The sequence below is a fragment of the Myxocyprinus asiaticus genome, chromosome 10 (genome assembly GCF_019703515.2).
Source record: "Myxocyprinus asiaticus isolate MX2 ecotype Aquarium Trade chromosome 10, UBuf_Myxa_2, whole genome shotgun sequence".
Taxonomy (NCBI): domain Eukaryota; kingdom Metazoa; phylum Chordata; class Actinopteri; order Cypriniformes; family Catostomidae; genus Myxocyprinus; species Myxocyprinus asiaticus.
Genome location: NC_059353.1, coordinates 48,630,539 through 48,697,184, shown reverse-complemented (window position 1 = coordinate 48,697,184; position 66,646 = coordinate 48,630,539). Strand labels below are relative to the sequence as shown.

Here is a 66,646-nt window from a genome sequence, read left to right as displayed (position 1 = left end):
ACTTTATTTAAGGAGGAAAAGGTGGACGATGTCTTCCGCACCCTCGTACAATACCTGTGGGGTATAAATTAAATGTTCTAAAACTTTTGGTTTTTTAACAGAGCGGCACTTTTGCCTCTGCATCCTTGCGACGCAAAGATCCATATCAATGGAATCACCTTGCTCTCTGGTGGCGCACAAACATTAGTGTGTAGCTGTCCTTAAAGTGCAGCACAATGTTGTATCTCATTTCATATGCAAAGTGGGTGTTTATATAGAAGACTTAAAGGCACAGTAACAAAAAAACGGCCCATTTAATTCTAAATGTGAGAGAGCAGGTGGAAAAAGATAATGAAAAACTAAATTACAGCTGTTTTTTTGGCACAGAAACACTTGACTAACATTATAAGGGGACCTCAAATAATTATATGACCCCTTTAAGAAAAATTTGATTCTCTATGATATTAGCACTCACATCACATTCTCTCAGGCTCATCTTGTGGGACCGTGAAATGTGATCCTTGAGTGTTTTCTCTGCATTCCAGAGCAACATTCCTCATTAAATCTCCCCTCCCTCGGGACGCTCGAGCTCTCAGTGTTGCCCTTTCTCTGATCCTTCCTAACTGCAGACCTACAGCAGTCTGTTTATTCTGTAGCCTGTGAAACGTGGGGGAAACCAGCCAACGTGCCAAAGATTTACCATCACCTCAGAGGTGTCGCTCTGCAGCACTTTGTGTCCATAATGGGGGAAAGAGGAAGAAACTGAGTCAGAGAGAGAAACACACAGAGTTAAACACAATTTGTTAGTTTTCTTAGTAGTCGACCAATATGTTTATGTATGTATATATATCTGATGCCTACAATTAGAGAGCAGGGTGTCCATTGTATTGCTGATATATTATATGTCATATACCTAGGCTAATACAATGTAAATATAGCAACATGTGTTCAAACTTGTGTCAAGTTTGTAGAAATGCAATCTTTGTGTTCTTGTTGCTTTACTACATTTTATATATATATATATATATATATATATATATATATATATATATATATATATATATATATATATATATTTGCATTCTACAAAAAAAATAAAAAAATAAAATCAAACTTCAAGTGGTGTAACCATATTTTACTTGTACCTTGAATATATGAGAATGTACACAACTTAACCGTTAAAGCTCAGATGGTCATCAAAATCGTCAAAATATTAATAACTTCAGTCTTGACCAACAAAAAATAAGTATCGTTTGAAAGCTTAGAAGCTCTACTTTCCAATGCATGTAGGCATTATGACCAAAATTGAACAAGTGCTTTGAAATTTGCAGACAAATCAGAATTGTTCCGTTTTGATAATTTATATAAAAAAAATTGCACAGCACATATTATTGCAGTCAGTTAAAACATCAAACTCATAAAATAGCCATGTGTCATATGTTGTTGGAAAGCTCTCAAAGAGTAGAATACAACCAGCCTATTTGTTTTACTCACAAACCAAAATTATAGCTTCACGAAAAACAAACAGAACATAAAATATAACATGCCATTACTTAGAAAAGGCAATTATCTTTCAAACGAGCCCACACACAACGTAATCGGATGCATAGATCATTAGATAATTGACAAAAGCACAAAGTACACAATGTGCACACAGCATCTGGCTATCTGGCATCTTGCAATCTGGCTGAGAACACATTAGCTTTCCTGGGTCAGATGACGTCATCGGAATTGATGTAGCATCATGGAATGCCAAACCAATCGTATTGGGTTCAGATCGGTGCATAAAATCATTCATATTTGGGCAGAAAGATATGTGATTGGTGACTGTTGCGTATGGCCACCAGAAGATGGTGCCATGTAAATGACACAGACTCAATGATGACTCAAAGGGCACAGAATGAGTTGTTGGTAGATTTTGGAAATGACACTATTGTTATTTTACTTTATTTCACTTTGCACAATTTCTCATTGTACACTAAAGAAATGCAGTTTTAGTCAAGAGCACACTGAATTGAAATGGAAAGAAATAAACAGAGAAACACAGAGATGAAAAATAAAAGTGTGCATGTTGGCAAAAAACATGTAACTAGGACGAGATTTCAAAGAAACCCAGGGAGGCCCTTTGCTAACACTCTGTGTCCCACCACTTCATAGTAGAAAAGTGTAATCATTACCTGACTTAGAGGACACAAGAGAAACTCTCTGTGCTAAAACATAGTGAGCTGCCTATGTATAAAATGTGATTATGAGATCCCCCTTTTTTGTTTTGTTGCAAAATTGTAAAGCAGCAGCGCATCTGTGGAATCCCACAATGCATTTGCAATGAGCAAGATTCCAGATGAAGCAAGAGAAATGCAGATTATAAAATTATTAATTCAGTACTAAAAATATTGATAAGAATAGCTGAGCAAGATAGTTGTGTGTGGAAGCTAAAAAAAAAAATAGCATGTTAATGAAATCTGACACCACAAAGCGGTAAGGAGATTTAAGACTGGATTTACGAACCATTTTAAGAATAAAATTATTCTAAACTACTATATTTCTTATTTTCAAACATAAAAAAGTCACGAATATTTTGTATTTCCAAAAAGACTCCTTAGAATGTTCAAACATCTTGTTCTTTCTTTTTTGCACTTTGGAACATTCTTAAAAACTTGGTATAATGTATCGTAAGAACTTTGTTTTGTGAATTATAGATTTTCGTAAATCTGGCCTCTAGTTTGCTCAGGTTGTATTCATGGTTAGCACAACCACCAAACTTCACCAGAGATGCTTCTTTGAATTTACACTTTACATATAGGCCTACATATATGGTTGAATCTCACCAAAACATGTCCAGGTCACATTTTACAGAAAGAAAAAAATCTATTATATTTTGCATGTAAAGAAAAAAGGCTTTTATATCAGAATTTATTTATTTATTTGCAATCTACATTACAAATAAGCACATTTTCCTCATAAATTCTTGCTTCTGTAATTCATCCTGACATTTAACTTTGTACGTTTTTTTGTTGTTGTTGTTGTTGTATTCCCTATTATTCTCAGTGGTGATTCTCATTTGATTGTCATTACTGTAATACAGTCATTATACTGTACATTATTCATTAATTGTCTTGAAAATACTGGGCCTCACTCAAGAAACACAAGCTAAACATTATGTAACTATTTTCTATCATAGTTTATCTTTGACACAGGCTAAAGTTAGCATGTTGCATAATTTTAAGATTTACACATTTCAATTTCATAACAAAATTCCATCAAATTTAATTGAGCAATCTTTAAAGGGATAGTTCACCCAAAAACGAAAATTCTCTCATCATTTACTCACCATCATGCCATCTCAGATGTGTATTACTTCCTTTCTTCAGCAGAACACATTTGAAGAAAAGTAAAAAATATCTCAGCTCAGTAGGTCCTTATAATGGAAGTGGATGGTTACACTATTTTTGATGCTCCAAAAAGCACAGACAATCAGCATTAACGTCATCCACATGACTCCAGTGGTTAAATGAATGTCTTATAAAGTGATACGATTGCTTTTGGTGCAAAAAAGATCAATATTTAAGTACTTTTTAACTATAAATAATCGCTTCCTTTAAGCAGCGGTATGCACGTTCACAAGAGGGCTGAGGTCACGCAGTCTCTCGTGTGACGTATTGGCATTGGCATGTTCACGCGAGAAGTAACGCATGCGTGACGCACCCGGAAGACCAGCGCTGTTTACAACTAAGTAGGAAGAACACTGTACAGATGGAACGCCATAAACAAAGTAAAGCAAATTTAAACAAAGATGTCAGAAGATTTCGATTTAAGAGGAGAAGAGGAGATACAAGTTTTGGCACAGCCATATTTATTTGAACCTGGAGCACAGGGAGATGGAGGAGGCTGGACCAACAAGCCTCAGAGAGCTCAGGAGACATGGTGGTGCACATGTAGGCAATGCCAGGCAATGCCAAAAGAGGTATAGTGCGTCTGCTGCAATGAATGGAGCGTTGCCATGCCATCGCTGGAAAGACCACGTGACCTCAGCCCTTTTGTGAACGCGCATTCTGCTGCTTACCGGACTCGATGATTTATAGTTAAAAAGTACTTAAATATTGATATTTTTTGCACCAAAAGCAATCCTATCACTTTATAAGATATTCATTTAACCACTGGAGTCATATGGATGACGTTAATGCTGATTGTCTGTGCTTTTTGGAGCATCAAAAATCGTGTTGCCATCCACTTCCATTATAAGGACCTTCTGAGTTCGAGATATTTTTCTTAAAATGTGTTCTGCTGAAGAAAGTAAGTCATATACATCTTGGATGGCATGAGGGTGAGTAAATGATGAGAGAATTTTCATTTTTGGCTGAACTATCCCTTCAACAAAATAAAATGTATAAACAGTTTAATTTAATTTAATTTAATTTATTTAATTTTGTTAAAAAATTACTCTGGTCAATTTGATGGAATTGAGTTATAAAATTGAAATGCACAAATTAAAAAAATTTTTTTTTTAATTATGTATTTTTTTACACATTTTTTTGTAAATGTGCGGTGAAGTACAGCACAGGAATTATGACAGAAAACACAATAATCGCTTTTCATTAAACCATTGGTCTTTAGTTTGCATTGTTTATACAGAAAGTGCTGAGAGAGGCTGCTTTTGAATGTTCCCCAAACTCAAGCTAAACAACACACACTCACACACACACACACACACACACACACACACACACACATCCTTCTTAATTACAGGGAAGTGCATGATAGTGTATATGAAAGTGTGTGTGCTGATTAAAGCAGGGGTATTGACCTGCAGAAAGGGTGTGTGTGTGTGTGTGTAGTGTGGATGACAGGGTGAAGATACTTGACAAGGCAAACAGGCACAGAGTCAGGCCTGCGGGCAGATGACTGTTTGTTTACAGTTACAAATCACAGCGCTGTGGAGGGCAGAGCTGTCAGCTCATCGATTGAGAAGCTGCTGTCACACAGAGGAGAACAGAGAGCTTCTCAAAAGAGTCTGATGGAGGAGTTCAGTGATGTCCTCGCCAGCACAGATCAAGTTGCTTTATTTGTCATTTGTACAGCTTACACAGGGTTTACTGGCCAATGAAATGCTTACGAAAGCTCAGATTGCAGGATATTGATAACACATGTGCTGTGTAGTTGTAGAGGTATCGATACAAATTTTGATCCAGTTCTGATTCATTTAGGTATTTTTCAGTGATCATTTCCATTTGCTTACATATGAAAGAAGATCTCACTCAGCTAAAATGGTTAATTTTACAGGAGACCTTCTAACTTGGTACATAAAAATATACATTTTGCTCATTTTATTTTATCATTAGTTTTTCACTATTTTGGTCACATTTTAGCAATTTGGTTACATTATAATACATTATATATACACACACATATATATATATATATATATATATATATATATATAGTGCTGGGTTGTAATGTATGTAGGATTATGTAATCAGATTACAATAATCAAGTACTTGTAATTGGATTAAATTACATTTTAAAATACTTATAATCGCACTACAGTTATTTTTAAAGATTACATGTATTAACAAGGCAATGGCAGTAAATTGTTAATAATTTATTGATCATTTTCATATCATCATATTCTTACCCAGAAGCGCAATAGTCTCACAGATGAACATTTTGAGCATGTGCTCCTTTTACATTTCAACAGTCAAATATGCACCTCAGCTAAGGAATAGGTGATGGATTATTACTAAGTAGTAAAGGTTAAAAGTAAGTGTGTCAGAGTTTTGAGCTGTTAGCTTTGACCTAGCAATGTCATTGCTGCTGATTTCAGGTTCATTACTATTTGTTCATGTAATATTTCTATTGTTTTATGCACTTAAAATGAACTAGATATGTTTTAAAAAAATGTTTATTATTTCTTACTACCTCACCAGTGGTGTGCAGCTCACACATTGAATTTAATTGCTTAAAAGGATCTAGTGGTTGCCATCTCTAAGGGTCCTGCCCGCAGGGTACACAATAGTTCAAAGAATGGAATACATGTTCTTCCTCTTTGTACTTTTATGTTAAAATGATTATCCTACTCAAATGTATGTGACATAAAATAAAATAGAATTTGGTGGAAAGTAATCCAAAAGTAATCAGATTACCCCAAAAATGTAATCTATGAGATTATGTTACTGATTGCATTTATGTCATGCAATTTGTAATCAGTGCCTGATTACAATTCACAAGTAATCCACCCAGAACTGTATGTATATATGTATTTATTTATTTATTTATTAGGGATGCACCTATATGAAAATTTTAGCCGATACGATACCTATTTGAACAAAAAAACCATTGGCCAATATCGATATTTTGCCACTTACCTTAGTTTGTCATTATATCACTGTTTTACTTTGGAATTATGCTTAAACAATTTACAAAGAGGTACAAAACACTTGTTCTAACAATAAATAATTTCCATTAAACATGGATTGAATCTGTTGAACACATCACAGGCCAAACTTTTAAAGAGAGCCACAGTGAAAGATGCAAAAAATTACTAAATATGATAACATGATGATAGATATGAAAAAAACATATTATTTTATACTTCTGAAATATTTTTGCACTTCTGTTATTGCAGTTTAAAGTACCAGAACTCACATTTTACATGTATGTACTATATATATATAATAGAACATTACAAATTCATATCATGGATAAGTTGGGTAATTCTACAGAAATTTCAACCACATCATGGAAAATTAAAAGGTTTAAACCAAAGGAACAAAAACCCCTTTTAAATTCGTTATTATAGTAGTATAATGGATAATGGATTATGTCGTCCAGACCGCTAGAGGGCGCCGCTTGCTCACACAGCACTGACTGAAGCGCTGAATGCAGAAATGCAGCCTTTTAAGGTTTAGTAATCGCTCAAGACCATATTGCGATTTCAATCTTAATTCAATCAATCGTGCAGCATTAATGGATATCATACTGATGTCTCAGAAGTCAAAGTCTGCTGGTTTCAAAGCATTTTGAATGGTTTCCCTCATCATGAAGCCTATAGGTAAGTGCCATTTTCACAAATGGTCACGTCTGTTTATGCCGGTTTTTCCGCATTAACGTGAGAACGAGAAATAATAAAAAAATGTATATTACGATTTTAAGATCTTTCAAATGAAGATTGCAATTAATCAGAAAATCTATATTTTTACCCTGCTCTAATAGCAACAATTCATACATTTAACAAAACTGAGAGGTAACTGGTAACCCCAACCCCCCAATAATCAAAACAAGCAAAGTCCAACCCCCCATTATTTATACCATGATCAATGGAAATATGTAAATGCTTCACGCTGCAACCCCCCCAATGTTCAAGTCAAATCTATGCCCTTTGTGAGGTTTATGCTTATAACAAGAGGACCATTACCTTTCAAAGCATATCTCTGTTAGTTAAAATGTATTACAACTCAAAACATTAAAAACGTTTCAAAGGCCCATTTCGTGTGCCTCGCAGCAAAATATCAGATGCATTTGACTGCCAATATTGTGAAGCAATGTACTGCTCTTCATCCTACTAACTTCTAATGCTGCCAAAAAGTTGTGCCAAGTGCTAAACTTGAACCCTTTGACCATGTATTTGTCCCAGTCAGTCTTCAGTTGTCGTTTCAGAAGTCTGTCTGTTCCATCACCCAATTCAACCCTGATTACTGGCTCTTAATGCCCTGATTGACAGCTGCATTGATGATCGTACATGTTGGCTTCAGACGGTTCAACAGGAAACTGAGGATTTGATAGCATCAGCATTGTAGATTCAGATTACTCTGTGCTAGTGTAGGCAGGTGGTTTGGTTGACTGCCAAAGACTGAATGTACCTGGGAGCTGAAATGATTTTAGAATGCTTTGATTATAGTATACAGTAGAGAAAAATATTAAGAACAAACATGGGCTCAGTACCAGAAAAACTAGTGAGCTGCCTATACGGACAAACTTTTAAGGCATCATATGTGCATTTCTAATGAAGGCATTAACCTCATGGTGCCTTATAAGATACCTTATTTGGCCCTCTATATGCTGCACGTTTTATATGTCAGTAGAGTAATGAGAATAGACATTGGAACATACTTTAAAGGTATATTCTAGCTCAATACAAGCTCAATTAACAGCATTTGTGGCATAACCTTGATTAGCACAAAAACTTATTTGGACTAGTCCCTCCTTTTCTTAAAAAAAAAAAAAAAAAAAAAAAGCAAAAATCTGGGTCACAGTGAGGCAAAATGACAATTTTTTGTGGTAATCAACATTATGCAACAAATGCTGTGTATTGAGCTTAACTTGTATTGAACAAGGAATATTCCTAAAGTATAAGTAACTGTAGACTTTATATATAATATAATACATATTTAAATAAACAAAAAAAGCCATAACAAAATTGTTTTATGTCTTACATTCTTTATATTTCATGTTTGTAAATGGAGCCAGAAGCCAGTGAGACAGCATATGCATGCACAAATAAGACCAATGCAACAAAAATATATTCAGTTCATTTGTACAACCTCTATACAATCATTGAGCAGCACTTTAATGGTCATTCGGAAACATTTATGCCAACACAAAAAGAGAGAGCCAGACTAGACAGTTCACCTCGCAATGTACCCCTGTAGCATCATGAATTATTCAGGGTGGCATCTCAGACTGTAGAAGAGGCGTCAGACTCACCTGCTGGAGAGACTCCTGTAACGTTATCAACTGGATCTGCATGTTCACTCAAACTATGATCTCTGCAGTATTTGCAAGGCAGTGGCACTGTATAACAATATCAACAATATTCCTCAAACATTCTTTTATTGGTGTTTGCTAAGGCCTGCATCACTATTACAATTCCTAAAACCACAATCCTTCATGTGCTATTGGAATAATCGTAAATACGAGTTTCCTACTTGGAAGTTGCACATGAACATTCCCTCAAGTTGAATAGAAGTGGAAAACTCTGAGATCATTTTAATATCGGAGTTGGATGGAGACATACAGTATATTTCTAACTTGTCAGTGCAGAATACGGTTTCTGTAGTGAATGATGGTTTTATTAATTTTTCTAAATGCAGCTACTTTGTTGTTGCTGCATGTCGTTCTAACCTGTAGGGGGGTTATAGGGAAAAGAAGCGGCGAGAACCGGCTTGAGAATATTATAGTTTAATAATAAATTTAAACAAAAACACACAAACAAACACATGCAGGGCAGCTGCCTGTAATTCTCTCTCTCTCTTGAACTGTCGTCCCCGGCCGCCTTTATCCCTCGTGCGCCCCATCAGGCTGATTGGGGACCGGGCGTGCATCATTCCAGCCCGGCTCCGCCCTCCTCAGCTCTACACAGCCATAAAAATGTATATATATATATATATATATATATATAGATCAGTAAACTTTTTACAAAGAGAAAATATCAAGTATTTGACAAAGATTAACATAACGGTGTCAAAATAAGAGTTACCCAAGAAATTGGCAAAAATGAAACTGGCATCCATGTTTTTTGCAACTTATGTTAGCCAAGAACCACCTACTTAGACAGGAAAAGCTGTCTAACTGAAATGTAAAGCGATCAATCTCAGTCGGTTTTGTCATTACGTGCCATTTAGGGGCGAGTTTCTTACCTTACATCTATCATCCCACAATAAAAGACCGACATGGGGCAAAAATAATACTAATAATTTATACTTAAACATGATGTACTTGTAATTACGACTTAAGAAGTGTGAAGTAGAATAATTCCCAGAGCATGTGATGGCAGCATTAATTATCACTGGATTTGCCAAAGGTTGCCAGGTTACTGACAGATCTTTTAAAGATCCTTAAAGTTTCGTTTGAGGCATGTAGTAGCACGTAAAGCAGAGCAGAATGGCATAATCGGCTTTGTTTACTTAGTTATGTCTGTGAAACAGTCTGCACTGATGTTTCTCTGCTGTAGTTTGTCTCTCTACGAAATGTTCTGCTGTTTGACCATGTGTTTTCTGGTCAATCGCTCAGGAAGACTGCTGCATCATTATATACATTTTGTTTGCCCCATGTCTGTCTTTTATTGTGGGATGATAGATGTAAGATAAGATAAACCCTCCCCTTGTAATGACAAAACCGACTGAGATTAATAGCTTTACTTGTCAGTTAGACAGCTTTTCCTGTCTAAGTGGGCATTCTTGTCTAACATTAGTTGCAAAAAAAACAAAAACCTTGGCTATGCGGGACTTACACCAAAGTGCCTCAAATAAGTCAGACATAAGGAAACTGGCTCGGCAAATGGCGAGTTTGGGGCGGGACTGCCTGTTTGTCCAAGTAATGATACAAGATGGGTGTTTGAAACTTTGTATTACATAATTATGTTGGCTTGACAAAGCCAACATACTGTTATTCTACTGACTGGTTTAAGGTTTTTACAAAATCCCTAACAAAGACCACAATTTTCAGGAGTAACTCCAAGAGCTGTCAAGCTTCAATCACCAAATTTGGCACAGAGCTTCAGACTGTTCTGACTTAGTGTGCTATGTCTTTTCTAACTGATCAGAGATAAGGCGGTCGCACACCAGACGAGAAGCACCATGCAGCGTCGCAGGTAGGACACGGCACATGTACACAGGGCTTGTCGATGCATTTTAGGTGGCAGACTGAACACACAAGTTACCAAAGGTTTTCCCTTCTTCAAGAATGAACAGAGTGACGTTGATGAGTTTGCAGGTTACTGAATGAAACTGGCGTAACTGAGCAAACTGAATGATTAGAAATGGCTACGTTAACTATGCAATTTCTTTATCTGTAGCATTGAATGGGCTTCATTCAAACGGTCAAACCAATAAACAACATACTTGTAACTAAAAAACACATTGTGTAGGCTACATGAAAGAAACACATACACAATGTGTCATACAGTGATGGCTAGAGTAAATAATCTTTGTCCTTTGATAATGATTGGGTCGAATTTAATGGAAAACTATGCGAGTTACGCTTCGTGGCGTGGCAGAAATTCAAGCAGCCTCAGGAGTCAGTGGAGCAGCGGCGGTATCTATCTATCCATCCATTGATCCATCCATCCATTTTACTGTAACGTCTGTTATTGACCTCTTCAATTCCACCAGCGGGTCCAAAAGGGGGCGCTATGTTGCGAAAAATTCTCTGAATACATAATTCAGGCATATGGGGTATCATTTGAAAGCTTAGAATATTAACTTTTCATATATACCCACTCACTTCTGACTTTGTTACATAAAATAACAAAATAAGGTCTGAAAGCATTCATGTCGCAAATCAGCGCCACCTAGAGGTCATGTGGTAGAAATAATTATATGAATATAAGTCTTTCAAATAGCACTTAAACAGACAAATCATATATCAAATGAAAGCTCTCATTCTAAGGAATGTGACTGTACATATTATTATTATGCCCTTATACCACAGTTCGAAAGATTTTCAAAATAATCACAAAGTAAAATATGATATCTGTAAGACATCAGATACGAGCATCTCTTTTATGTGCCGCTCACTGCTGCTGTAAGCCCCAAATAGCTAAAAACTTTACATCTGCTTTTACCTTAGGGTGTTTTCTAAAAAATTTGCCATTTTTTACTTGTCTGTGACCTTGTTTGAATAATCCAATGTTATATCTTAAACGTCCAAAACAAAATATGCGGTTCTGCAGGAAAAGCATGCTACACAAAACATTGGAAATAAATGTTATTAAATATTGATGATAAAATATTATAAATCATCGCAAAAGGGGAGGATCTGAGCTTTCTAATGACCCCTAGATTGAGCTTTTAGTCCACTCAGAGGCCAAGATTTTCGACGAAATAATGGGGTGGTGCATGAACTGAAAATTAGAATGAATGATATTGGACGAGCACATCTGTGAGAGCTAAAATGCATTAGAGCGCCACCTACATTTCACATCGCCATTTTGTGATGGAAGGAGACTTTTTTTTTTATGTGTGCCAATTTTTGACAATTAGTCCACAGTATCTATAAATGGTTTGCTTTTATATTTGAGTGTGAAAAATTGCAGGCGGCAGCCCAAAATGCCCCAGAGTTGATTAAACGTTCTACCCTCAAGCTTTTACAACTTTTTTAAACTTTCAGACCAGGCTTCCTTAAGCCAATATCAAAGTTTGCCTTGACAAACTTGACCTCTCTCGTTATTTTTGCAGTTCTATTTAGTGCCACACAGAAACTGCACACATACACACTCACACTGCAAAGAGGGTGTTGTGTATGTTTATTCTCATACTTGACATAAAACGAGACTGATGCATGACAAAGCGAATCTGATGCAGCATTTCATTTACACAGAATCAAAGCCTAAAAGTTATGCTTACCTAACTTTAAGAAATGTTTTGCTGCCTTGCAAGCACTGCTATTTCCTTCAGAAAATGCTAAATCCAGTCTTTTTATTTTCTCCAATACAGCCTGATTACTCGGAAGTCTGTATGTGTTAAACTAAAAGCTCACTGGCATTTATAGTAACTAGCATCTACAAGGCGTGTAAAAATTCAGACACATTGAGATCTATAATCAGGTTTCTATAAGGGAATAGCGTTTTTTTCCCTTCAAATAGCAGACTGCCAAGATTGAATGTTATTTCTCTTCAGTGCGAGAGGAGCCTTTAGTAAGATGTCAGTCTAGAAGACAGAAATGCCAAGCATCTGTGGAGTGTGTGTGTGTTGTGTAAATGTCTAAGTCTTAGCTGCTGAGGTGGGGCACATTCTTCATCTCAACGCATATGCATTCTTTCAAAAGTCTTTTCCATGGTGTGGAATGATTTACAACTCATAAATACCCAGTACCCAAAGGAAATCCTACAACAAAAGAGGGAGAATTTGAACAATAAAAATGCATAGATTTATACTTTAAGAGCTGGTTTCCTGAATGCAGATTAAGCAGATTTAGTCACAGACCAAAAAGGATTTTCAATGGTGAATCAATGTTGATAATGTACTTAAAGATTAGGCTTAGTCTGTCTCTGGGAAAATGCCCCTTTTTACTTTCATTTTTAAAGGTGTATTTTAAGTTATTTTTTTCCCTCATTAAAAAACGTTTTATACATAAGTCCATAGTACTTCAGAAAATTGTTTATAGGAATATTCCAGGTTCAATACAAGTTAAGCTAATAAATAATTTAATAATTATAATATATAATAATCATAGGGGCAGTGGTAGCTCAGCGGTTAAGGCTGAGCTACCACTATTTTCAACTTGTTCCTCCTTTTTTTTAAAAAAAGCAAAAATCTGATACAGTGAGGCACTTACAATGGAAGTGAATGGGGCCAATTCATAAACATTAAAATGCTGTTTCAAAAGATTTAAACATTATACATTTTAACATGATTTAATGTGATAAAATCTCTTACTAATGTTTTCTCTGTAAATATATCCAATTTTACAACTTCGTTGCCATGACGACGTAACACTAAAAACCCTGTAATACCATAAAGACTGCCATTTAAACAAATTTAGAGCTCAAATCATAAACATTTTAATAGAAGAATTAATGTAAGTGCTTTTATAAAATTATAAGCTTCACATTTCTGCCTTTGAACCCTCCAAAAATTGGCCCCATTCACTTCCATTGTAAGTGACTTGCAACTTGTATTGGACCCGGAATATTCTTTTAAAATCATGTAAACTCCAGTCAGCAGCCTAATAAAAGCTTTTTTATTTTATTGGCAAGTTGATCACATGACCTGCCAAATACAAATATCTTTTTCTTGTTAATCCCCGTTATTGGACAATTTTACTTGTGAAATAAATTAATCTAGGCTGTCTGCAAATAGCACATTTAGTGCACCTTTGAAACACAGATATAATAAGGCTGTAAATGCTTTTCTGATCACTAATTATATGTAGTGTGAAACATGAAAACTGGATCTTGAAATATTTACAAGGTTGTAACAACTTACATGGCAAACACCTGTCTAAACAATTGCCTAAGGCAGTGCATCTAGCCCTGGTAGTATAGAGAAATTAATGTAAAAAAAAGAAATAAAATTAATAGCAACTGCTAAAAAGCAGGGTGTAAACAAAGCAAAAGAGGGTTGTCGTGCATTCTAAAAAAAAAAAAAAAACTGAAAAAAAAAAATGAAAGAAAGATACGTAGGTCAGAAAAAAAAAACAAGCCTTTTTAAGCATCGGCTGACAGCAAATCTTAAAACCAGCATCACTGCTGAACATAGAGATATGTGTGAAGTCATACATTAATGCAAGTGGGAATGCACACGCACACACACACACACACACGCGCATACAGACACGTGCGCACATGTCTTCTGAATGTGAAGAATGCAGACTCGTTCACTGAACTACAGGTGAGGCATCCTCCAGCAGCATGACAGGTGACGTGTCGGAAATATTTTATTCTGCTAAGCTTCAAACACCTGACTAGTTCAGTTTCTATACCTGATTGGTTTCTAAAAAGGCACAGCACCAATAAATAACAGAGCCATCTTATATTACCATCTGTCTACAGCGGAAGTCAGAAGTTTACATACACTTATGTTGAAGTCATTCAAACTAATTTTTTAACCACTCCACAGATTTAATATTAGCAAACTATAGTTTTGGCAAGTCGTTTAGTACATCTACTTTGTGCATGACACAAGTAATTATTCCAGCAATTGTTTACAGACAGATTGTTTCACTTTTAATTGACTATATCACAATTCCAGTGGGTCAGAAGTTTACATACACTAAGTTAACTGTGCCTTTAAGCAGCTTGGAAAATTCCAGAAAATGATGTCAAGCCTTCTGATAGGAGGTGTACTGAATTGGAGGTGTACCTGTGGATGTATTTTAAGGCCTACCTTCAAACCCAGCGCCTCTTTGCTTGACATCATTGGAAAATCAAAAGAAATCAGCCAAGACCTCAGAACGAAATTGTAGACTTCCACAAGTCTGGTTCATCCTTGGGAGCAATTTCCAAATGCCTGAAGGTACCACATTCATCTGTACAAACAATAGTACTCAAGTATAAACACCACGGGACCACGCAGCCATCATACCGCTCAGGAAGGAGACGCATTCTGTCTCCTAGAGATGAACGTAGTTTAGTGCGAAAAGTGCAAATCAATCCCAGAACAACAGCAAAGGACCTTGTGAAGATGCTGGAGGAAACAGATAGACATGTATCTATATCCACAGTAAAATGAGTCTTATATCAACATAACCTAAAAATGCACATGGGGACAAATATCTTACTTTTTGGAGAAATGTCCTCTGGTCTGATGAAACAAAAATTGAACTTTTTGGCCATAATGGCCATCATTATGTTTGGAGGAAAACGGGTGAGGCTTGCAAGCCGAAGAACACCATCCCAACCGTGAAGCATGGGGGTGGCAGCATCATGTTGTGGGGGTGCTTTGCTGCAGGAGGGACTGGTGCACTTCACAAAGTGAGATGGCATCATGAGGAAGGAAAATTATGTGGATATATTGAAGCAACATCTCAAGACTCCAGCCAGGAAGTTAAAGCTCGGTTGCAAATGGGTCTTCCAAATGGACAATGACCCCAAGCATACCTCCAAAGTTGTGGCAAAATGGCTTAAGGACAACAAAGTCAAGGTATTGGAGTGGCCATCACAAAGCCCTCAATCTGATAGAAAATTTGAGGGAACTGAAAAAGCATGTGCGAGCAAGGAGGCCTACAAACCTGACTCAGTTACACCAGTTCTGTCTGGAGGAATGGGCCAAAATAACAGCAACTTATTGTGAGAAGCTTGTGGAAGGTTACCCAAAATGTTTGATCCAAGTTAAACAATTTAAAGGCAATGCTACCAAATACTAACACAGTGTATGTAAACTTCTGACCTGAAAATGCTGAAATAAATCATTCTCTCTACTTTTACTCTGACTTTTCACATTCTTAAAATAAATTCTGTCTGTCAGTCCGTCCGTCCGTCTTTCTATGTAGATATAATACAGTATATTTGTCCCAAATCACTTATTGTAAACTTCCTGTGTTATGCAAATGTTAGCAACACTGCCATCTAGAGGGAATTGTGAGGACATTACATCTATGATTATGTGGCCCATTTTGTTTACATTTTATATAAATGTTGGTTCAGTTAAAGTTCAGAAGGCAGAAGAAGTTAATGTGCAATGAAATGATCGTTATTTGCAGTTGCTGAAATGCCAGATGAGGACACACAACGAGCTTTCACTGCTGAACGCTGTTATTAGTCAACTGTTCTAACTGCTTTTAAATAGAACATACATTATTGTCATTTATTTTCAAATGCCAGTGGCAAAATGTATTTATATTACTGATCAGATTAAAAGTGTAGCTGAAATGTAGCACTCATTAGTGTGAACGGTGTTCAGAGTTGGCTGACAGGATGTCACCTGATGTTACCTGAGGCAGGCATTCCATTCTGTGACTGTAAACACAGATGGGGAACTCTCAAGTGCCTTTCATTCCAGCTGCAAAAAAGGAAACAGGGACTCTGAAAATTTAGGAAGGCTTTTATATAGAAAGAAAGAAAGAAAGAAAGAAAGAAAGAATGTGAGAAAGAAAGATAAAATAAATGTGGGTAAGAAAAGAAAGATGAAAGAAAGAAAGAACGTGAGAAAGTGTGAAAGAAAGAAAAATAAAGAAAAGTGAGAAAAAATAAAGTGAGAAAGACAGAAAGAATGTGAGAGAAATAATGAAAAGAAAGTTAGAAAGAAAAGAGAAAAAAGAGAGAACAAAATAAACAAATAAAAGAAAGAAAAATGGAAAGAAAGTGAGAAAGAAAGAAAGAAAAGGAAAGAAAGGAAAATAAAATAATTATAACAATTCAGAGCTCTAAATAAACTAGATTTTCATTTCCAGAAGTAAATATACGATTGCTAGAAGGCAGCAAAAATAATAATTTTTAAATAAGATTAAAGTAATGCAAACATGGTGCTATAATGAGTCAGAGCCACCGAAAGTTTAAAGGTGCACTCAGTAACTTTTGTCTTTGTGTCATCTTAAACGTACACTGACACCTAGCGGCTTGGATGCAGCAATTTAAAATCAATAGTTTTCAGTTTCAGATGCCATGTAGTATTCACAGTCAGTCATGATTACTTTAATCAATGAGTGAAAGTGCCCAATAACAGGACGGTTACTGAGATTAAGCGAGTAGTATTCAGCTGGTCGTGTGATTCTAAAATGGCCGCCCCCATGTGAGGACCCTCTCCATGTAGAATAAAACAGCTTTTATAAGGTTACTGACATGACTCCAGTCTTCTTTAATGTGAGCGGTCATGATTACAATTCATGTCTTTAGGAGTTAAACTTTTTTAATGAGGAAAAAAAAAAATACTGAGTGCACCTTTAAATAAATACAAGAAATAAGACCAATCGCAATCTAGTATGCAAATATTGTTGCCACTGATGCAATACAATGGCACCATCACAGCGAGTACGATTTTCAATGCTTACCATTCTGAAACTATAAATCAGCATTAGCGTTTCAAACTTTAATCTTTAGTTTGTTAAAAAGGAGGCTAGCACTCCTGGTCATCAAGTCATCTGAAACAACTTTGAAGTTTTAACTGAGTCAAGTGCCATCAACGACATGCCCTCTCTCCAAAGCCCCGCCCTACAAAAACAAACGAGCAAATCCGGTGTCAGCAAACCGCAAGTCATGAAATGATTGACAGGCGAACAGCGTCTCTGATTGGCTATAGAAGCGCGGGTCGCGCTCCTGTTTCAGACACGCGGCCGCCGTAGTTACGACCATCAACGGGGTAAAGCAATGGCGGAGAGTTACTGTTAATCACAATAAATATTAAAATTGAAAAACGACCCACTGGATACAAAGCAAAGCCTGCATCGTTTTGAGCAAGTGTGATATTTATAACAGGCTGCAGCTGATTGGCTGAGCAGCAGCGGGCGGAAGTTTAAGGCGAGTGGGGATTCCCCGAGGGAAGTTCCCAGCTCATTATAAAACATACAAAATGTACATTTGTACGAATTAGTTCATTTCCTCCCGTTTAACGCGAAAATATACGTGTAGCAGCGTCGCGATGTCCAAACTGCGCAAAAGTATACGTGCTTGGGCTGTTTAGGAGTGAAGGTAAGACTACAGTGAGTGCAGTACACTACTGAGTGCACTCAATTCATCAACTTTACTGTGTGTACTGCAACTATGTAGCTGTTTAACGAGTTGCTTTTGCTTTTAGTTGTTCGATTACATCTCAGACTTCTACCATTAGAAAGTTTGGTTGTAAAACCTTGGTGACGTCACTGTTTTTGCGCTTTTTAATACAGTTTGAATGTAGTATTTACTGTGAACTTCACTATGTTAAGGTTGTGAAAAGGGTTAGCTGTCAAACTGGGTAAGGTTTGAGCCAAAAGTCCAATTATACATATGTGTTTGTTTACAAACTATATAATAAATATATAATAGGAAGAACTGTGTTCTCAGGACAAGAGTATTTTTCCACAAATATATTACCTTTTACATTTAGCCATTTTATGAATTGTATTGGCTACTATTTGATAATTGTTGTGCTGTTGAATTGTTGCTGAAAAACCTATGATAGTTCCCATTGTGACAACTTACCCCAAATAGTGTGACAACATGCCCCTATAAGTTCAATGTGTGTTCAGTGAACTGTCTTGTTTTTACTGGGTGGGCAATACAGAAAAATATATTTACCCTGAGAAATACTGGAGTAAAATGTGTGACCACTAGCCCTGTGTTTCCATGATAGACCAGGACATGTCACATGACTTGCATTAACAGTTTTATATTTCTCTACAAATTTTAAAATAATTTGTTTAGTGGTTACATATTAAATTATCTTCATGATTTCATAAGAGATGGGAAATTTATTTCAGTTTAGGACGGTCTCTAAATATCTGATAACATTATTATTAGTTGCAGTTTATGTAAAAATGACACAATTTCTCAATTTGAACTCATTTAAGAGCCTGCCTAAAACTTAAAGGTTTAAAATAAGATTTTTTTTTCTTTAATAAGAACACAAATAATACTTTCTGAACAATAGAGCAATGCACTAGTTAGCATGTTTAGTAATTTGATCATATTTACCTGATACAAACAGCTAATCATGTGTTTTAAAAAGTTTTTATATATATATATATTAGTGTGTGATTTGTATACACACACACACACACACACACATATATATATATATATATATATTAACAATTAAAAAATACTATTAATTTATATATATATATATATATATAAAAAAATTTGATATATATGTATAAATCACACACAACCACACGTGTGTGTGTGTCTGTCTCTCTCTCTCGCTCTGTTAAAACATCCTTCAGTATTTTATATAGATAAAATACTATCAAATTTTTTAATTGTTGATATATAAAATACTGAAAGATGTTTTAACTAATATATGTATACACACACACATGTTGTGTGTGATTTATATATACACATAAATCAACAAAAGAAAAAAATTTGATATATATAAATAATACTGAAAGATGTTTTAACTAATACACACACACACGTGGTTGTGTGTGATTTATATATACACAAATATAAAAAAAAAATAGTATTTTTTATATATATAAATAAAAAATACTGAAAGATGTTTTAACTAATATACACACACACGTTGTGTGTGATTTATATATGCACATAAATCAACAAAATAATGTTTTTTTTTTTTTTTATAGTATTTTATTTACAGTTGTGCTCAAAAGTTTGCATATCCTGGAAGAAATTGTGAAATTTTGGCATTGATTTTGAAAATATGACATCATGCAAAAAAACTGTCTTTTATTTAAGGATAGTGATCATATGAAGCCATTTATTATCACATAGTTGTTTGGCTCCTTTTTAAATCATAATGATAACAGAAATCACCCAAATGTCCCTGATCAAAAGAAAAAGACGGTGTGGTTGTTTCAATGAGCACAATACGGCGATACTTGAACATAAATGAGCTGCATGGTCGAGTTGCCAGAAAGAAGCCTTTACTGCGCCAATGCCACAAAAAAACCCGGTTACAATACGCCCGACAACACCTTGACACGCCTCACAGCTTCTGGCACACTGTAATTTGGAGTAATGAGACCAAAATAGAGCTTTATGGTCACAACCATAAGCGCTATGTTTGGAGAGGGGTCAACAAGTATTGTGCTCCTTGAAACAACAACACCGTCTTTTTCCAGATCAGCCTGTATTTCTCCTGAGGTTACCTGTGGGTTTTCCTTTGTATCCCGAACAATTCTTCTGGCAGTTGTGGCTGAAATCTTTCTTGGTCTACCTGACCTTGGCTTGGTATCAAGAGATCCCCGAATTTCCCACTTCTTAATAAGTGATTGAACAGTACTGACTGGCATTTTCAAGGCTTTGGATATCTTTTTATATCCTTTTCCATCTTTATAAAGTTCCATTACCTTGTTACGCAGGTCTTTTAACAGTTCTTTTCTGCTCCCCATGGCTCAGTATCTAGCCTGCTCAGTGCATCCACGTGAGAGCTAACAAACTCATTGACTATTTATACACAGACACTAATTGCAATTTAAAAAGCCACAGGTGTGGGAAATTAACCTTTAATTGCCATTTAAACCTGTGTGTGTCACCTTGTGTGTCTGTAACAATGCCAAACATTCAGGGGTATGTAAACTTTTGAGCACAACTGTGTGTATGTGTGTATATATATATATATATATATATATATATATATATATATATATATATATATGAGGTGTGTAAGTAAGTGTTTGTGTCTGTCTGGGATTAGGGCCCGGGACCGCCCCGTTCGGAATGTTACTGAAGGAATGGACAGAAACATCAGTGAGCAGCTCAACAAAGCCTTTGAAGCGTACCGCAATGCATCTATTGAGAAAGATATTGCCAGAAAGGAACTTCAGAACAAGGTTCTGTTTGTGAACAATCAGTTCCATTAAACTTTATTTCTTCAGTTTGGTGTGTGTGTGTGTGTGTGTGTGTGTGTGTGTGTGTGTGTGTGTGAGAGTGGGCAATCACTAAAACAGATCTATTGCAGACAGAGCAGTATCAACGCCAAACTCAACAGCTGGAGAGAAAGATAGAAGAGCAAGCAAAAACCATCACACATCTTAAAGCTCAGCTCGGTTTACTTCAGAAACATACATCAGGTTAGTAATGCGAGTTTTTTTCTCGCTGTGTTTTCATATATTATAATGATTTACTTTGTATACACTGCATAAAGACAGTTTAAGCTGTCTGTAAAACTGTAAGTAAACCTGGACAATACCAATCAAAAGTTTGGACACACCTGCTCTATCTTTATAATGACTATTTTCCTCATTTTTTAGAGTGATAGTAGGGTAATTAAAATCATAACACAAACTGAAGTATGGAAATCATGTAGCGATCATAAAATGTTAAACAAATGTTATATTTGAGCTTTCTCAAAGTAGTTCCCATGTATGCTGGACATTTGTTTTTCCTTCACTATCTGCTCCAACTCATCAATTAATAATAAAAAAAAGTATTTTAAGTGTTAAAAAAAAAAAGAGAGAATGCGTAGGCATAACTTATATTTACAAGTTTATCCAATTTATATTTAAGCCTTTAGATCAAAAGGTGTTAAGATCACGAAAAGTGTCAAATTCTGACTGGCAGTGTATATTATGTCCATGCAAATCTATATAAAGTCAAAGTCAATTTTATTTATAAAACACTTTTACAAACTACAGTGTAGATTAAAGTGCTGTACATTAAGATTAAACACAGTAACATGATGTTATTAAACCCAATGGATTAAAACAATTCCGAACATAAAATGACCGCTACATTTCAAAGGCCAAAGAGAGCAGATGAGAACTTTGTTTTCTTATAACATAAAAGATTAAAAGAGAAATATGATACAATTGATCGGCTTAAATTTCATTAGTCACACTCTTTGAGTTTGTCATTTGTTGTGAAGGCGATGCCGAGTGAAACATTTAAGACAAATAAAGTTCTTTGAGAAAAAAACAACTTTTGCTTAGAAATGAAAAATGCCTTCGGGTTAGAAAAAAAAATGAAAGGTGTTCAACTAATGTGTTATATCCTTACGTGTCTATATATGGTAAATAATAAAAGTATGTAAAATAAATGTCTTTGTATGCACTGTAGTAACTTAAGATTAAGCAAATAATACAAACGTAGAAATAATCAGAGTAAGTGTACCTTTTGCCCATGCAAATTTATGTAAATATAACACAGTGTAGAAGCTTAAACTTCCTTTATCACTCTTTATGCACTCAGTGCTTTTAATAGTGTATCGTAAAGTTAGTTTGTGTGTGACATGGTCTAAAATGTTATAAGAAAACACAGTTCTTCGAAAACTGTTTTCGGATGCATGCTTTCGCTTTGAATTGCCAGTATTGTTAATGTTGATGAGTGTGATTGATATCTGGCCCGGTTCCTTGTTGTACTTTTTTCATTTTTAGGTGAGATGAAACTAGCAGAGTCTGCGCACAGAAAACAGGAAGTAGAGACCTTGTCACCTAGCGATAATCGCTCTGACAACCAGTCCAGTTCCCTCAGGACTAACCCTTTCCTGGTGGGTGTTTCCTCCTAATGTCAATAATAAGGGATGCGACTCTAGTCAATCTTTAATGTCACAGTTAATAAACAGTTAAAGGGATAGTTCACCCACTTCTCTCTTTTAGGCAGAATGTTAGGGACTGTCAGCCTCAGTCACCATTCACTTTCATTGCATTTTTTTATCCATATAGTGACAGTGAAGGGTGAATGTGAATTCTCCATTTGTGTTCCATAGAAGAAAGTCATACAGGTTTGATACAACATGAGAACCAGCACTTTCATTTTTGGGTGAACTATCCCTTTAAGCAACTCTTTAATACTGTATGTATGTTAGTCTTTGCATTATATAACAAAATATAGAAAGTGGCATTTATTTTAAAGAAACGCACCACAAACCCTTTTTGTGGCAAATTATAAACAATAGACATACTGTTCGAAATAAACGCATCATATTTGGACACTTTCTGGTTGTCAAACGGTAGTGGAACTTGTTCCTAGTTAATCATACACCCACAAAAAAATCACCGGTTTGTTAAAAAATAATTGCAAAAATTCCTCCGAAAAGTCCAGAAAGCATAATTTGTTTGCAGATGCCACTTGCTTTGATTTTATTGTAATGCAATGACATTCAGACATTTTAAAGTGTGCCTTAAGTGTCCAAATACTTTTCTAGGTTTCTTTATGAATATGCACATGCACCTTGTTGGAATATTATTTCACTTTGTTGATTCAGATGTAATTGTAAAAGAAAGGACTTTTCCGACCCTCACCCCCAAACCTCCCAGCCTTTATATTGTGTTATCGTTGTTAACCGCCTGTAAGCAAAAGACGAACCTAATAGCTGAGTTTGCGGGGCTTTGTTAGTTATCCACAGTTCACTCGAGGGTTAAGTTGTGAGAAATGTGCGAAAAAGATGTAGTTCTCTCTCTTCACAGTTTGATATCATTTTTCTTCGCTATCTGTCCATAGTGAGAATGTTTCTCTAATTGAATCCAGTGTGATAATTCTTCTCAATAGTTTTCAGCTTAAACGTGCATGTTTGAACCCACAGGGGGCACTAGAGTATAGCACTTTTGTTGGAGACTCTGTGAATTGAGTTCTCTCTTTTGAAAGGAGGTGTCACATTTTTTAGATGACTGTTATTCAAAGATATAGAAGTAACAGTTTTGAAATGGCTACTTTCTCTTTTTTCTGAACTTAATCTTGAGTAGATAATGGCCTCTAGTATCTGTAGTGGGCTTAACTTGTGTGTTACAGTATAAGATTCTATCACAGAAAGATTCAAACTCTTGAGTCAAAGGTGTAATTAAGGTAGTTGGAAGGTTTTTTTTTGCATTATGCATTTTGCAGTATATTCAGCTCAGTTGAGCATAGCTGGATAAATCAAACTAAACTTGGGTCTGGGTCATATTTTTTTATTTACCAAAAAAAAAAATAAATAAAAATAAATAAATAAATAAATAAATATATATATATATATATATATATATATATATATATATATATATATATATATATATATATATATAAATATTTATAAATATTTATAAAAATATAAATTTGTTTTATTTTTTTATATAAAATATATATATATTTTATATAAAAAATAAATGAAAAAAAATTCATAAAATCTATAATTTTATGTAAAACTAACATTTATTAATATATAATAATTGTTATTAGTATATAAACGCTATATTGATTTCTACAAAACATTTAACATTTGACAATATATATTAATAATATTATTGTTATTATACAGAAAGAAAAAGAAGCCTATTTTTAGGACCTTTAAAATGTTTTGTAATGTCACAATTAATTATGACAATTACGCACATATTCATCCCCAAATTGTATTACCATTATGTAAATAGTATGGTAGTACTTGTTGATCTGAGATAAATATAAATATCATATTACAGTGTCTGTCCTGTAATTCAGTAAAAAAAAAACATTTGAGCAGTTATGACAAATTTTTGGGGGGGGCGGACTGATTTATCATGAAAATATTTCTTAATGGTCCTAAAATGAGTTTTATAATAAATGTGAAATATTTTAAACATACTCGAGATGTTCCGGTCTGCTGTGCTGACAAAGCTGTATTTTGTGTTTTGCTTATTTTAATTGGTAATTCTGTTTATCTTTATTGTTTTTGCGCAGATAAACGAATCCACAGAGTATTCCGGGATGCTTCCCCATACGATAACGTCCGCTTGCGGAATAAAGAGGTACACAATTCATCCATCCATCCATCTTCTATAGCCGCTAGTTCTATATAGGGTCACGAGTAGTGCTGGAGCCTAACACGATTCATTTCACTTTAGAAAATTATTTATTAAAGAAGGATTTTACACTCCAGTCCCACATGCACCCAGACTAAAGATTTGACCCTGAACTAAATCAGCTGATTAACTCAGTTATGTCTGTTTGTTTGAGGTTGGAATTGGCAGATCAGTTCTACTGTTGTCAGATATTTGCTCTTGCAAAGTATATATTGCATAGATTCTGAATAACAGTATGCAAACTAGCAAAACTGATTTAGAGACAACAGCCCTAAAATCCCATGCTTATGTAATACTAATGCAGTTCTGCTGATGTGAGATCAGTTTTTCTGGCATCTATTGCAACTAAAGGGGAGGTACGCTGACCTTAAATCAGCATAAATCTTGCCAACAACAACTAAACAAAGCAAATGGTATTTTAACTTGACATTCTTAAGTGGAAAGGTTAAACTTTTTTTTTAATTATTATTATTATTATTATTATTATTTCTAGATAATACAAATTTAAACTCTCACTTATAAATCAGATCACCTTGACAACCAGAAAGTATGAGAAAACTTTTTGTCTTTACAGTGTGTTAGTAGTTTTATAATTGAAAACCAAATAAACTTTTTTCTGTTTTTAATATTTTGCTTGTAAATAGTGCAGTAATAACAGTGTATATGTATGTATGTATGTATGTATGTATATATGTGTATATATATATATATATATATATATATATATCGACACTAACTGGATATAACTGGATTATTTTATTTTTTTCGTTGGGAAAGACCCAAGCAGTTTTCTTGACTTTTCTTTCTCTTTCGCACAGTGAAGACGTTTTGGACACTCTGCAGGAAATCCAGGGGACTTTCCAGAGGATTCAAACTTTAGCTAGACGACAGAAAGATCACCTGAAGAGAATACACAAAGGAAATGAAAGCGCTAATGGTAAAAGCGTTTTTAGAGCCTCATTTAAAATTTTGGACTAATGTCCTTTATTAAATTATAGCTGTTATACTACCTCACCCAAGTGTGTTTCGTTCCATTCTAATTAAATTAGGTAAAATAAAAACCGTGGCGTTACAATTACATCGCAAATGTCACAACAAATGTGTAATTATCTAACTAGTATTTTAACGCAGCATACTAGTAATTATAAATGTCGCCGTTGACTCCTGCACGCAATTAAAAGCAGAACTACTTGATGCAAAGCCATGATGTAAGGGCTCTTTGCTCCAATGATCTCTGACCTCTGCACAGCATAAAAATAAACTGCGCAGATGAACATGTTCAATTATCACTTTGATAAATGTTGTTTTGAAGCTGCAAACTGTTACACAATTACGTGTCCTCTATGAAATTACTTGGAAAAAAAACCAATACGCCAGTGAGATGTATTTTTGGACGTGGTAGCATGATGGAAAGCATGCATAAAACACAGTGTCTTGCCCTGTGGAAACGTAATTCGTGTAGCTTGTTAAGGCAAGCATAACTATTACTATTGTTCATACTTAGGGGTTAGGGTTAGAGGTTCTAAAAAATCCAAAGTATTAAACTTTTGGTGCATTACGTGTGTGGCTTGTTGAGGAAAGGTGTGCTATTACTTTTCTAAGTGACTGGATTTACAATTTCTGCCCGGGAGAGGATAAAACATGCGACTTGCATTGAAAGGAAGTCCCCCAAGGCATATCTAGGGACTGTAATATCATAGAGACCTGAGGTTGGGCTTTTTTTTTTAACCTTGCAACCAGATAGCAATGGGCTTAAAAACCTCTTGGAACACCTAAAAGGAGCAGTTCACCCAAAAATGAAAATTCTCTCATCATTTACTCGCCCTCATGATATCCCAGATGTGTGTGACTTTCTTCTGCAGAGTACAAATGAAGATTTTTAGAAGAATATCTCAGTTCAGTAGGTCCATACAATGCAAGTCCAAAATTTTGAAGCTCCAAAAAGCACATAAACATAGCATAAAAGTAATCCATAAGACTCCAGTGGTCTTCTGAAGCAATGCAATCGTTTTTGGGTGAGAACCGACCAAAATATAACTCATTTTTTTACTGTACATCTTGACATTGCAGTCTGTAGGCATGATCAATATTTCAAGCTCGATTAAACTTCATAGTGCTTGACACATGCACAGAGCGCTAGATGGCCTTAGGAAGTGTAATCGAGCTTGAAATCATGATCGTCAAGCAGCTTCAAAGTTTTAGTCACCATTCACTTGCATTGTATGGACCTATAGAGCTGCTCCTTTACATACAATGAAAGTGAAAGGTAATTTTATATTGTCAAGCTCTAAAAAGTAACAAAAACGCAATTAAGCACCTTAAAAATAGTTAATACGACTCATATGCTGTATTCCAAGTTTTCTGAAGTCATCTGATCAGGCTTAAAGGGAAAGTTCACCCAAAAATGAAAATTCAGTCATTGTTTACTCACCCCTGTGTTGTTATAACCCTGTATGTGTTTAATACAAAGGGAGAAATTGTGAAAAAAATTTGTGTTCAGTGATTACTACTTCAAGCTTCAAAAGAACACAAAAGTATAATTCAGAAGTCTAATAAATTATTCCATGAGACTCATGATTGTTATGAAAGCATACGATAAGGTTTGATGAGAAACAAACTGAAATCTAATGTATTATTTAGTGAAAATGTTCACTGACCGTTGATCTCCTGTGCGTGTTCATGATAGGGCACGAGAGCAACAGTTCACGCAGCCCCCTCGTGACATTGGGGCGTTCATGCGAAAACTCACTTTGTTTATCTAAAAACTGGTCCGCCACAGCGATAGTGACAACAGAACACAACACAGCTGTTTGTAGTTGAAGAATTTATCCATTTCTATGCCCAGCCTTTTTTTTTGTTTTTCGGTCCGGTGCCATTTCACAGCGGACAGATTTAACTGTGCAATGCCAAAAATAGAAACACGCGATCGATAGAATGTACCGTCGCTCGTCACTGCTGGTTAGGACAAAAACTCTGATTACCATAGAAAATATACCTTTTATCACCTGTCGTTTGGCCTCAGGATAGGACACGGTATGACTGTGGCTGCCTGTAGCCTCCTCTATGTTTCTGTTTGATTTCCGAGTACTCCGTTCAATAAAATAAGGCTGGGCATAGAAATGCATCAATTCTTCGACTACAAACTCTTCAGACATGTTTGGTAAGTTCTGTTCTCTGTTTTGTGTGCAGCTGTGTTGTGTTCTGTTGTCGCTATCGCTGCGACCAGTTTTTAGATAAACAAAACGAGTTTTCGCATGAACGCCCCAATGTCGCGAGGGGGCTGCGTGAACTGTTGCTCTCGTGCCCTATCATGAGCGCACACAGGAGATCAACGGTCAGTGAACATTTTCACTAAATAATACATTAGATTTCAGTTTGTTTCTCACCAAACCTTATCGTATGCTTTCATAACAATCATGAGTCTCATGGAATAATTTATTAGACTTCTGAATTATACTTTTGTGTTCTTTTGAAGCTTGAAAAGGTGGTCACCATAAACTGTCATTGTATGACATCACTGAGCACAACATTTTTTCAAAATTTCTCTCTTTGTGTTAAAAAGACAAAGTCATTTAGGGTTATAACAACACAGGGGTCAGTAAACAATGACTGAATTTTCATTTTTGGGTGAACTATCCCTTTAAATTTAAGTCGTTGTTCACTGATAATCTTCTCCACCTCATTAGCTCTCAAATTTAATTTGTGATTGCGTATGTATTTTATCTTGCTGAGTAGTGATTTGTCATATAACGTGAAAAGCAGTAGTGTGTGGCATCAGTGAAATCTAACCGGTATGACACGTCTAAAGCCATTGTTTTGAATTGAACAAAGTGCCAATGAAATTTTAGAGCATCGGTGGAGGGGAAGATTATCAATGAAGAGCTGTTTCCTCCACAAAACTCTCATGTGACTCCAGAGGAGTTGGAATATAGTCTTATGAACTACTTTTATGGGCCTTTTTAGATCTTGGTACCATATATAAATCACCATCAACTTTCATTGTATGGAAAAGATACAAAACTTTGTGTTCCAAGGAAGAAAGAAAATATTATGTGTCAGGGTGAGTAAGACAACAAAATTTTCAGCTTAGGGTGAACCGTTCCAGATAGATGGAAGTGCATCAGAAAAATCCTATTCTTTTAGCAAACGGAAATATGAGGTAATGCAATTTCTTCTAACAATGATCTCAGACTTGTTGCCCTTGTAAAAATGTTTCTGCATACCGTAGTGTTGAATTATGGATAACAGTCATTGAATCCAAGCCATTCTGTGATCATCATGATTTGATTGCTACATTACTAACTCCACTTGCCTTAATGTGATCACAGACTTTGATCAGGAAGCTTTAAAGGAGAATTTCAAGCTCTGTATTTGATTTTAATTGGCCGGCGGTGCGGTCGCAGGGACTTACGCAGTTGTTATGGTAGTGCAATTCTTACTGCATTGTTTGGTGCTAAAATTGACAGAGTTCCTCATTAATAGTCAGCGTTGCATGATGTGCATATCACTGCTGTGCTTTCTTTGCATTTGCATACTAATGTACTTATATGAGTGAGAGCGAGAGACAGACAAGAGAAATACGAGAAAAAATGAATGAATTTGAGAGTTTTCTCCACCATTTAAATCAGCGCCTTAGGCTTGTCAGTTTCTCTATTAAATGAATGTTCCGGTTTCAATGCAAGTTAAGTTCTATCAACAGCATTTGATAATGTTGACTACCACAGACAATAAATATGAAAATCGTGGTTACAGTAAAGCACATGTTTTCAAATGTAACGCAAATACACATTAACATTGTATGTGTTGACATGAGTGTAGTGTGATAGGATCGCTTACTAACCTTGTCTGTGTAAAGTTATTAGAGGTCAACCGACAGTGGATTTTGCCGATACCGTTAACTAAGGTGGTGGAAAAGGCTGATAACTGATTAATCGGCCGATAGATTTTCAAATATATTTATAGAATGATCAAAGAGTTCTTAATCTTTACTTACTATGATGAGCACAGACATTAAAGCTACAAGAGTCCAAAATGAATCAAACCCAAAAAGCAGTTTATTGTGCAACCAAAATTCCAATAATAACCAGAAGATTTGGAGCATAATATGTGACTTTAACCGGGGACTTTTATTTTAAAAATGTACAGACAGAGTACTGTAAATATTTAATAAATTAAGCTTTTTATAGTCTATAATTTCACGCAATGGTTTATTTATGAGGAATAAAAAAATCAGGGATAAAAAAAATATCTGCATAGATTTTTGCCGACAACGATAGTCCAAAAAAGCAGCTATCGGCACCGATTAATCAGTAAAACCGATACATCGGTCTACCTCTGAAATTTATATTCAATCTTTCAATAGCAACGTCATACGTAAAGTGATGACTTTTGCATTAAATGCACAAGGATTCCAGAAAGAGACCATTTACATAGAGAACTCCATTCGCTGAAACAACATTAGATTGCGACGAATTACGCGTAATCAAAGTTCTTTCCTACATACAGGCTATAAAGAGCCGTTCACACAGCACGCGTTCGGTCTCATGACACAGTTTTAAACATTGGCTTATGTTCAGTGTTGCAGAAATAAAACTAAGAATATGTGGAATTTTAAAGACACTTTTTGTCTTTTTGACGCTTTACTTGTCTGCCACATGAATGTCTTTGAATTATCTTTATTTAAGATCTTTTCTCAGTAAATATTGATGGATGAGATGTGATTATTTACAATTAGGTTTAATCAATTAAGCTGCATTTCATTTAATTATCTTTATTAAATGTTTTAATCGATTGTCAGCGCTTGTCCAAATGCTTTAGTCTTAATTTTGAACAATATGTTTGTTTTATAATTTCAAACCTAATAACTTCTTTTTGCTTTAAAATCGATTTTTTTTTTTTTTTTCTAGGGCTGTCAATTAATTTATCGCATACATAAATATTTGCTGAGAGCCTATCATATAACAGTAATTAAATATATAATGATTAATTCTAAATATTCTAAAAATAATAATACAGATAATTAAAATGCGTTACATTATTTTGGCACACAAGTGAATATAAAAAGTGGCTTTAGAATGCAATATATTGCTTATTTGCATATTATTGAACAAAAGCCAGTCATTGGTCTACAGGTCACAGCAATCCATTTTGCAATTGAATTCATCAGTCAGTCCGAGATTTATTATGTGGGCTTGTCTAAGGACCCGTCAATGTACACCTGCATCAGATGGACACTTTTGGAGCGTCTCGGTTGCATCGCGTTATAAACATACAGTTTTAAAGTCGCTGTGTCAAGTTAAATGAAGTTTGACATCTTGAGATTCCGACCTTCGGAGTTGCGCTCCATCAAGCTGTGTTTGTACACAAGAACGTGTTTTTATCTTGTGTTGTCTGCTGTCGGTAAGTGTGGTTTGTTCTCTGTAAAAGCTGCTCGTTGCCTATACAGCTGAAGTTTCGCTTACTGCCCCCTGGAGAAAACAGCTGGTACTTCAAGCTTGAATTTCTCAGATATGGCGAATCTTCCTTATTACATTTCGGGGACATGATTAATTACATCAATTTTTTAACGCTTTATTTTTTATATAATTAATCGCACTGAATTAATGTGTTAAATCGAGAGCCCTAGTTTTTGTGTTATAATAAAAAAACAAACAAAACAAAAATTGTTCAATTTACTTCAGTGAACTAAAGCAACACAATTCTAGAACATTTTGTCACAACTTGATTTCATTGCGTTCTATTTAAATTTGTAGAATGGAAGTTTACTAAATCCATTTTTTTTGAGTTGGGACTACATTAATACTTTTTGCGGTGTTGATGCAGGAATGATGAAACTGGGCAGGTGATTTCTATTTCCCAGCATGCATTTAGCATGCTAACATTAACATTTACCAGTTAGTACATAAAAAAATAAATAAAAGAGATTTATTTGAGTCATATTGACATGTCTAATTTTGTTGGGTTTACTCAATTCAATTAGACCCCATTTCCACCTGGTATTAAGATGTGTTTCGGGTGATCCGATCACATGTGGTCAGGACTAAACGGGGTCTAAACCGTTTTGTGATCACAAAACGAAAATCAAAAACGAATTTGTCCACATCACATTTGAGGTGTAAACACTAATCCGTCCTGTATGCGTACCGGCAGCAGCGAAGTGCCACCCCTCACCTGTCAATCATCAGCTGTGCTAAAACCATTTATGAGCGGCTTAAAAGGAAATAACCGTCAGGTCGGGAAATTAAAAAAAAAAGCAGATACATACATTTACAATCACAAGAGCTTCACGGATCTTCTTCAGTGTGTCTGATATCTACACAGATGACAAGCACGAACACCTTCAAGCACCTTAAATACAGGTAATACACTAAAATAACGTATAATTCTGCTTGACTTGTTGCGTTTGTGCTTCTGGGTGAAACAGCGCGCTGTTTTTTTAGCTTTAGTTTTGTCTTTTCTGACTTTATTGTGCTTTATTATCATGCAGTAACACACTGATAGAGTGATTGATGTATGTCATCATGAAACAGAGACCCTCCCCTCCAGTCCCGAACACAAGTGGTCACAGGTGATGCAATTAAATGACCAGGTGTGACCACATGTGGTCAGATCATCCAAAACGCATCTTAATACCAGGTGGAAACGGGGCCTTAGGTTCTGTCATAGGTTACATAGTAATTTTAAATTATGAAAATTAACTTGTGTATAAATGTTTATCTTTAAGTGTAGTTTAGGTGTCCAAATACTTTTTAGGGCTGCTGTAAATAAACGTCTTTAAAATATTGTCTCCAGAACAGTTTTCCATGCCCATCCAATGCACGGACGACACGGCGGAACAGGCTGAGGTGCCCTTTTCTGAACCGCTACAACCAGAAGTTGATGACACTTTATCCTCCACATCTCTTGCTTCACGTGGCACCGGTCCGGACGACGGCCTTTTTGATTCATTAAGAGGTCTGAGCGTCAAGTTTCCCCCGAGCCCAGACTCCGAATACGACTTTCTTAACAGTACGCCGGATAAACGAGTGGGCCTGCCCCTGCAAAGACCCGACCTTGGAGACCACGGACACACGTTGAGGGAGGAGTCTTATCCATCATACCCCGCCCCCTCTTCGCCCACTCACACATCCGCATCTTCTGCGGCGCATGAAAATGTACGAGGACCCCAACAGGTAAGATGAGCATTCACACGCAAGATCTGAAATGAACACTCGCCAAGCTCCAAATGCTAGTAAAAATTGACTTCCATGAGTATATAAAACTTAATCGGCGGTTGGTCGAAAACTTCTAAGGGGTTTTTGACACCAAATGCTTTTGCGTTCATTTGCGGCTTTTTTTTTTCTTTTTTTATGTGAACGTGCGCTGCGTCTCACTTTTTTACGTTGTTTTTTTGTTTTTATCAATACTTTTCTGTACTGAATGAAATTTATGCATTAACAACGTTTATCTCGCTTCGTCCACCATCTTGAATTTTTTTTGCCGCCGAGCTTGTCGTAGAATGCATTCTAGGATTGCCTTTCTACGGGAAGGGTATGTGCGAAGCTGCCATAACATTTGGCAAAACTGTGTACCTTAGGGGCTATTTACACCAAACGTATTTTTGTGTCTATTTGCGCTGTTTTTCTATGTTTACATGCGCTAGATGGACGTCTTTGACCGAGTTTTTTTTTTCAGCGTCTTACACTATAGTACCACATTTTTTGACGCTGTGTCGAGTTAAAAAGAACTTCATCTTTTAAAATGTGTCTCGAGACACCTGCATTCTGTTATATATTCATTGCACGCCATCTAGCTTTTTTAAATGCAAGAATGCATTTGGACCACGAATATGTGAAAGAATATGTGCATATACTTACATCATCATACAATTATTGCATAAACCGCCATTATACTACAATAAAATTAACACAAGCTCAGTGCTATATATACTGGCAAAACGCACACATAATGTAAGCCTCACATCTGCACCGGGGTTCAGCGCCATTCCATTTAGGATGTCAATTAGGATGTGCTAAGACCACAGAGAGCTGTGAATCACGTATTACCTCGTCTTCTGTGTTGTCATACTATTACACTCGTTTCCAGACTGTTCTTTTTGCTCTCTTCTAGTTTAAAAGTGTTACAGATAGCTACCTTGGTTCATCTGTTTTAAGAGCATGAAAAAATAAAGTGTTGTTGGCAAACAGACATTTCAAACGGAATGACTAAATTTATGAAGTGTAAATGTGGTGTTATCAAAATGCTCCAAAGAGCATTGATATAATTTTTTCATCATGTGCTGTGTGCAAATGGCCAGATCTTTATATATACCAAGATAACTAACTGATTATAAAGTCTGTTATTTTGGTTGTCATATAGAAATGTGCAATTGTGGAAAGCATTAAAACACGGGATGTGAGAGAAAAATGATGAAATAAAAATAAAAGATAATGGGTATCTCACTAGCAGATGTGTTTTATTTTTAATAAATGGTTGGGGAGTATGAAACACAAGTGTCTTGTTTTCTCAGTGCCCATGCCTGCATTCGGTCCTGCAGTAATAATGATGCTTGTGTGAGACATCTAGACATGCAAAGCCATAATTATGTCAAGGAAAGACATTAGGAATACCATAAGGCTTTTGCACATAGGGCTGGGAGATATAGCAAAATAAATCTCAATATGTTTCAGCCTTCTGACGAAATGTAATATAAATCTCGATATTTATGTATTATTGTTTGTTCCTCTAATTGATTGGGAAGGGGGGAATCATTTCAACCGAACAGATATTGCTGCCAAATAGCTAAAAAAATGTTTAATGCAAGAACTATAACACAGTAAAAAATCTAGCTTTTAATAATCAAGGCATGTTTTCCACAGGGTTATTCAGTGTCACATCAACCAGATTTCAGAAACTTCCTCAGTTGACATATTTTTGATTTTGTTAATACTTTTTCTAAAGAAAGATAAACATAAATGTTGATGAAAGCCAACATATTTAACAGCATGGATCTAAACTGACAGAGTAATCCTTTGCTTTGTAGGTGGGGGGTCAAAATGACAACTGACCCTTTGGTGTTTGGGCCCCTCATGATGCATTCCAGAGCTTTACAGATGTACATTTCTGAAATCCAAAAACTAGATATCAGTATTGCACCATCTGAAGAGCCACATTTGTCACTTACTCTTAAAAATCGAGATTTTGATATTATTGTTTTAATGTGAAATAAATAAAGGTACATTTCTAGTTGTTTTAACATTATTTGTATTTCAGACCTTTGTTTTGTTGGACAAGAAAAACTAGCTTCATATGTACCATGTGACCACATAAGTTTTCGACCAATTTTTGGATGGAGCCACATTGAGAGTCCCATATGATTTAACCATATATGACCTTAAAATGAAGATACAAAAAGCAAACTTTGTTCTAAACCAGAATCTAAAAGGATATTAAGATGTCTATTATACTTCTGGAGTTATAGGCACTGCAACTTTGGAAAGACAACAGAAAAAAAGCATTTTTTCCCATTTTTCGACATACATCATTGGCATGTAATGCAACAAGGGGTGCTGAAGTCAACTGATTTTTTTTTTTAGGTAATTTTTACCTGTAGTTTTGTTCCAAAATCATAGGCAAAAATGGTCCTTTTGACACTCCTCTACAAAATAATGGATTACTCCGTTAATATTTATCCAATGTGTTTCATATTTTGGCTTTCATCATCATTTATGTTTATCTTTTATCAGTAAAAAATTATCAAAAAACAAAATTAAGCCAAGGTCCTTTGGTTGAGTTGACATGAAATGACCCTCGCACTGTTTTTCACTAAATGAACTCAAGGAAGAATATATTTAATTATACATATATGCACTAATGTAACTAAACAAACTAGTAAAAGACGGGCAGTTCCAGCATTATGGATGTGACATTTGCAGTGAATGTGAAATTTAACTGCATATATAAAGCACTCATTACCAGCATATCAAACACATTTTTATATATATATATATATATATATATATATATATAATCATAGACCCCCGCAGATAGAACAGTTTCAGTCTAGACAAGTTTTTTTCCAGTTTCGAATTCTGGAAATTAGCTTACGCAATGTAAATATGTACGGATGTAACAAAAATGGACACGTTTTTGGGAGACGACACACTTCTTAAAAACTGTGAATTGAAATGCACAATCCAGAAATAATAATATCCACAGAATGTAGAAGAGTTGACGCTCCTAAGAGAACATATTCATTGTCGTTTTCACATAAATGGGGAAAAACCGGCGTTACGGACGTGACGGTTGTGAAAGCGGCACTTGCATCTTGAGGGGAAACCATCCAAAATGCTTTGAAATCTGCAGACTATGATCTCTGTGACATAATATTACATTATAATATCCATCAAGGCTGCATGATGAATTGAAATAAGATTGAAATCACCATTATTCCATGGTAAGCTTGACATTTTCGTGGAATTGCCCAGACCGCAATATTTACCTTCACGGAATTGAACTCGCAAAATCAAAGTTTACATTTGAGGCGCTATTAAAACATCTCTGTCTTAAAGGGATAGCCTATCTAAAAAAAGATAATTCTGTCATCGTTGACTCACCCCAAACCTGGTCTTCTTTTTGTTCTGTGGAACATGAAAGGAGATGTTTGGCTGAATGTTAGGGACTGTCAGCCTCAGTTACCATTCACTTTCATTGTATGGAAAAAAAGATGCAGTGAAAGTGAATGGAGACTGAGACTAACATTTTCTGTCCCTTGAGGAGAAAAAAAAAATATTTGAACAACATGAAGTTGAGTAAATTATGACAGAATTTTCTTTAATGAACTAGATGGCCAAATAAAATGTGCATTAAAATAATCGCAGTATTCATGATGCAATATTTATATCGCCAGGGAAATAATCGCAAATGTATCATTAATATACGATGATATATCACCCAGCCCTATTTTCACATAATTTATTTTATTTTTTTAATAATGCCATATTTATCCTGCACTTTGATCATGTTTCCAAGTACCGATGCATGTGGAATAGTTTAATCTTGGCTTTTATTTACCCAACATTATCTAAAGCCAGCTTGTCTCTAATGCTGCCCTCGCTGCTGTCTAATGTCCTCTTGTCTGTGTCCAGCTTTTTTGGACCCCAGACCTCCCGGACATGTCCTCCCAGGCGCCAGGGACAGACGTGCAGCAGATGAACAGCAAAGAGAAGTGTGCCTTTTGCAAGGATGATGTACCCCCAAATCACATGTATAGCCACCTCAATTCACACTTCAAGAACAAAGCTGGCGATTGACAAATGCGGGCAAGGGGCCGCCCGCAGGACTGCGACAGGCTTTATTCGTGGCTTTGTCGTGTAGCGCTCTACCCGTCAGAACACATTTGCTCACGTCCTTCAGTGACACCATGAAGAGAGCGGAACCTTCCACGCTCGTTTATTTAATTAGGAGAACTTTAAACGGTTCATTTTGGGCTGGTTATGTCTTAATTAATCTTTTTAGCTGCATTCTAGTTGGAGGCATTCTGATGACAGTTTACTTTGCGGTAAAGACATGCTTCCTTTTCATTTAAGTAATTTAATTCGAGATGGCAATATAAAAGACATTCATATCTCATGATTGTAAATGCTGTTTATGTGAGGTCAGTCCAATGCTGGGTCATACGAGAATTAAACGTCACACCGTTTTACTTTTAGACGCCCATTAAGTCTCTTTCAAAAGAACAATTTTTGTTTGCATATATTAAGTTAAAAATAAAACAAATTTCTGTTGTCTTTAAAATGAAAATTATGCCATCATTTATTCACCCTCATGTCATTCCAAACCCGTATAACCATAGCCTCCGTCACCATTCACTTTCGTTGGAAAAAAGATGCAATGAAAACATTCACTTTTGTGTTTCATAGGAACAACGTGAGGGTGAGTAAATGATGACAGAAGTTTCATTTTTGGGTAAATTATACTTTTAATGTCAGGCTGTCCCAAGCCATGCTTATAAATGTAGTACATTTGTGAATATATTTACCTTGTCCTGATCATAGTATTTTCAGGCATAAGGGAGACCGGGGCTAGTTGTCACATGGTGAAGTCACTATATGTCACAAGTCCAATTACATATGTTTTTGTGGGTTTCTAACACCTACTTCAAAACGGTCTTAAATTAGAATTATTTTTAACCGAAAGGTAATTTTCATAAATGTTAGGTCAGGGCAGGTTGTCATGTGTTTTATATGTTGTAATATTATAGAATGAATTTACATCTGTTATGGAATTACAGCATCTGCTGGCAAAAACAATGTTTGATGTTTTTGTATGTTACATTTCTGCAGTTTCCTGAATTATTTTACTGTTTAAATTTAGCTGAAAAGCCTAGAAAAGGCTATTTAACGGCAGGTTCCCTTTGTGACAACTTACCCCATATATTGTAACAAAATGCCCTGCTATAAAGGTAAACTTGTGTTCAGTGAACTTTATCTTTTCTCCAGGGAAATAACGCTATAAATGTTCAAAAGCTTTTTATATAGCTAGGACTGTAAGGTTCTGTATGTGTCTAAATTAACTTTCAAAAATAAAACCACTCTGAGAAATAAAGCAAAAAGTGTGACAACTAACCCCAGTCTCCCCTTTTCGCAACATATCTAGTATAAGAAGTTTCAGCAACACAGTAGTAAATTTACTGGCCACTGGATACATTTTCCATTGAATTGTTTTGGAAGTAATAACCCCTAATTGCTTTAATTTGATAACTTAATTTTAATTTGTACCACCTGTATGAGGGAATCTGTTTAGAATAAGAAATAATTCTTAGATAATTATTCCAACTATAAACACCATCTGGTCTATGAAATCACTGCTGCACAGGTATAACAGGTTAATTAAAACTTTGTTACTACACATAGTATCCAACGCAAGCTCACTTTGCAATTACATGCACAATTATTTTGTGATTTATAGTGTATTGTTTTGTGGCCTTCTTGTTAATAGGCTTGTTTTATATGTGTGTTTAGGGCCCTGCCGTTCATCCACATGAATGAACATAAGTGAATAGCGCTTAGATGAATGGAGAAGTATTGACTATACGATATCCACCCCACAGATGGCCCGTCATTAGCTGCTCGAATACCTCTAATACCAAAACATTCCAGCTTTGTTTTTAATCTTCCATTCTCTTTTCACACGCTCATAACACTCTAAACTGCAGTGCACTGGAGAGTATAGATGCGCTTCGGTTTTTAATGGGAGTATCTTAAACCATGTCCTTGATGCTGCATTGGACTGTGTGTGAGGATAATTTGCAGTTTTGTAAAGAAACATAATAATTTTCACTAATTCCAGTGATGATGCGTTAAGCAGAAAGGGTAATGTGTGTAGTGGCACACGTGTTTGCAGTGAAGACCTCACAGCACCCCGGATTACAGCCTGCTAACACACACACACGCACAATAGATTAGCTAGTGGGAAGAAGACGAACTAGTTTTTGTTGTTGTTTCACACTGGCAGACTGGCTCTGCACATGGGAACATTTTGCGATGTCTCATTGATCGACTGATTCTATAAAACTCATAAGTAAAGGATGTAGCCCAGCCGGTCATTACTGCAAGATAAACCCTGATGTGAAGCAGAGGGATCTTTTTGCGACTACTTCATCCCGCTTTTTACATAGCTCCTTGCCAAATAAAAAAATGGGCAGATTTAGGTTTAAACTATGTGAGAAGAAAGAGCACGGAGTGATACGAGAGACAAGATACTAGCATAGTCATGAGGAAAATCGGTTTCCTGGGACAGCGGTCAATTGTGCAGCTTGGGAAACAAATATTAAATTACAGAATGCCAACGACTGACCAATCAAATATTCCAGAGAACCTTGTAATAATCTTTAATAGTGTATATTTATGCCATCTTTTATATTGTGAAAATAGGCCTAATATTGGCTAAATGGCATTTTAAAGAATGACCCATGCAGTTGATTTTTGACTACAGTATATATTCCTGATATAGCACTGCCTCAAGTGCTTTATTGCTTTAATAAAGCAATTACTATTTCATGAAAAGATAAAGATTTAATTGGATTTAATAATATTTTGAGCTTATGCACCAAAGCTACTTGTATGGATAAATTATTAATACAGTATTGTTCAGCAAATTCATTATTAATTATTTTTTCTCCCCAATTTGGAATGCCCAATTCCCAATGCGCTCTAAGTCCTCGTGGTGGCGTAGTGACTCACCTCAATCCGGGTGGCGCAGGACAAATCTCAGTTGCCTCCGCGTCTGAGGCCGTCAATCCGCGCATCTCATCACGTGGCTTGTTGAGCGCGTTACCACGGAGACCTAGCGCGTGTGGAGGCTTCACGCTATTCTCCGCGGCATCCACGCACAACTCGCCACGTGCCCCACCGAGAGCGAGAACCACATTATAGCGACCACGAGGAGGTTACCCCATGTGATCCTACCCTCCCTAGCAACCGGGCCAATTTGGTTGCTTAGGAGACCTGGCTGGAATCGCTCAGCACACCCTGGATTCGAACTCGCGACTCCAGGTGTGGTAGTCAGCGTCAATATTTGCTGAGCTACCCAGGCCCCGCAAATTCATTATTTGTTATCATTCCGCTAAAATATATAATTCCTGAGCATTGCTATGCAACTATGGAGCTACATCAATAAAAGTATTTGAATCTGAAATTTGAAAAGTGGGATTAGATTCAGAAAATTCAGATTTTTAAATTGCAGATTCAAATTTTCAGATTGAGAAGAAATTCAGAACTCCAAATACAAATCTCTCACATTCAGATCTCAAAAATTCAGATCCTAAACAAACTAGGTGAATAACTGTACTTGCGCCACCTAGAGATTCAATTATGCAGTTCTAGCCACAGCTTTCCTGACTAGCCACTGGGCGCCGCCACAGTTGAGCGTGTTTACATGCATGTTCTTTCACTGATTGTACTTAATAAGATGACAACATGTGCAGGGGTGGGGCCAGAAGGGTGGCACGGGTTGGCAGCTGCCACCCTAAAAATGAGCTTTGCCACCCCATCTCGGATCCCGCTCACGTTCTGGAGACGGTGCACAATGGCTTAACCCGTCCGTGTCGCGCATGGTCCATAGCAACATTCCGCCTCCATAGACAAAGCGTTTTTCTGCGTTCCGGATCGGATAGCGACCGATCGACCGCATTGCCTTTCAAACTATACTCTTTTTAAAGCAAGTGAATACAGATGCGTTTGACACATGCGCACTACAGTGTAGTACTCTTTTAGCACAGTCAACGGCAGGCGCAGGCGCCAAAGATGCGCACAGATGAGGACCACTCACCGTTCAAATCTGAACCACGCGCGGATAGTATGCGCAGTCTGTGTGGATGACGAAATTTGCATCACGCATTCAGTGCGCGGAGTGATCTGGAACGTGGTTAACCGAAGTATACTTTGGCCTTAACTCGCCTTATTTCACAGCTTTATGTCATTCACCCGCTCTTTGACGGGTGAAGCACTGTCAAAAACGGTCATCGTGACTCTAAAGTATCGGCACTTTGGAGCCACATGCTTTTTTGACAATTTGTACAAATTTTATACGCTAAAAACGTACGACGATGCAAAAACAGCCGTACGGCGATGCAAAAACAGCCATACGCTATGTATCGTGGAACACTTTCGCGTTCATGAAAAAGGTGGATAATCTAAAAATGTACAGACAATTCCACCTCTAAAAAATTCAAAACAAACAAATCTGCCATTTAAAAAATACAAATGTAGCCTAAAAACTATGCCACAAAAATATTCCGTTTTGTTAAATGCACGTCTAGAATTAAAATGAACAAAGTTTAGATTAAAATACATTTGTCAGTGTTCTAGCTCCATATGCAACAAAAATAACGATCCGCTATTGGTGCAACCCAGCGATATTGCATATTGTTATTTCGCGTCATAACGAAATCAGCATCTAGGACCGAACTATCCATTTTAGAAATGTAGGCTAATATACTGTAAGCAATTAAAATGACGTGCATAACATGTCCCATATGCCTAATCATTTTTCAAACCCCTATGAAGCATAATTTCGAATAATTTTTGAAGTCTCACACGACACATTGTTTTGGTATAGCTAAAACAACACAACAACTGAGACACACGATGTGCATTTTGCTCTGTTTGCAATGCTGAATATTGCATCTCGAAAGCACACAATGTGTTGCGCATAATACACGACCCAACTTGGATAAACAGACCGCTCAAATTCTCTTCTCTCACATCAAACCATGAATTTATTCTAAAAGGCAGCAAATATGAACTCCTATCTCCCTAATGATATCTATCTCTCTCTCTCTCTTTCTCTCTCTCTCTCTCTCTGGAGTCGTGGACAGATGCTTGTACATAATTACGTTGTCAGTGCTCGTTATTTGGAAGAGGAAAGCTGTACTGACAGTTTCTGGGTCCATGTGTTTTTTGTTTTTTTTGTCCTTGCTGTTGACAATTTTTGACAGCATAATGCAGACAGTGCAAGACAGAAATATTGTTGATTATTCAAAAGATCTATAGATTTCGTTTCTGAATTTCTCATCCATTATCTCTAGTAAAGTAGGCCATCTATTCATCTGTTCAACACTTTCTAGATGTATACACGTCGTATTTGGATGAAAGTATGACTGGGAGGAGGAAGAGGAGGGTTAGATTGAGAAGGAGAGGCAGCAGGCTGATTACGAGGTGTCAAAATTGCCAGGAGCAAAAAGGTGAAAGCAATAAGGGGTGAGAAGAGTGCAGCATTCGTGAGGGGCAACTAATTATCCAATTCATTTGTGGAGTGCAGCATTTGAGGCTGAACGCTGACAGATTGGTGTGGAGGAGAGGGGAGGTGTTAGAACAATGAAACCCAGCTCACCCTCATTATTGCCGCATGCTAATCAGCCGCTCCATCGGCACTGCTGCTGCTCCACAGTTCATGGAAAAACAGCAAGTCACCTGCTTCATTCCAATGGGGGGAGTGAGAGAGAGAGAGAGAGAGAGAGAGAGACCCTAACATAAATGTGTTGGCTCAAGTTCCACCAAAGCAGACGAGCTAAAAGACTAGATCTGTCTTGTCTGTCTGTCATAAATCTTTTTGTTCTATCTATCTATCTATCTATCATTTTTTGTCTTATCTGTCTGTCTGTCATCATTCTTTTTGTCTTATCTGTCTGTCTGTCTGTCTATCTGTCTCTATCTATCATTCTTTGTCTCTGTCTTTTCTATCTAGCTATCTATCACTCTTTCTGTATTTTCTATCTATTTATCAGTCATTCTTTCTTATCTGTCTATCTATCATTCTTTTTGTCTTTGTCTGTCTGTCTGTCTATTTGTCTGTCTATCTATCTATCACTCTTTCTGTATTTTCTATCTAGCTATCATTTTTGTCTTATCTGTCTGTCATCATTCTTTTTGTCTTATCTGTCTGTCTGTCTGTCTATCTGTCTGTCTCTATCATTCTTTTTGTCTCTGTCTGTATTTTCTATCTATTTATCAATCATTCTTTCTTATCTGTCTATCTGTCTATCATTCTTTGTCTTTATCTGTCTGTCTGTCTATCTGTCTCTATCATTCTTTGTCTCTGTCTTTTCTATCTATCTATCTATCTATCTATCTATCTATCACTCTTTCTGTATTTTCTATCTATCATTCATTCTGTCTTATCTGTCTATCTGTCTATCATTCTTTTTGTCTTTATCTGTCTGTCTGTCTATCTGTCTCTATCATTCTTTTTGTCTCTGTCTTTTCTATCTATCTATCTATCTATCTATCTATCTATCTATCACTCTTTCTGTATTTTCTATCTATTTATCAATCATTCTTTCTATCTGTCTATCATTCTTTTTGTCTTTATCTGTCTGTCTGTCTATCTGTCTGTCTATCACTCTTTCTGTATTTTCTATCTATTTATCTATCAATCATTCTTTGTCTTATCTGTCTATCTGTCTATCATTCTTTTTGTCTTTATTTGTCTGTCTGTCTGTCTTTATCTGTCTGTCTATCATTCTTTTTGTTTTTATCTATCTGTCTGTCTGTCTGTCTGTCTGTCATAATTATTTTTGTCTTTTCTATCTATCTACTGCAAAAATAAGTTAGCCTATTTTTAAGGTTCACACATTTCAGTTTCATAATAAAATTCTATTAAATCGAATTTTTTAATGTTAACCAAGTTTAAATTAATAAAAGAGAAAATAAGAAAAACCATAATATTTACCTAAAGACTACTCATTTCAATTGGATGTCATTTTTAATTGAAATTGAAATGCGTAAATCATAATATTATTATTATTTTGAGTGAATCGGTCTGTCGGTCTATTTAAGCTAAAAATAATTGAGTTCACTTAAAAATGTGCTTGATGAATTAACATCCAAGTGAACCAAGTTAAGTTTATAGCCTGTATACTTTCATATAAACAGGCTATATGAATACAAAGATATAAAAATGAAAATATAAAATAATGCTGGTGATGTAGAGCACTAATTTATTTAATTAATTTCCATGCTATTTACTGTCAAGCACAGAAATGAGGACATGGATAATGACATTAAATTACCATCATTTGAAACATCTGTTGCTATTTCATTTGTCTAATCTGTCCTCAATTAATGTTTCCTTATGTCCTATAACAGTGTTAATGTGAATTACCTGCAAGGTTTTTAGATTTTTTTTTTCTAGGCCTACTGAGCTATTACATATAATAATAATAATAATAATAATAATAATAATAATGCTTCAACTAGACCTGCTTTTACAAGGACAGATTATAAGAATCATGTTGAATGTTCATTGCTTGTTCCAAAACAACGGGCCAAAGAGTTTGATCAAGTAGGCAATGTCGGCTATCAAAAATTGTTTCACTTCACTTACTACTAATTGTATTCATTTATATTATAAAAATGATATTGTTTTTTTTTTTTCAATTTATTTTAAAACTGCAATTTCAGTGTGATTAAAACATATATTGCCAATACACAGAAAAAGAAAGTTGCTAAAAAAAACCCACATTTTTATTTAGACCAACATATCTGTTCATTTGTAAAATTAACTTTATTATAGGCCAAGTATATTTAAAAACACATTCATTGGATAGCGTTATCCATAGCGGCTAATTACATTATTGTGACATCATAACTTTTACAACATAATATATTCTGCCTGCATCAAGAGAACCGTTCATTTTTGATAGTATAGAATGGAACAGTTACTGAGTTTATCGAAATCGGCATTGCTATGACATGATCAATTATATATACGGTTGCAAAAATGGAATATCTCTCTTTCTCCTCTTTTATTTATTTTTGGTCAAACAAACCATGCATAAACAGTTTTTCTTAATGCCCTGCAGTCCTCAGCAACCATAGTAGTAAATCAAATTAGCTTGGTATATAAAGAAATAAATATCCATAAAAACAAATCTGAAGAAAACATAATAGAAATGTATCAGCATGATCTTGATTATTTCTTTTTGTACAGCCAAATAACCACAAGCAGAGTATAACTCTGTGTCTGCAGCACTGTCAGACTATTGCCAAATAACAGTCTAGAAGAGGAGAGGGGGAAAAGATGGTGGAATTAATATGTAGTGTTAATTAACAGGAAGTCTGAGGCAGTCTCAGCCTCACCACTGACAAAGTTTGATCAGGGGAAGTAGATTCCCACAGTATTGTCTACAACGTTTATAATGACTTCCCTTTAAACACCTAAGAGTGGGAGAGACAATCGTAATGTCAAATGCCGTTATTACTTTGCAGTGCATAGAATACAGTATATTAACGTTTGTATTATTGTGGTGAAATATAGGGTCGGGTATAATTTTTATTCTCTTGTCATATGTCTTTTTTCACATTTAGCTTGTAATGAGAAAAATAACCATAAACTTGTCCGGACTTGACAAGTGCTGCAGCTATAGGTGGACTTTTGAGAAAAGATTTTAGCGGTCAAATATATTCATGTATTTCATATTCTGTTTCTAAATAAAAAAGACATACGTTTTTTTTTTTTGGTTTTTTTTTATATCTTTGCTTATAATTTGCTTATGCACCTATGAGACATTTGCATTGTGGGAAGGGTTGTTGTAGAGTAAGTGCACATCTCAGCAGGTGTCGCAGGTCAGTTGGCCGATATTTTCTAGCCTCGCGATGGCTCGATGGCCGTCTCTCCATATCAGAGTCATGCAGACAATCAACAACTTCCTACAGAAACACATGTGAATGCATGATGGGATGCAGACCAAATGTAAGGGCATGAGAGGATACAGCCACCCTGCAGTTTGCATGTTACCCAACAAGCAACGCAACAGTCCCTCTCGGTTCAGGATGCGACGCGGTTCTTCCTCATGTCAGCCGAAATGTGTTGAAGCGAAAGGCTGCCTTCCGTAGGTCTCTGAGCAGTCCTGTCTGCTTTGTGTTTGTTTCGATGCTGGTTTGCAAGCCCCCCGATTCTGGAGCAAGGATTTGGCAGTCATAACAAGTGATGACAGAGGCATTGGTGAGATGGCACCCAGAACCCCAGAGGACGCTACCGTTTCTGAGGAAGCAGTAGAAAGGAGGGCCTGTGAGCCTGTTAGGCTGGGCTTCATTTAGAAACCACATGAAGCTTGTTAAAGTCATTTCGTTTTGTGTATGGCGTTAGCAACACTAGGGTCATGGGTTCGATTCCAACGTAACACTTACTGAGAAATATAGCCTAAAGCTTGAATGCTCCAAGGAATATTCCAAGTTACGCTCGATTGACAGCATTTTTGGCACAATGTTGATTACCACAAAAAATACTTTTTTCGACTTGTCCCTCGTTTTCTTTAAAGCAAAAAGCAAAAATGGAGGTTACAGTGAGGCACTTACAATTGATCACTTTTTTGACTTCACTAGTTCATTTTAAATGGACCTTGGGTGTGAAAATGCATACTAATACTGCATGTACAAAAGCACAACTACAGAAATCTGAATTATTTACATATACACTCACTGAGCACTTTATTAGGAACGCTATGGTCCTAATAAAGTGCCCAACGTGGTCTTCTGCTGTTGTAGCCCATCCGCCTCAAGGTTCAACATGTTGTGCATTCTGAGATGATATTCTGCTCACTACAATTGTACAGAGTGGTTATCTGAGTTACCGTAGACTTTTTCAGTTTGAACCAGTCTGGCCATTCTCTGTTGACCTCTCTCATCAACAAGGTGTTTCCATCCACAGAACCGCCGCTCACTGGATGTTTTTTGTTTTTGGCACCATTCGGAGTATATTCTAGAGACTTTTATGCATGAAAATCCCAGGAGATCAGCAGTTACAGAAGTACTCAAACCAGCCCATCTGGCTCCAACAATCATGCCATGCTCCAAATCAATGAGATCACATTTTTTCCCCATTCTGATGGTTGATGTGAACTTTAACTGAAGATCTTGACCTGTATCTGCATGATTTTATGCACTGCACTGCTGCCACACGATTGGCTGATTAGATAATCGCATTAATAAGTAGGTGTACAGGTGTACCTAATAAAGTGCTCAGTGAGTGTATGAACCTATTCATATAAAATTATAGATCATATATTTGAGCATACTCTATATGTAAATATTCTTAGCATTTGGGAAAATATGTTACATACTGTATATGAAAATGGCCATTTTTGTAATATTTTCAAATATATATGTTTCATATATGTGCAAGTATTTGACTTCTTTTATATCAGTGAAAACCATGTGAACTGTAAACATATATTTCACATAGGCTATGTGTTTTACATTTATTGCCTGATGTCTGTTTGGTACTCCATATAGTCTCTCATTTGGTAAGGTCATAAAGCTCCATGCATAATAATTGTAAAAACAATGAGCGAAATGCTGTTTTAAATAGTTTAAGATGAAGTATGACACATCACAGGATGTGTCAACTTCCCGAAAGTATTAAAACTATCCATAAATGTAAAAGTAATGTTTCGCCAGAACAAGTGCACTGCAATTCATGTGTCCCAAATGATGCACTATAGGGTACAATGGGGTGAAAGTCCCCCCAGGGTAACAGGTGATTTTATTTTCTCCCAAAATACTAAATGGCAACAAAACTAATGTAGCACCTTCTTAAACACCTGTTTGTTACTATGCATGGCAAAATGTTCCTGATCCACAAGGTCTTCACGTGCAATGTCAAAGTTGATTTTGAGGTAATATGATCTAAGATTAAACAACTTGAGAATCCCTTAAATTATCACATTTATTTTGAGACAAAACACTTATTTGATTTGATGATTAAATCAAATGTATTTCCATGACTGTCCAGTAAGTGTGAGGATAGTATTTGGGGTCACAAGTACACATGTTGCAAGGGCTAAATGCCCCCATATAACACTTTGTTCTTTCTAAAGTGGGGGGAATAGATTTGCTAAGAAGAATGTTCAAAGTGGAGTCACATTGACTGATCCAGTCACAACAGAGATTCATTTGTATGTAAAATACTTGAGATATTATGAAATGCAAAATGTGATTGAAATTGACAGGAAATGGTCGCCCGTTTCAGAAGTGGTTATTCTGAAAAAGTATTATCTTAATTTGTTGATAAACCATCTTGCTGTCTCAAAAGTATTTGCATAAGTTGACAGATTTTGCCATATAACTATTGCCCCTATATCTATATCTATATTTTTTTTATCACAAGAAACCCCTCGGGGGCCTTTTAAAGCAAGTGGAACAACCCTTGCCATCCTTATATCATTCCATAATTTTAATCAAAACAACCTTATGTTAATATATTACATTCCACACAAATTATGTTTCTCTATCAATATTCAATAAAAATACATTTATTTTCAAACTTGATACTCTTGCGACCAGAAAAACGCACATTTTCCTTAACTGGTGCCTTTAGCCCCATTAAGGCCCAAGTATACTTCATTTTTGACCGTTCCGGATCACCTCGCGCCCGGCTGACCGCTTTGCGTTTCTGGGTATACTCCTATGACCATGAGCGAATAGGAACAAATTCGATGCATGCACACTACAACTGCTGTACAGTCAATGGCCAGCACAGGCAAACTCAGTCCAACTCCTATATCTCAAATAATGTATATTCACACAGTTGATGGTAAAGCATTCAGCTCACATTTGCAAGGTGCTGTCTTAAAAGTTTCGCTAGTTGCCACATTCACTGCAAATTACATTTGTTTTGTCAGGCTAGCATAGGCTAGGTAACCCCGCCCCTTCTGCCATTGAGTGAATGAAGTGTCCAATACAACAATCCTATTGTTTACAAAAATGTCAGCGTGTGCACAGTGCGTGGTGGCAGAAAGCCGATAGAATGTTGTGTTAGATTTGACAGAGTAGACAATTAAACGAAAGTACGACACAAAACCATCCTAAATACACAAATATTCTTAGCTATCCAATTATTATAATGATATGAGTTAATAACATATCTGTAATAATGTTTGCTTTATATGTTTGTGAGTTGAAATGATTTCCTCAGTCCAGTTAGCTCTGTTGATGGCTTGAAGCCACAGCTGTCTACGGGAGCCCTCGGAATAATTTTTTAACAATGGAATCCGATAAAAGTTTACTGTTTGCGGATGATTTCTGCCACCACTTCGGTATGTGTTGTGTGGTGACATTGTCAAAGGATTGGTCTATGTTCCACACTGTCATATCAGTTGGAGAAGTAGTACATTATCCGGGTCCTCATAGTAGCATACACTTCTTTCTGTTGTCATTTTACATTTATGCATTTAGCAGACGCTTTTATCCAAAGTGACTTACAGTGCACTTATTACAGGGACAATCCCCCCGGAGCAACCTGGAGTTAAGTGCCTTGCTCAAGGACACAATGGTGGTGGCTCTGGGGATTGAACCAGCAACCTTTTGATTACCACCTATGTGCTTTAGCCCACTACGCCACCATCACCACCACCACCACTGTGTTGTAAACATGCTAATCGCAACAGTATAGAATAGTGCAGAAATGTGGGATGCACCTACAATTAAGAAACAATGCTACAAGTTGTGATTATGACATCACTGACCTTTTAGAAAAAAAATGAAATGGAGTAAAATAATTATATGGAGCATGTTAGCAATACAGCTCTGTTTAATGTTGGAGTGACAACTGTGGCTTTTCTCTTTGCAGATGGAGGGATAAAAAGAGAAATGATAGAGAGGAGGAGGGGGTAGAAAAAGGGTTAAGGCAGCATGAGAGAAACCATTCTCGGCTTAATGACCTAGCCTAGCTGGGCGAGGACGGCAGGGAACATGCTCTTGACTTGTGCCGAATTTGCCAATTAACACCTCGGATAACAGGCAGCCTCGGAACATCAGGCGCGTTGGGAGGAGAGGCGCACATGCACTTTGTTTTTCATTCTTGGCCTGTTTCCTATTGCTAAGAGTCCTATGTTTTAGCATCTTAAGGACTCGAGTTTCATTTATTACTTATATGAAGCCGCATGGTCACATTGAACATAAAGAACCAGCAATTAGAATATGGAATTGCTTAAAGAAATGCTATCCCTACATCTGGAGGAATATTGGCTCTCGCTGTATCATCATATCTAAGAAAGATGCCATGTTATTCTTCTTTCTTTCTTCATATTTCTGCCTACTGATATCGTTCACTATTTTCACACTAGCCCATATGGCCGCTTGAAGCCTCAATTAGATCCACAACTCCCGTTTCCAAGACACTCGTCTCCGTGTTGTCTCTCTCTCTTAGGCCTGGCTCGCTTTCCCGCTCTCTCTCTCTCTCTTTCTCTCTCTCTCTCTCTCTCTTTTGTTGCTCCTATTGAACAAATGAAGACTAACAGACTGATATCATCTTGATCACAAAGTTAATTATTCAAAAATCTAGATCTTGACTCCGCTCTTCTTGGTTGAAGCACCCACTCATCTCCAGCCTATTATTTTCTCACATGTTTATCAGACGCCTAAACAACACCTTGGGCGGGTGTGAATTTTCAAGCCCCCAGTGAAATTCTCACTGGGCACCGTCTCTGTTTTTCCTCAGAGTCCATTTACAGGTAGGAGAAAGGCACCGGTGCCAGGTCCTAATGACTGAAGCGGACTGTCTTAAACACCTTTCGGCCCATGTGTCACACGAACGTCCCTTGCATCGAGCTTCAAGCTGGTAAAACGGAGCGTAATTGAATAAGTCTATGTGGTTACCACTGCGTTACCACTGGATTCACCATTCCACACATCGCTTCGCAATTCATTAGCAGCTATTTTAACAGAATGCGATCATCAAAGGAAAGATAGCCTACATAACTGATAAGTTCACACTGCAGCCAAAGGTGATGTAATGTGTCTAACAAATTTGTGGCTTACTTTTACAAGGATAACACTCTTGAGTTGTGTTTGGATAAGGAACATCGGACTCGGACTCGTGGTTAACACTTTGTTGACATCGATGCCTTAAACACCTCGTTGTGGCCCTGTTTGCATACGCCCGATCGGCTCCGCTTCATCACGGCATCCTTTCTGCTCACCTCTGAGGTTGTGATATCGTAACTTGCCTTTTCGGTCAGACGGGCAGAGAGTATGTGATCCGTGCTATGGAGGTCCACAAACCCGCATTCATTTATTTATGCAGTGTGAAGAAACCATCTGGCCGTGGAGAGATTGAAAGTGGATGTAATCTGGCAGGCGGCGGAGTGAATGACTGACACCTCATGCGGTATTAGTGGGAGGACAAAATCATTAATACTCAGTCTGAACTAGCACAGGCCATTAAATGAGTGACTATATAAGAAGCCGTTCAATTTCTTGAAAGTCTCCCAAACAATGGTGGTTCATTTACATTCACAAAATACTAAGTTAAATAGGCCTACAATAAGATCAAATTTACACTTAGTGAGCTGTGAGATTTCTTGTGGGTTCTTGTTGGCTTTTATTCTCCATGTTTTTGGACTAACAAATAATATTGTCTGTCACAAATAAGTTTCATAGTTTATTAAAGGAATACTCCGGGTTGAATATACAAGTTAAACCAGAGACTATAGAGTTGTCCAGCTTGTAGTCCAAAAACCTGGAAGATAATTCGGCATGGGTTCCCTCAGGATTTTCCTATGGGTTTTTATTATGGGGCTTTTGAACTTATGTGTAAAATAAGGTCTGTGGTAAACATTACTTGACGGTACGTGGACGTTTTGTTCTACAACATAAATGACACACTTTCATAACTCAAACACGACTTTTGAAGCCATATTGAATTTTTTTAAATGCATGGCGGCTTCAAAATACACGTTTGAGGTATGACTGTGTGTAATTTATGTTGTAGAACAAAACATCCTCATATCGTCAAGTAATGTTTACCACAGACCTTATTTTACACATAAGTTCAAAAAAACCATAATAGGGGGCCTGTGTATCTCAGTGAGTATTGACGCTGACTACCACCCCTCGTGAGTTTGAATCCAGGGCGTGCTGAGTGACTCCAGCCAGGTCTCTTAAGCAACCAAATTGGCCCGGTTGCTAGGGAGGGTAGAGTCACATGGGGTAACCTCCTTGTGGTTGCAATTAGTGGTTCTTACTCTCAATGGGGCGCGTGGTGAGTTGTGCATGGATCGTGGAGAGTAGCATGAGCCTCCACATGCTGTGAGTCTCCGCGGTGTCATGCACAATGAGCCACATGATAAGATGCGCGGATTGACGGTCTCAGAAGCGGAGGCAACAGAGACTTGTCCTCCGCCACCCGGATTGGGGTGAGTAACCGCGCCACAACAAGGACCTAGTAAACAGTGAATTGGGCATTCCAAATTAGGGGAAAAAGGGATAAAAAAAGAAAAAAAAACAACAACCCCATTATAAAAACCCATAGGAAAATCCAGAGGGAACCCATGGTGAATTAGACTTCTGGGTTTGCCTACAAATTGATGTCACGGCTGAACAGCTCTCTTTAGCAGAGACGGGCCACTTCTATTAAAATGAATGGGAGAAATTTTAATGTCCAACGGCAGCCCCGCCTTACAGGTAAAAGAGAAAATCACCTTTTAGATACAGACATTGCCTGTCAATCAACTTGAGAACGTGCATGTGCATTAGCTATACAAGCTGGGAAAATTGCGTTTTTAGCGTAATCTGAGGTAAAGAAGCACAATTTATGATATCAGTATTGTCAGATTTTACTGCTGATTTGAAATACAGCTCTGGAAAAAATTAAGAGACCACTGCAAAATTCTCAGTTTCTCTGGATTTACTATTTGTATGATGTGTTTGAGTAAAATGAACATTGTTGTTTTATTCTATAAAGTACTGACAATATTTCTTCCAAATTCCAAATAAAAATATTGTCATTTAGAGCATTTATTTGCAGAAAATGACAACTGGTCAAAATAACAAAAAAGATGCCGTTTTCAGACCTCGACTAATGCAAAGAAAACAAGTTCATATTCATTTTTAAACAACACAATACTAATGTTTTAACTTAGGAAGAGTTCAGAAATCAGTATTTGGTGGAATATCCCTGATTTTCAATCACAGCTTTCATGCGTCTTGGCATGCTCTCTACCAGTCTTTCACATTGCTGTTGGGTGACTTTATGCCATTCAAGCATCTTGGCTTTGTTTGATGGCTTGTGAACATCCATCTTCCTCTTGATCACATTGCAGAGGTTTTCAATGCGTTCAGGTCTGGAGATTGGGCTGGCCATGACAGGGTCTTGATCCGGTGGTCCTCCATCCACACATTGATTGACCTCGTCTTTGTGGCATGGAGCATTGTCCTGCTGGAGAAACCAATCCTCAGAGTTGGGGAACATCTTTAAAATGTTGGCCTATCATGTGTTCAACAGAAACATTGTTCAATGGAAATTATTTATTGTTAGAACTGTTAAAAAGCTTTTGTACCTATTTGTGAATTTGTTTAAGCATTACTAAGTAAAACCATGATCTGATGACAAAATAAGTTAAGCTGCAAAATATCGGTATCCTTATCAGCCAAAAAATGTCATATCAGTGCATCCCTTAACCAGCCTTTTCTGTGTAAAGTTATATCCAATTTTACAACTTCGATGCCATGACGACGTAATGCCGTAAACCCTAAAATAACCGTAAAAATGATGATTTAAACAATGTTATAGCTCAAATAATATACAAGTATTAATAGAAGAATTAATGTAAGAGCTTTTATAAATTTATAAGCTTCACATTTCTGCCTTTAAACCCTCCAAAAATTGGCCCAGATTTAAAAAAAGCATAAACATAAAAAATAAAAAAGTAAATACAAGTAAGTTTGTTTGTGCAACTGAAGTGTTGATTATGCAGTACAGACCAAATTCATTTGATGTTTTCTTAAGATCTTTTAATTTAGTGCAAAACAAAAATTGCTGCCTTCTCACACACTCTGCTATCTGGGAATGAGCTAGTGCAATTCTCCGCTGGCTTTTCTGTGACAACAACCTGCAAAGTGCTCCCACAACCCTAATCTGCACATCAGGGACCCCACACCTTATAAGCATCACCGGCTTTTGTTGTTTTCCTACGAGTCCTGCTTTCCTTTTATTGTGTTTGCACCCCATAGGTCATGATGCATTCATCACAATCATGGGATGTGTGCATACAATAAAGCGTGATTATATGCGCAAGAGAATGAATTAATACTTGTGAAAGTGATCATTTCACTAGCCTTTCTGTTGTTATGATGAACCAACTCTAGTCGTGAAAGCCAAGTTTGGATTTAAAGCTGAGAAGCACATGTGAAAAGTAATAAAATCCATTTTATCTCTGATCCGAAGCTCATTTTAAGGATCTTTGATTGCTGTGAACTTAGAGTTTTACTTTTCTTGTTCCTGTAGCTCAGCTGGTAGAGTATCGCACCAGCGACACCAAGATCGTGGGTTTGGTACCCATGATTTGTAAAACCCAAATCATACTCTACTCATACTCAGAGCCTAATCTCAAAAAAATATGACAGTGCTGAAACAATTTGGTTGATTGTTACACATATCGTGGCAGTTCCTAGGTGAAATGTCCTCTGAAATGTTCTCCAAAACAGATTAAGATTTTAAAGTTAATGCTCCATCAAGTTTTAAATCAACAAAACCAAATATGAGATATAAAACACAATTGCTGAAGCAACTACGTCAATTTTGTGGTGCTTCTATGACACTTTCGGCTTACGTGTCAATGCGCGTGCTCTTCAGGACTCCGATCCTTTACATCACAAGTGCAACAGTTGAGCTATCGTGCAATTTGATCAAACTCGAATAAGCTTGTAAATGTAGTTGGTTATGTAATGCAAAAATTTAAATGAGTCATGCGCTATAGTAAAAGTGTTTAGATGTCATTAGTTAACATTGTGTGAGGAGCAGGGTGAAAAGTGAGTGTTTATAAACTGATAATCTGCCGTTTTACTCGTGATTTGTGTGAAAGTGAATAAAAGTCATCGTTGTAGCGCCTCTAGTGTTCATTTCACCAGGAAACTGCCATGATACGTACAACAAGCCATGTAAAAAATTACTTTGCAAAAAAATTCAATTCGATGAGACCAGGTTGCGTACTCAAGTATGCATTGCTTTCTCAGCTTTGCTGCTAGGGGCGCTATAGAGGACATTATCATAAACTTTTATTCTATGGTCAGAATTTATTTTTTCTCTTTCAGGTCAATAATTGTTATGATGGAAAAACAGTTTGAAACGAATTTAGGCGAGCAAGTTAGTTAAAAGTCAACATTTTTCAGCTATAGCCACATGAATAATAATGGCACAGGCATTTGAAGGTAACTTGAGTACCGAGGTTTGTTACCATGCATTTGCAATGCGTTGGCCAAGCGTTTGTATCTGTGTTTTTGTAGCTTGTGTATGTTTCTGGCCTGTTTAGATGAAAGCGCCTATCCAATGTATGAATGTATTGTAAATGCACTTCATAATACAGTGTATTAGTATTTCATAGTTTAATATTTTATAACATACATGCATGCTAGCCATATTTAGCTACACTTTAGTGCAATTGACATTGCAAAAATAAGCTCAATAGAGTTCATCTTGAAATGTTTGTGCCTGCTATATATTTTTAGGTCAAGATTATTGCAGATCACTTAACGGTACACAGACGCTGGACAGCTATCAAACATGGCTTATGTTAGTTCCATCCAGAAATCTCATCTCCCCAGCCATGATGGCAGAAAAAGAGAGGAAGAGAGAGAAAAAGATGTGTGCTGGCAGGCTCTTCCATCTGCATTACTAAATCATACACTTTCTCTCACCAGGGACAAATAAAAACCCTCAGTGCTGAATATTTCAGCAATGGCTTAGATTTCATCATGTGTGGGCTTGATAATATTGATAGAGAAGCCAAAAAGATGCTAAACCAAAAGCCAATGACATGAGACTTGTCTAGTAGTCTCAATATTAGTAATGCAAGAGTAGTTTTTAAATCATTCATTTATTATTACAGTGTTTGCAAGGCGGCACTGTATATATACTTACCACAAACCTTCTGGTTTTGTTCTAAACCCCTAACCTTAAGTATAAAATCTCTGCAATTAACTCAGTTAATTGCTAATTAGAAATGTGAGACTACAGTTTGAAAATCTCCCTTTGAATTACATTAATAGAAATTTCAACATTTAAAATGTAACCGTCAGTGATGACAGCATCGTAATATTTGCATACTTGATTGGAATAAGTGTTCTTGCATTTAATTGAATATTTGATTGTGATTGGTCTTCCCAAAAAAATGCTTTTTCGATGACGTTTTTATCCTACGCCCTTGATGCAACAAATGTTTATTTTTAACATCATTACATACATAGAAACATTGTTATGGTGTTGCACACATTACATTTAACATTTACTTTTAATAAACCTCTTTAACATCCAAACTGATACTAAAATATTGTTCTCACCTTCGCAAGTTGTGTTACCAATAACAAAAGAAATATTGGTGTCAAAGAAAGAGCGAGGGAGATCAAATATTAAATTCCAATGTTGTGTTTTTGGATTTAAGTAGATAAAAGTCTGGAAGTTGACATGTCCTGCAGTGTGACATGCTGTAATTCATCTAAAATTAAGTTTAACAGCATTTAGCTAATTATTTTATCATTTTTATGCATGCATCATTTATGACTTCATATGAACTGATCTACATGGAATATTTGTACTTTTAAAAATTAATTTGTCACACCCCAATACCATTTAAAATGAACTATAGTGCTGAAAGATCATTTAAAATTAGAGGTCGGCCCATAGTGGATTTTGCCGATACAGATAACTAAGGTAGTGGAAAAGGCCAGTAACCGATTAATCGGCAGATAGTTTTTCAAATCCATTTATAGAACGTTAATAACATTTCTTAGACTTTCAATACAATGACCGGCACACAGAAGCTACAAGAGTCCCAGATGCAGTTTATTATTCAACCAAAATCCCAATAATAACCAAAAATAAATAAATAAATAAATAAAGATTTGGTGCATAACACGGGACTTTTAACTATAAACAAGCCCAAAAATCATGTTCTTATTTTGAAATGACGGAGACTTAGCTTCGTTACAATGCTTTATATTTGAGTATTTACCAAATTAAGCTGCTTTTTATAGTCTATATATTCACCAGATTAAGTGGTTTGTGTGTGTATATAAATGTACAGTTCATTCAGAAAGTATTCAGACCCCTTCATTTTTTTCACATTTTGTTATGTTGCAGCCTTATGCTAAAATGCTTTAAATTATATTTTTTTCACATCAATCTACACTCCATACCCCATAATGACAAAGCAATAAAAAACTGAAATATCACATTGACATAAGTATTCAGACTCTTAACTCAGTACTTAGTTAAAGCACCTTTGGCAGCGATTACAGCCTCAAGTCTTTTTGGGTATGATGCGACAAGCTTTGCACTCCTGGATTTGGAGATTTTCTGCCATTCTTCTCTGCAGATCCTCTCAAGCTCTGTCAGGTTGGATGGGGACTGTCGGTGGACAGCCATTTTCAGGTCTCTCCAGAGATGTTCGATTGGGTTCAGTCCGGACTCTGGCTGGGCCACTCAAGGACATTCACAGAGTTGTCCCTAAGCCAATCTTGCCTTGTCTTGGCTGTGTGCTTAGGGTCATTGTCCTGTTGGAAGGTGAACTTTCTGCCTAGTCTGAGGTCCTGAGCACTCTGGACCAGGTTTTCATTAAGAAAATCTCTATATTTTGATGCGTTCAGCTTTCCTTCAACCCTGACCAGTCCCCCAGTCCCTGCTTCTGAAAAACACCCCCACAGCATGATGCTACCATCACCATGCTTCACCGTTGGGATGGTATTGCGCAGGTGATGAGCAGTGCCTGGTTTCCTCCAGACATGACGCTTGGAATTGAGGCCACACAGTTCAATCTTCGTTTCATCAGACCAGAGAATCTTGTTTCTCACAGTCTGAGAGTCCCTTAGGTGCTTTTTTATGTGTCTTGCACTGAGGAGAGGCGTCTGTCTGGCCATTCTGCCATAAAGCCCAGATCGGTGGAGTGTTGCAGTGATGGTTGTCCTTCTGCAAGTTTCTCTCATCTCCACACATGATCTCTGGAGCTCAACCAGAGTGACCATCGGGTTCTTTGTCACCTCTCTTACCAAGGCCCTTCTCCCCCGATTGCTCAGTTTGGCCGGGTGGCCAGCTCTAGGAAGAGTCCTGGTTGCTCCAAACTTCTTCCATTTAAGAATTATGGAGGCCACTGTGCTCTTGGGAACCTTCAATGCAGCCGAAATGTTTTTGTAGCCTTCCCCAGATCTGTGTCTTGACACAATCCTGTCTCTTAGCTCTGCAGGCAGTTCCTTTGAGCTCATGGCTTGGTTTTTGCTCTGATATGCATTTTCAGCTGTAAGACCTTATATAGACAGGCCTTTCCAAATCATATCCAATCAATTGATTTTGCCACAGGTGGACTCCAGTCAAAGTGTAGAAACATCTCAAAGATGATTCAGAGAAATGGGATGCACCTGAGCTCAAATTTCAAGTGTCATAGCAAAGGGTCTGAATACTTATGTTAATGTGATATTTCAGTTTTTTCTTAAAGTTATCAAATATCTGGGTTTTGCTTTGTCATTATAGGGTATGGAGTATAGATTGATGTGAAAAAATAATATATTTAAAGCATTTTATCATAAGGTTACAACATAACAAAATGTGAAAAAATGAAAGGGTCTGAATGCACTGTATGTATATATATATATATATATATATTGTGATATATTTGCCAAAAATCTATTTTGTTTTTTTATTCATATTCCTTTACAAATGGTGAAAAATCTAAAAAGAAATAGTGACTAGTTACAGCACTTAAGATATACACTTTCCCTTATACAATCAAAGCATTTTTACTATAAGTGTGAGACATTATGCATCAGCTACTCATTTCTTCATAGCCTTCCTGAATCCGAATTATGTTATAGCAATAATGAACATGATACAGGCTGGCTAGGATGATTTGGAGATACAAAAATAATGCATTTCAAAATTCTAATGAATATAACATTTGTAATTTAATTTACATTTTCTATTTGAGTAGTTTACTGAGGTTGATTCTTGGTATTGGACCATCTCAGATCATCACATTCAGCATCTGACATCTGCCACATTCCGATCTCACTGAGACAGAAAGTGTACAAGCTCTGGTGGTTATTGATCGATCTGCCTCTGAAGGCCCCTGCCATGTCACCTCTGCGTTCAGGTGATAACTCGTTATGGTGAGATCTGGCTCCTGTAAGATGAATGTTGTCTCTATGACATGTATGTCATCTGGACCTCATGTCTGCAGCTGCAGGTGGCCTGAAGCCTGATTGCAAAACCCTACGGTGAAATGCAGGTCTTTGAGGCTGTTTTCACACTTAGTTCGATTGCTTGGTACAACCCCAGGTTCGATTTCACCCTCTTTCCTGTGCCCCCACAAGTCTCTTTTATGGTGATATTTGGGTCCAAACTGGTAGATTTGCATTATAAACGCAAGTGCTACTGTGAGAACTGCAGTAGTGGCAGCTGTTTACCACTTTAGTTAGGAAGCAACTCGAGGACCAAAATGACAGTTTCGCCATGTTAAATAAGTATCTGTTTGTTTAGTTTTACTACTTCACAGACTACACTTCACAGACCACATCTCAAAGACAGCACGATCATGTAGATTTACACTCTACAATATCAGGAAAATAAGACCCTTCCTCCCTGAACATGCCACTCAACTCCATGTCCAGTCACTTTTCATAACTAGACTGGACTACTGTAACACTCTCATTGCAGGCCTCCCTGCATGTGCAATTAGACCTCTGAAAATGATCCAGAATGCAGCAGCACGTCTGGTCTTTAATGAACCAAAGAGAGCGCATGTTACACCACTCCTTATCTCTCTTCACTGGCTGCCGGTTGATGCACGTATCAAATTCAAGGCTCTGATTCTGGCATACAGAACAGTCACTGGGTCTGCTCCAACATACCTAAAATCATTTCTGCAGAGCTACACGCCCACTAGAAGCCTGCGGTCAGCTAATGAGTGCCGCCTTGTTGTACCAACACAAAGAGGCACCAAAACACTTTCCCGAACTTTTGGTTTCACTGTACCTCTTTGATGGAATGACCTTCCCAAATCCGTGAAGCAGACTCACTCTCTGTCTTCAAAAAACATCTAAAAACACATCTTTTCCATGAGCACAACCATTCACTCATAAAAATATAAATAAAATGATAAATATTCTTGTTGCACTCTAATCTGTCTTGGATACTCCTATTCTGATGCTAGTGAATCTTTGTAATTCAGCACTTTTCGTACCGCTGTCTCCTTAAGATGAATCGCTTATGATGTATTATTCCTCTTTTGTAAGTCGCTTTGGATAAAAGGGTCTGCCAAATGAATAAATGTAAATGTAAATATGCTAACACTTTACATTCACAGAATGCACTTGTTTGTCTGCCATGGATGCATTACATGAGATGCAAAGAACACAAACTGCTCTCTGAAGGAAATTTATTTGGACACAGGCTGCTATAAGAAAAGATAGCATGCAAAGGTGCAAATTATATGTCATAAATAGCAGTTCACTCTCACAACTTACTCTGGTCTTAGTCTGCATTTTATACCAACTGTGAACTGTACCAGCATTCACATGAACTCTACAGTATACCCTACACCAGCTTTTTCAAGTGTATTTTGGTGAAGTTTTTCTAATCACCATACAAGCTGCTCATAACTTAAATGAGTTCATTCTACAAAAAGTAGCTAACTACATTGAAGCTATTTAAAGAAGACATTTTTTTAGTATATAAAAATCTGATTATAGCCTACTATTTAATTCTGCAGTCTGTTCTGATAGCAGAATTCAGTAATATCACATCATTTAATCAGGGTGATATTCCCATATGAAAATATACTATGGTTTTACAACAGTTACCAAAGTTTAACTGTGATATTTAAAGTAAAACCATATTAATCACAAAATTAACCATGGTCACTACAGTCATAGTTACTACAATATTACCATACTTAAACTATGGTAACGAGGCCTGGGTATCTCAGCGAGTATTGACACTGACTACAACCCTGGAGTCGCGAGTTCGAATCCAGGGCGTGCTGAGTGACTCCAGCCAGGTCTCCTAAGCAACCAAATCGGCCCGGTTGCTAGGGAGGGTAGAGTCACATGGGGTAACCTCCTCGTGGTCGCGATTAGTGGATCTCGCTCTCAATGGGGCGTGTGGTAAGTTGTGCGTGGATCGTGGAGAGTAGCATGAGCCTCTACATTTTGTGAGTCTCCGCGGTGTCATGCACAACGAGCCACGTGATAAGATGCACGGATTGACGGTCTCAGAAGTGGAGGCAACTGAGACTTGTCCTCCGCCACCCGGATTGAGGTGAGTAACCGCGCCACCACGAGGACCTACTAAATAGTGGGATTTGGGCATTCCAAATTGGCAGAAAAGTGGATAATATTAAGAAGAAAAAAACAAACAAACAACATGGTAACTCCAGTCAGTTACTACAGTCATGACTGCCACAATATTACTATAGTAAAACCGTTGTTTTCGTATGGGTTAAACAAATAGGGTGACAACATTAAACTGAACTTAACTGTATACTTAATATACACTAATACAACTAGAAAACACCCTTTTTTATTAAACGGAATCCAAATAAAGTAATAAACAGCAGCAATTAACTACATAGTGTCTAAATAACTAAATGTTACCCCTTTAAAGCTTCAAGTGAATCAGTGAATCGTTTAATTGAACTAATTTGTGTACTTGAATCGCCCAAAAGAGCCAACTCACTAAAATGAATCAGAGTTCCGAAAACTAATTTCAAGGGAATCTTTTATCTTAACCGGTTCATTTACATGAACTGTCCAAAGGAACCGATTCACTTTAATGATTTGGTTTTCCCAATGCTACGTGTGTGTGTGAGAGAGAATGGTTTTGGCCTTTTTTTTTATGCATATTTTGTTTTTTTATTAAGAATAATTCAATTTGGACAAAATAAATGATTATAATAGTCTTCGGATCTATTTTTTATTTTTTTTAAACACAGGTATCTTCCATACTCACTTTAAAACGCTGTACCAAAAGTGTCTTAACTGGGTATACTTGACAGACACTCTTATATGAAACCTCCTTCACTTTATTAGTAATGGAATACTTGTGAGGTGTCACCCATATTTTGCTCCAATCTGTTTTGGGGTTTTTTAACAGAGTTTTCCAATTAACTGTAACAGCAAGGATCCTTTGTTTGTAAAAGGGAGCGTTAAAAAATATTAGTGTGTTTGATTGCTCACTCGGCTCCATTGCTACATTCATAATACATTGTGACAAATGTGGTGCTTTGTGACACTACAGAATCACTCCCTGAAAAACTGTAGATTGTTACTGGAAAAGCTACACTACTGTGAAAATAGCTGAGCTACTGTTACACTACTGAAACATGTAGTTAAGTTTGTGGCATCAACACTTTTAGTTAATACTCCCCAACATTGTTGTAAATGCTTACCACTGTAGCAAATGCCAATGCAAGTTTCATAATATTATACATATATTTCCCATTATGTGAAGCCAATTTATTTGGAGACAAACACCTTTGATTATGAAATGTGTTACGATACTAAGTGTGACCAGAAGCATGCAAAGATGCAGATTATACGGTAAGATTTGCATGCATCCATGTTGGAAAAACTGCTTTTACACCAACCAGACTTGAGTCCATAATGAAAACTCTAGTGTGAAAGTGCCCTAAAAGTCATGGCAGAATCATAACCAAGCATGCAGAAATGGGACTGCATGCGTGAATTTGTTCTCTGCTCACATAAGTGTACATTTAGTACTCATGTGCTCTCCATGTTTGTGTGTAGGGGCAGTGGTGGCTTGGCAGTTAAGGCTCTGGGTTACTGACTAGATGGTCAGGGGTTCAAGCCCCATCATGGCGTATCCAACCTGCGCTCTGACCCCAGCTCGGCTGGGATATGCAAAAACAGGGGCAGTGGTGGCTCAGCGGTTAAGGCTCTGGGTTACTGATCAGAAGGTTGGGGGTTCAAGCCCCAGCACCACCAAGATGCCACTGTTGGGCCCTTGAGCAAGGCCCTTGACCCTATCTGCTCCAGGGGTGCCGTAACATGGCTGACCCTGCAATCTGACCCCAGCTTAGCTGGGATATGTGAAAAAAAAAGAAAATGTCACTGTATATGTGCAAATGTATAATGTGTGATAAATACATAAAATTATAATTAATTAATTATGTATATGCAAGCATACCATCGATTATCTGCATTTAAGCATGTCTATGTTAGCATGCCTGCACACACAAGAACCGGAATAGAGCGAACTCTGCTCTAACCACTTCAGCAGTTCAAATGTGCCCTTCAACAGTTGTCATTTGCTTCTTCAAATACCTTTGTCATTGAAGAGAGATAAAAAAAAAAGCCTCAAATGAATGTGAACAAAGGCACAGCGGAGGAGCAACACAGTGCAAATTGCCTGATGATGAGGTGGCTAATCCCACTGCTAGTTTAATTGATACTTAAAGGCCTTATATCCTCTCTGAAGTGCTGAGAGGCTACAAACTGCCTCGGCCAAGGTGTGGTAACAGGGTGAGTAACTGCAAGAGACTTCTCTGTCTGCTAATGCTCTCTTCCCTTCCTCTGCACCCTCGGCTCGTTCTTGCATGTTTGCACTCTTGCATATTAGAGCCGTTTGGATCTCTATTGTCTATTGTTTTGGGTCTTTCCTTTCACACCTGTGTGATACTTCAGACCTTATCTGCTCAATTTATACCAATTGTCTCAGAAATGATCTTCTCTATTGCATGGTTGCATGAGTCCAAAGTGTTGTTATGTGTTGACAGGTTTTAGCAGAATTGCATGGACAAATTAGAAGAACGATTTTAGCCAGGTGGAGTGTCATGGTCATTTTGGAACTGAGGGTTAGACCTTTGGCTCTTCTATTATGCGTAAAGGTGACGTCATTTCTTCGCCACGAGTGTCACCAAACAGAACTGGAGAAATAATGACAAGCTTTTCTTTCATTGTTTGAACAAAGAGGTCTTCCCCCAAACTTGCGTCATTGGTTTAGCCAATGTTGCTCTGTTCAGAAAATTGCTTTCACACCAACCAAATGATCTGAACTCTGACATCAAACAGACTCAGGTCCACACCAAAAGCTCTAGTGTGAAAACGGCCTAAAATAAAGAATTGCAACAATAATGACTTACTTATGAACAATAAGGTAGTCGCACTCCCAACATACGCCACCGTTTGAGCCAATGATGCTGTGTCAGACTAGTCAAATTGCAATTGCATTTGATGCTGTTAGTGGCATACAAATTACACACTTCACCTTTAATAAGGCATACAACCATTTTGCTATTATGCACTTTTCAGTTGTAAAATCGTAATAATGTCCTCAAATGCCGTTCGTTTGTCGAAACGTAAGTTGCATCAAATTTGACGAGTGTTTGTTTTTAAGTGCACAGTGAAAGTAAATCTCTGAAATAACCACTCAATACTTGTTTTGTTCCCTTCCCCCACTCTTTCAACTTCAAGAAGACTTTCTCCTGCTAGAATTCTGGAATGATCATTAACCTTTCCTTCGGTTCCCCCCTTCTACCCCCCCACCTCCTCGCCAGCCTGTATCTCCTGTTCTGTTTGGTTCCTGGCCCCATATGCCACTTTCCTATTTCCTGGCTGTAGACAGCAGGGAGTAGCTCTATTATCACCTCCACTGAGCTGTCTTTGAATGTGAGAGGCAATTCCATTTCACTTTGCCATGGGGAGGAGGAGGCAGGCGTACTTACCCAGCTCACAGAAATTGGATAAGGGTTCATTTTTATAGACGGGAGAGCAAGGACACCGATTTTTCCTCTTGTGTTATAGAGGATTTCAAATGTACTGCACTGCTGCCATGATTGCAGTCTTGAAATTTGCTCAATATGGGTTTTGACAAGTGCACACATCAAGCATTTGTTTGCTTCAGAGAGGTGTCATTACATTTAAATATTTCACATCGAGACATTTATTTATATATTTATATGAGATGAATTGCTGTATGCATTTTTTTTAGGACTAGATGTACAGACAAGATGAAAAAACAACAGTGTTTTTGCACTTTCACTATTGTTTGAATTAATCCAGCACTGCAAAATATCCTTTTTAGTATATCAAATTGTTTCTTCATGTTTTAAGCATAAATCTCACTACATTTGGGTAGATTTATAATTAAAACAAGAAAAAAACTATTTGCTAATGGTGTAAGGTAAATAAACTTAATTCAAGATATATTGCCTGAAAGACTTAAAATTTAACACAGTTTTCTTTTCAGTTTAATGTATCTTGTTTTAAGGTTATTTTGATATTTTCACCAAAAAAAAAAAAAAAAAGACTGATTAAAACAACGAAGACCCTTCATGTAAAATGTTATTTGTAGTGAGAAATTGTACATTTTAATATTTTTATAATTGATCAACTTAATTTATCCTGCCTTAATTTGTAAAACTTTAATGCCCAAAACATAACTTAGGCAAGTACATCTAGCTATGACAGCTATGCATAACGCAATGCAAGTACGCATTGCATTCTTTTGCATTGCCACAAGAGGCGCTGTAATGTGCATTAGTGTAAACTGCCGCCTTCTACGGTAAATTTTTACTCTCATAGCCGAGAAACTTGTTGAGCAAGTTTGATAACATTATTTAACCTTTTAACAGTTTTAAAGCTAGCTACTGGAATAGCAATGTTTCAGTTTTACCTTTGTTTGACTGTTTAATAAAAATAAAAAATAAAAATCACTTTTATTTTAAAAAATAACTTTTTTTCCCTCCTGTTTCCAACACTGCAAAATCTACAATATATCACTTTTTTTTATCATAAATTTGACAATATTTTGTTACATTTATGCTTATGCTTAAAAAGAAAAATAAACTTTATTCAAGATATTGCCTAAAAACAAATTTTTAATCTTAATTTATCTTTTTGAGTAAAGTTATCTTTTTTTTAAGGATATTTAGATATTTTCATTGGAAAACTGAAAGTGATATTTTATTTTTGTATTTTTATTTATTTATTTTTATTTTATTTTATTATTTGCAGTGAAGGACCCCTCCGTCGTGTAACATTTTATCTGTAATGTGGACTATTACTTTTTTTTAAATTATAAGTTATGACTCTAATATTCACACAAGTTCATGAAAAATGCCTCTAGCTGTGAAAGCTATTTATATAACAATGCAAAGTACACGTTGCATTCTTTTGCATTGCCACAAGAGGCGCTGTAGTGTGCATAAGCGGAAACTGTCATCTTCGGTAAGTTTTCTTTTTACTCTCACTGCAGAGTAACAGTTTGAAGAAAATCTTGCTGTGCAAGTTAGTTAAAGTTATTTAAACTGTCGTCATGTTTATAGCTAGCTATACTGAATAATTACGCATCCGATTTAAATACACAGACATCTGAATGTAACTCTATCGCCCTCTTGACTACT

At 36.7% G+C, this 66,646-nt stretch overlaps 1 protein-coding gene and 1 long non-coding RNA gene across 2 annotated transcripts; one reads left to right on the top strand and one right to left on the bottom strand.

Moving 5' to 3' along the window:
* Window positions 1-8,542: 8,542 nt before the first annotated feature.
* On the bottom strand, window positions 8,543-17,523 carry LOC127447546 (uncharacterized). The gene is made up of 3 exons (XR_007898399.1): window positions 17,401-17,523; window positions 16,345-16,412; window positions 8,543-9,326 (listed from the first exon to the last, which is right to left on the bottom strand). It is a non-coding gene; the product is annotated as an uncharacterized LOC127447546 (long non-coding RNA).
* A 168-nt stretch (window positions 17,524-17,691) lies between these two features.
* Window positions 17,692-38,353, top strand: LOC127447542 (TRAF family member-associated NF-kappa-B activator-like). Its single transcript, XM_051709501.1, has 8 exons — window positions 17,692-18,037; window positions 20,706-20,841; window positions 20,970-21,081; window positions 22,384-22,496; window positions 24,641-24,708; window positions 25,581-25,699; window positions 32,554-32,933; window positions 36,888-38,353. Exons 2-8 carry the CDS (start codon window positions 20,743-20,745, stop codon window positions 37,050-37,052), a joined length of 1,056 nt encoding a protein of 351 aa, XP_051565461.1. The 5' UTR covers window positions 17,692-18,037; window positions 20,706-20,742; the 3' UTR covers window positions 37,053-38,353.
* The last annotated feature ends 28,293 nt before the right edge of the window (window positions 38,354-66,646 follow it).

Bases quoted from the DNA above. Each gene is read 5' to 3' on its own strand.
- LOC127447542 (XM_051709501.1), top strand. From the start codon at position 20,743: ATGGACAGAAACATCAGTGAGCAGCTCAACAAAGCCTTTGAAGCGTAC. The intron at 22,497-24,640 runs GTGGGTGTTTCC...GTTTTTGCGCAG, and splicing joins TCAGGACTAACCCTTTCCTG to ATAAACGAATCCACAGAGTA. The intron at 32,934-36,887 runs GTAAGATGAGCA...GTCTGTGTCCAG, and splicing joins ATGTACGAGGACCCCAACAG to CTTTTTTGGACCCCAGACCT.